This window comes from Callionymus lyra, chromosome 3 (assembly GCF_982586985.1).
Source record: "Callionymus lyra chromosome 3, fCalLyr1.hap1.1, whole genome shotgun sequence".
In the NCBI taxonomy this organism is placed as follows: Eukaryota; Metazoa; Chordata; class Actinopteri; order Syngnathiformes; family Callionymidae; genus Callionymus; species Callionymus lyra.
The window spans coordinates 29,009,767-29,079,974 of NC_141820.1; the positions used below are offsets into that span (position 1 = coordinate 29,009,767).

A 70,208-nucleotide genomic window follows, 5' to 3' on the forward strand; every position below is an offset into this window, starting at 1 on the left:
GAATTCGAGGACCACAGGGAATCCCAGGAGAATGTCTACCTGGGCCAAAGGTAATCTGATAATGGAGCTGCTTGCGAATGATTATCAAATCAAATAAATTTAAGTTGTTATCAAAGTTAATTTGTCCGTTTGCTAGACGAAGGATATTCAATGGAAACTTCAGGAAATTATAATAATGAGACAAAAAAAATATTGGTGTAGATGGACCTCGTTCATACACACTTCTTTATCAAACTATGGTTTTCTTTTAGGGTGACATTGGGCAGGAGGGTCCAAGAGGAAGAAGAGGTCCTCCAGGTTTAGGGTACATAGGCGATAAGGTAGTATTCAATGTTCATAGAAAATGTCGATAATAATTGATGACATTAACTGGTAATCATTCCTTCTCAGGGGAATGAAGGAGCCCCTGGATTGCCGGGGATGAAGGGCCCTCGAATGGCTGGTGTCAAGGGAGAGAAGGCAAGGTCAAAGCAAATTCAGTCAATTTGAATTTATGTTCAACATATTGCAAAATAACCATTTAATTTTAGGGTCACATTGGGCAAATTGGGCCGAGAGGTCCAAGAGGACATCCTGGGTTGGGAGTTGTTGGCCCAAAGGTAGGTTAAGTCAATGGAGGGTAAACCAAGGTATGCACTGGTTATGCTATGAAATTTAAATTTGACAAGGATTTTGAGGAATAAAATCAAATAATTAGATTATTTCACAAATTTGTTTTAGCTGTAAAATCCTCCCATTACAGTTTGTGGCTTAAGTAACTTTACATAACTTCTACGGTTTAAACCCTTTTTTAAAGATGGTATCTACATTGATGAAGGATTTTAGTGATATTCTCTCTCAAAAACGTTAGCAAAAGTTTTACAAAGTGGAAGCAGAACCTGTTGACCCAGAGGAGATGTTTTCCGCACTTTTCAATCTTTCCACGTATTAATAACCAAGTGTACAAAGTACTCCTAAATCTAATACTAGAGATTAACAATCACAACGGAAAGGGACCACGATACCCACTTCTTCACAGGGTCTTACCTTGAAATGTATGCTTTGTCCAGGGTGATCATGGTATGCCTGGAGGGCCTGGATTACAGGGTGAAACGGGTTTTGGGGAAACTGGTTTAAAAGTGAGTATTCCAAGATGAGTAAAAACAATCAATTTTTAACAAGAACAATCAATACATTCTGCTGTTTTGTTGTTTACAGGGTGAACTTGGGCTTAATGGGACTTCTGGCATACCTGGAATTCCTGGGGAGGATGGAGCAGTTGGTCCTAAAGTATGTAACGTATTACTTGACGGATGGGAATATTCAGTGCCAATTCCATACAAGCAGAAATTAAAAATCAACATATTTCAGTTTAGTAGTCCCCTGACCTGGTCTGCCCGTGTAGAATAGCCTCTCTCTTCACAATGTTTCTTCCATGAAGTACCACAACATCCAGAGCATTGCGTAATCTCATCCAACAAAACAAAAGTTCCTATTCATGTTCTTACAGAACCCTTCCCACATCCTTTTTTATTATTATTTGGCAAAGACCATTGCTTCACATGCCTGTAGGTACCCGTCACCTCCTGCAAGAATCTAACAAGCCATTAACCCCTGAGGCCTCTTTCTTCAGATTATTATCCACTATAACCTCTGATTTCCATCTGGTTCTATGGTTGCTATCATGACAGACAACTATCTTCAGACATCTTAGTCTAAAGACTGGAAAATAAGCCCCTTCAGAATCCATGTCCCCTGCTTCCATCAGTCCAGATTGCATAGACCACTCCGTCCAATCATCCCTTTTCAAGTCAAACTGCGATGCTCATTAAAAGCATTGAATTCTAACAGATCCATTGAGTTACAAAGAGAAGCATTTTCCAGGCATTTCCCCCCACAAGGAGTAGGTAATCAGAACTGCTCTTTGGCACATGGACATGAACAACAGTCCGGTTCTATCCTCCAACCTTGAGGATGAGGAAAAGCTAGCTTTTCATCGAATGACCTAAATTCCAGTGTGTCCAAGAGTCGGAAAGCTATATAAGTAAGCCCAAGTAGCTTGTCACCTCGGACCTGGGCACCCCTGAAAAGAAGAAGTCCGATCCATTTCTAGCAAATAAGTACCAGACCTGGAAGAGGAAAGAGTTTGCTTCACACTGGACTCTCACTTGACATAAAATGGTGCTTAATGATCTTTTAATGCAATGAACCCATCCAAATACTTTTAAGTCATTTTGAAGATATTCGATCGGAGAAGGTTCTTGGGAATAGACACAGATTTAAAAGTTGACCACATGTTTTGTCTGCAGATAAAGAAAATTGTTCAAGCCTAAAGAATGTAACTTTTGTTAATAACTGCTCATTTAAAAAATGTTCTTAGGGAGAGAAAGGTCTTCCTGGTCTGAATGGTGAATCTGGGAAACCCGGGATCTGCGTCAAAGGAGAAAAGGTAATTCCACTATAATTAGAAATCTGATATAAATATGGTCAATACACTTTAACTCATTTAATAACTTTAATGAACTTTAAATTTAACAATATTTATATTGTTTTTCCATCCTTTAGAGGACCGGCACCAGCTTTTTCTTAGATATGTCGTCATAAACCATTTAAATCCTGCTCCAATTTCACTGAAAACTAATGTTTTCCCAAAGGGTGAACAAGGAGAACGTGGTCCAAGAGGTTTCTTAAGTCCTTCTGGCCCACATGGACCTCCTGGGAACAAGGTAAATTACTGCTATTAAAGACAAAGAAAGTATAGTGATTTTGAGGGGACTCTGCAATGCATACATAAATAATGTTCCAGCTTTCTGGAATGAACTCTGAATGAAGGTCTATTGTAGAGAACCATAACATTTGACCAGAATCTTCCTTTAGGTGAAGAGGTTCCTATCATAGGTCAATGGTACAATGAGGACGCAAGGAAGTAGTCTGCATCTTAACACCTAGCATCCTCATAGCTGAACATTGTCATTATAGCATCATTGTTCGGGTACAAAATAACTTCCAACCTTTGTGTTTAGGGAGAGCCGGGCAGGCCTGGGAGTACAGGATTATCTGGGTCAGCAGGACGTTCATTATCGGGTCCAAAGGTGAAGTCTGTGAAAAGTTATAATTGCAGGTAACATTTCCAAAGTAAAATCTCTTGTTCAATAAATAGGGAGAACCAGGGCCAATAGGACCTGTGGGACCCGCCGGTGATCCTGGTATAGGGGATATGGGACCCAAGGTAAGGTGTGATCTAATGTGTAGATTAAAAACAAATCAAATTTTCATTCATTTTTGGTTTTTCAATTGCAGATGTTGTAGAATGAACTCTCAAATTTTACAAAGATCTTAGTTTTCTCATTGTCTGTCTTCAAGGGTGCTAATGGGAAAACAGGTCCAATGGGTCAAACAGGTGAAAAAGGACAAGGTCTTCCAGGACCACAGGTGACAAAGAAACCTAATCCTGTACTTTTTAAAATGTTAATGACGGAGGTGTTCATGACTAGGGGTTGCCTGGTATCCAAGGAGTCTCAGGAGAAATGGGGCCAGAGGGTAGAGGATTTCCTGGAACCAAAGTATGACATTTTGTTTTTGTTACATACATTTATGATTGAAATCACACACACATTGGTATATTCCATCATGTTAGTGCGTACCAATGTTAAGTCAATTGAAAAATATTGAATCCTATTTGTCTGGCAGGGGGACAGAGGCCTACCTGGTCGCATTGGCCCTTCAGGTCCTCCAGGATTAGGGTATTATGGGCCAAAGGTCAGTTTATGTTTGATTAAAATGTTTAATAATTTAATTCAGCACAAGTTATTATAATTATTAAAATAACTTTACAGGGTGAAGATGGGAGGCCAGGCCCCAAAGGCCTTGAAGGGGTTTCAGGTGCTAGCATCCTAGGCTTGAAGGTAGGGTGACACTATTTGCTGTGGGTGGAAGATGGTTATGCAATTATTTTCATAATATCCAAAGTAAAAGCACGAATATGTTTATTTCCATGACCAGGGTGAAGCTGGCTTTGAGGGGCCGGTAGGAACACGGGGCCCACCAGGAGATGGTGTTCCAGGCACAAAGGTAGTATTAGTTTGTGGTTTACGCCAAGACTAGACTTTAAAAACAAGAATGATGATGCTCATGACCTGATTTACCAAAACTTGTTAACTGATTGGAAACTTCAATGACGATGTCAGGATTTGGTGTCCACCACAAAGTAGCAAAAAGATGTGCAGTATCTTCCTGTCTGTAACTGTTTAAGCGTAGTACCACAAAGTGATGATGGACTCCATAATTGTATGTGTTGTGTTCAGCTGTGAACATTGTCATCATTGCTGTTAGATGTTGGATATCAAAAGCCATGACCTCAACACTACTACTGTCATTGCTATTTACACAAGTGTTGCTAATTATTTGGAGGTACTTGACTCTTCTGTACTCTCTCGGCATGCCGGTTTTCATGTTAAACTCCAATTCAGACCTTCTTGTTCCCATGTGTTTAACATATTTCCCACCATATTTCCACCCTGGCAGTGATGAGAAATTGCTTTAATATCAGGCAGTTGTAGAGCCAGCTCAAGAGCTACTGTTCACCGTTCATTCCTTGTTGTAGTTATTACCAAAATATATCATGAATATTACACTCTTGCCTGTGCTATTCAACAAGCATGCATAAAACAAATTGTTTTATAGATCAACTATCTATAATATATGCAGGGTGTACAAGGGCCCCCTGGAGAGAAAGGAAAACCAGGAGTTAAAGGAGACCTTGGGAAACCCGGATCAGCAGGACCAATGGTAACATTGACACTGTGTGTAAATAACACCACACTGCCTTTAGAGCGCATGACAAATGATTCATTTCTTCAGCTGATGGATTGTTATCTTGGGTGAAGTTCAGAGAAATGTTTTCAAAGGGAAAAGATGCGTTTGCATGAGCTTCGTGTAGTTTCCGATCCATCACATTTTCCTCTAAAAAAATTAGCCAACAGTTGAGCTCACTTCAAATGAAAGTTAATTAAAAAAAGGCCTGAGAATGCAACTCTGAGGGCTACTTTGTTTCATTGTTTAAGCTTTTCTTATTCTCAAAATGGATGTCAACATTATTATCATATTAATATAATAATAAAAATAATAACATATTGCGGTGTGTCTTTTAATGTAGACATTTAAGGATTCAAGAGCACATTTGTAATTTTTGTAAAAAATAATTATTATTTAATATAATTATTTATTCTTGTATCTTTTCATCTCAGGGAGATGCTGGAGAAAAGGGAGGACCTGGGCTGACCGTGAGTGAGACCATTTATTGTTTGCTGTTCAAGACATTAAAAAATGGATGTACATTTTTTTTTTCCTGCACAGAGAGAAGAAGCCGTTAGAATAATAAAAGAAATTTGTGGCAAATGATGATGTCAATAAAAGTGTTTTGATACTAAACTACTGTGTGATCTGAATGTTTGTAGAGAACAATTATTATAATATAACTGTATAGATTATATAGTAAGAGTGCATAGAAACAATTTCACCTTGTTTTGAAAAATAAATGAAAATAAAACTGCAGGACTACCAGCACCCTGTTCTAAGTATGGAACATTTTTCATAAAAAATAAAAAAAAACATTTTTTAAATATATTAATAAATATTGTTTTTACTTTTTTTCCTTGGATCTAAAGTGAAAACACAAACAGTAATAATATCACATTATTTGGCTTAACATTTTACAAAAGATAATAACAGACAGATATCATTATCGCAGACGATAAGCAGAAAATGAGAAAAAATAATAATAGAACAAGTTGCCTCATTAACAATTTACCATTAGTTGACAATTCATGAATCATCTTCTTTTTTTTTAAATTTGAAGATAAACATTATCTAGTATTATTAACCACTAAATCTATTTTTCTGTGTTTAAGTACAAAAATGGTGCTTTTAAAATATTAATAATAACATCATTTTAATTATTAAATAAAGCAAAAACAATGAAACCTAACGCGCATGCGCGATAATGGATCCAATTACATGAGCAAGCGTGTAGTAGGAAATGACGTCACACCTGCGACCCAGTGGCCGAGGTAGCAGATCCGGCGACGTGTGTGAGCAATGTTTACTTCTGCCTTGCATTAGGTCAACTTTTATTCGCTATAGGAACAAAAACAACCGGCGTCGTCACTTGAATGGCGGCTGCTAGTCATGTCTCCAGAGTCCGCTCGTTGTACAAGAGGGTTCTGGTCCTGCACCGGTTCCTGCCGATAGACCTGCGAGCTCTGGGGGACCAGTATGTCAAAGACGAGTTCAGGAGGCACAAGGACGCGTCGCAGGAGGAGACGCGCGGCTTCATGCAAGAGTGGGAGGTAGTTTTTTTTATATAGCGCCTGTTTTTCATTGGAGTTTTATTTTCATAAAGTAACGAATGTCAAAAGCCCCTGGAATTATTAAAACTACTTTAATGTCTTACACAAATATAGAATGTAATTGTTGTATAAATAGAGATTATTATTATGTAAGTGATATTAAAATAAGCCACTATTATTGTTACCTGACTTGTTCCAGCAGTGCTGTTCTCTGTGTTGTCCACACATGTATACTGTGGTGATGATGACATCACATTATCAACATGTCTCCTCTCACCTAAATAAAACCCCTCCAGCAGATCCTGTATCATGACAACACCTTGGGTGATCCAAAATATTTTCATGATTGAACAGGTTTGATCAAACTTATCACGACGTGTTGATCTGTAAATCATATTAAGAGGATAACATCAACAGTGTTTAGACTCATTTGTATTCAAGACCTGTTACTGTGGATTAAGCGATCCATTGTAGTTTCTGTCATTTTGTGTCAATTAAGTGAAAAAATTACATGAAATTACCGAATTATTTTGGTTAGGCCTTTCAAATGTAATGAATGTACGGTACAGGCCAAAAGTTTGGACACTCCTAACGGGCTCATTCAAAGTTTTTTTTTACTTTCCTGTCTGGCTGATCTTTGATTCTTAAAGAAGTGACGGTCACTGGTTTCTCTTAATGTAGCTTAATGAGGTTCATAATATGAATTCTAACAGTTGTCGGCTGTGTTTCTGTCTCATGCACAACAACTGATTCCAACTCTATTAAAAAGTTAATTACACAAAGTGACAGAAAAACCACATCTCAATGAATCAAGAAAAGGCTAATAGTCTGGAAGGAATAATTTTAAAAAAAGGCATTTGCTTTGAAGAAAATAGAATAGAAGACATGTTTTCAGTTATTTCACACTTGTTTGTTAAGTACATAATTCCACGCGTATCATTCATAGTTTTGATACCTTTAGCGATAATCTTCAATCTAAATATTTATTAAAAATAATGGTTAAGCATTGAATACGAAGGTGTGTCAACTTTTGGCCTGTACAAAGAGCCTGGTTTATTATTATTATTTTTTAATGGTCTCACTACTTTCTCTTGCTCGCGGTAACGTAACACATTTAATATATTGAATTTTTGTCATTTATAATTTGACTTGTGTTACTATCCTAATGTAATAATAAATAAAGTATGATTTCATTAAAATGAGTTTATGTTGAGATAATCTTATGGTTTAACATGTACTGTATGTACAAAACCTAAGACTAGTGGGCCAAATCAGGCACACTGACTGATTTAAGTATGGTTGGCTCGAAAGGTAGATTTATGTTTATGTTAATATTGTGACCTTTAAAGAGTGTTTTCTAGATAAAATGATTCCAACAATAACTCATGTTGATGGCAAGGAATAAAAATGCAATATTTAAATTCAGACTCAAACTTCCTGTTACTGACAGTGTGGTAAATAAATGAACATTTAGTTTGGCTTGTACCTTGTATTATCACAGATGTTACAGACGGTGCCTAAATTGAAATTCTTCTCATCGGCCATATAACATATACAGATTAATTAATCATTATGTCAACATTACATAGTGATTTTATATATATTTGGAACCTTTTATCTGAATGATAAATACACAGAAAATCCATAGCAATGTTGATTGAACATATATATATATATACCCCCCCAGGTATATATATATATATATATATATATATATATAAAGGAATTTTTAACACATGGTCTCGTTCTCATTCACACACTGCCCCCACGTCTTCCTCTCATTTACTTGATTTGTTATACATGGATGTGTTCTCTGGACACTCTTGCTACACATCTTAAACGCCTGTTCGGCATCTGATGTAATCTCAGGACAATGCAGAGATGCATGAAGGAGGGAATTCAGTGATCCTCTCCAGCCAGAGTTGATCCTTCTCATGCAGGAAAAGACTCGCTCACTGCAGGGTTCTCATCAGGAATACAAAAATCCTTAATACCCGTTTCCTTCCCTTTGTTCTGACTCAACGGCAGACGAGAAGAGGCTCAGTATAAAATCAATTCATTTGAATTAAAAACCTTGTTGCGAAGCCCTAATAATTATTATTTAAAACGATGAATTATTTTACATTGCCATTGTTATTTGTGTTGCTTTAGGATTATTCTCATTACGTTTTATTTTCTCATGTCTTCCTAGAAAGTTGAAAACACGGTCCTGCTGATAAAATGATTCAAACCTGTTCTTTGTATTTGTCGCAGAACTACAAGGTGACCCTGCAGTCTCAGGTTTTGGAGTCGATGGTGAGCCCTGGTGGTCCCGTCAAGTTCGGAGCTGAACTGCCCGAGAGGAGACTGAGAGACTTCCAAGACGAGCAGATTGGTCAACTGTATGAGCTGCTGCTGGAATCAACCAAGCCCAACAGACAGTTTAATATCCAGGAGGAAACAAAGTGAGACAGTGGTTTTGGCATCAGGATCAAGAGCTTCCATTAATCGTCGGATGTATTTAAGTGCTGTGTAATATCTCTGTGTTCTTTGTCTGTGCTACCACGTGTGACACTAATGGTGCTTTTAATGTCTGCATTAAAAAAAAAGACGCATCCTTGGATTTCTTTTCTCTGTATTTATTCCAGCCGGTAATTAACGAACCATTCGGCAAAACATAAAAACGACAGAACATAAAAGCTAGGAGATAAAATGACATGCTACATATAAAATCCTTCGCTGGAGTCAGTTTTCTTAATGGAGCTTCGTACACTGCCCTCCGTCGTGGACTGGTCAACAAGTCTGTGCGTCCACACTCCCCATCCCTCCACACCCAGCCTGAGGCTTGTGTAAAGTCTTTCTGGCAGGTCTGCTCTCTTTATGACCCCCTTTGTCACGAGGTAAAAATAAATCTCAACGTGGAATTCAATGAAAACAGTCCACTATTTTGAAAAAAAAATGCAGCAAGCCAGGAGGGGGAGCTAAAACAACCAGAATCTGATTATTCAAGACATTTAACTGGATCACTTTCCATTTGTCTTTCCATCCGTCTTGTCCGCAATCTTCTCAAGCACATCCACCCAGTAATTTTTTTTCAAAGGTTTGTCTTCTCGGGTACACCCTAAGGAATTTCTGTCCATTTTCTTTTAATGAAAGGTCTTAGAGAAGAGATGGCGTGACCGTCACGCTGTCCACTTTCTTTACCCAGCGCAACCCAGCAATCGGCATAATTGAGAAGTCGATTCCTATGTAGTGGTCTTAGTCATTGACAATATGTCAGTCCTGGACGATAGATCCACAATTCCACTTAATCCAGTTAAAGGCCTTTGCCATTACTTTAAATTCAGAAGCAGTGACTGATGCGTCGTCACACATAGAAACAAGAGTGCGACTGTGAAGCTTGATTGGGATATTCCTGTGCTGTGTCTCAAATCGCATACTAGCGTACTCAAAGTTAGTATTTTTAGTGCGTTAGTGCGTCTCAATTCTTAGTATGCAAAATTTAGTGCGCCATGCACACTAAATTGGCGTACTAACACGCCCACAAAACTGAGCATGGTTAAATGGACACTATCCACCCTAAACAGCCGCCATCTTAATGACGTTTTAAACGGAAGTTACGTCATATATAAATGCATATATATGAATATACTTACAGGTGCATTTTCAGCAGCAGTAGAAAGATGACACGTCTTCGGTGCTGATACCAGCTTAAATATCTCGTGAATATTTAGATTCTCATATTTTTTCTTTATTTCTTTTTCCAAAGATGCAAAACGTGCTGCCAGCAGGTGTCGGCGATAGCGTTCAAACAGCTGCTTGAAACATCGTTAAATAGAAGTAGAAGAAGAAGCTGTCATGTGATTACCGGTTAGTGTGTAGCAGCAGTGTTTGATTTTAAACATACTATCTGTGGAGAATTTGCGTTCTAGTTAGTACGTACACTAAACTGATGCATACTAACTTCTAGTATACTAAGAGAAGTATGCGGTTTGAGACACAGCACTGGTGTTTTCTGTGCCGTTGTGTACGTTCATTAGCTGTGAACTATTACATAGTGGTCGGTTAGTGCTACACGCCCAGATGTTCAACAACATGACCAGCATTTTGAAAGATGATTAGATTATCGTTGCAAGGTAAGTGTGAGGAACATTAACAAAATACTGTCAGGAAGACGAGACGCATTAGTTTGTTTACAACAAGAAAGCACTCACTCCATCACATTAACACACCACAGGTGCCATAAAGAATTTCTCCTCCGGCGATCATTAAAGTATCTATAATCTGAAAATCACAAAATCGCTCCCCAATCATTGTTGTTGCTGCGAGAGCTTAAATTCTGACTTCAAATTTCCTCAAAGAGACTGACCTTAAGCAAATGTTTGTGTGTTTGTTGTGAGTGTAAAGTGTTGCCTTTCAAGCAACACTAGCTTTTCCAGCTAAAGAACGGTAAACCCTTTGGTAAACAGGGCAGTTTTCAACTTGTCTTTAGACTCAAGACCTATTTCATATTCATCATCTCTTTCACCATGAGTACTGATCACCAGAGCCGTGACATTCATTACTTCTGCTCGATCTACAGGTCATGTTTAAGCAGACAGTGTCTCTCGCTATAGGTGCAGTGAAATGCGCTTCCCGTCTCGATAAACCGATCAGTATCCTGGTGGATGTCTCCCTGTGGCATCAGTCCAATCATTTCCTAGCGTGGCCCAGAAGCGTTCACATATTGGCAGATCCGCCTGTTTGTTCAATACCATCTTTTTCTCTGGACTCATGGCAGGCGGTTGTGTACTCTGAGCCACAGCTAAGTCCACTGTCTCGGATGAGATTTAAAACTAATATATATATATATACTCAACAGCGTTTATCTAAAGTGCTGAACAACTTTGTCTTCAACTCTCATTCAAATACACAGATAAGTTTAACATTTTTGGGAGTTAAAAAGGTTCGTTTATTTGACTAGTGGTAATAACTGATGATTAATACTCAACATGAGTCGTTGGATTGACATGGAAGGGAAGGCTGGTGCAAGTTATTTAAGTTAAGGTTGAATAAAGACTACCTGATCACTATTATATTTCATATATTAATGCTTCAACCATGACCCAAACTTAGAATGGGTAAGATCCAAGATAATGGAACTACAATGTTCCTTTGTGTATTAAACTAGATAAATGCTTTTGTTGCAGTTTCTGGTTTTTATCTGTTAAATAGTTAAATTTAAATAAAGTTAAATAAATTCTCTCTGTACTACACTGTCTCTCACCTACTGCTATTAAACAGTTTGGTGGTCATTGTGGTAAAATTGCATAATGAAGAACATTTTTAAAATAGTAAGTAGGTAATTTATATTTAAAGGGTCACAAAGCGCTTAAACAATCAAAACAATACTCAATAAAGTATATACTTTAAAGATCAAGATAATACTGAGAACAACACAGGAGTTCCAGAAAATCAAGGTAAAGCCTAGTAGCTTCAGTGTTCTACTAAATGAGTGATAACTAATTGAAATTAAACTATAATTACAGAAAGAATTAGGGAAAATAATAACGTTAAATTTTACAGCTATAAGGTGTGGACGGATAAACTATCGAGAGAAAGTCTCCCCTCAATTAAATGTGTTGGTCATGAAGATGAACAAACGATCACTCTGATAAAACTCAGGGACACATGACTTGAATTATTATATTACTGTGTGTCATTCTGTGACATTCATTACTGTGTGTTCATTACTGAGAAATACATGAGAATTTTCCAAAAATAGATTTTTTGTGTTCAGAGGAAACACTAAACAGAGAGCTGATAAATCCCACTAAAACTAGCATTGATTTTTAATGAGATGGACTCAGCAGGATCAATAAACACTTTCTCGGCTCTCAGTTGTGGATGTGTGTGTGTCTCCGGCGGGACACGCCGAAGAATGGGATCTCGGCTGGCGTCTCATTAGCCTCACAATTACGGCTTCACCTTAGAAGACATGAGACCAAATCAATAACCTGACAAAGGTGGCATCACACGCCCGGCGTGAGTACAAGTCACTCACGGAACATTCCCGAATGTGCTGACCTTCTGATCTCTGTGGAAAAAGATTTTTGTTGACCAATTTCTGCAATCACAGAACGGAAGGAATCATCGTGATGTGGAGTTAGTGGCTGTCAGAGCAGGCAGGGATTCAAATGAAGGGATCAGTTGAAGTCTTTGTTCTTTCCAGATACGTTTTAAAGAAGTCTATTAGGAACACTCAGTTCCTCAGATCCATTATATAACTGCTCTCTGAGTTAATTTCTTATGCTAAGAAAATCTGATTAGATGTCATGGGAAGTCATGACTCAGGCCAGATTAAAAGGAGTGCTCAAATGTGCCTTTATGTGAATTCCATTTAGGAAATAATGAAATAAGGGAATTGATCATTTTTGTTTTATTTAACACGGAAGCTTCAGAGAAATGTTAAGCTCTTTATTTAAAATGAGCGACAGGATTCAGTTTGCTAAAACTTAACAAAGACGAATAATAAACTTTTAGGATTCTTGGCTAAATGAATGTCAGGCCGTCTCCGGGGAACAGGGTGTAGGTGGAGCGTAATAAATTACTGCTGACTACTAATTTACAAGCCAAAAAACTCTGTTCCCCATACTTTGACGAGGCAGCCCACAATTTAAAATATGTTGATTTCTCATTTGCATTGTCTGATGGGCACACTCTGAGTCACAGTTCAAGTTGTGTCTACGGAGCGCCCTCTTCATGAAGTCGTCCTGCAGCAGATGATCGAACACGTCCTGTTTGACAGCAGCGCCTGACAAACGCCCTCCTGCATCTTTGGTTAATGTGGTTAAGTACTAATGGGGGTGCCAAAAATCCAGGTACCCGATGGTTACAAGATCTGGTCTAGTCTGGTTAGTGCGACTTCACTAGTCCATCCAGGATGTACCTGGAGACTCAACTACGGGTGACCATTAGGTTTGGGACTGAGACAGGTTTAGGATGTTTAGGTGTTTTTAAGAGATGTGCAATGGCAGAAACAACTACACTACAGGTCCTGAGCATTAGTGTTTTCATGACAGCTATAAGGGTCTCGGCGTCTTCTCCTCTACTTTTGCACAGACTCAGTGAAATGTCTGCTCAAACTGTGGTATGTTTGGTGCTTGAGATGATTTGTTTTGAGTCCCTGGTTAATGTTGGAGAATCTAAAATATTTACAGTTTTTTTTACGGTGTTTGTTTATTGTAAGTGTAAGGCAAAAGTCAACTCTTTAAGAGGGCGTGGCAAACCGAACAAAAATAGTTGCCAAATTTAACTTTGATTTTACAAATAAGTGTTTACCTCATGGGAACTTTCTTATGATTCAATATTTTTTAAAGGAGAAGTGTAATGAAGGGTTTTTGGAAGTGGTTTTATAGGGGGGTTTAAATAATATCTAAACTAAGAGCCTATCAAATCTGCGATCTGAAGCTGAGCCTTCTGGCTAAACCAGGGCTTCACACTGAGGGGCAACTCCTGGATTAACAAGTTCCTAGATTGTCCACTTGAGGCTGGCTACAGAAAGACTTGAATGGCACAACCATCGGGGAAAAAAAACACTTCAAAAATGATATTTAAAGCTTCCTTTGACTATTTATCAACACACACTGTTTAGGGGGTCGCTTTTTATTTCTGAATTTGAATATTAACAGGTGTGTTTTACCAAAAATTGAGTACAGATTAGCCAGCCTCAACTAAATAGGTGTAATTACATCACACAATTGATTGATAGACCTTTATTCACGTTGGGGAAATTTGAGTAGTCACTGTTTACAAGAAATGGCTTTAAACTTACATACTATTATATTGAGACATACACATATTCAAAAATAATAACCAAAAACAATGATAAAATAAAATAATAATGGGAAGAAAGAAAATATAAATCATAAAATAAGCCCAAATATTGATAAATAATAAATATAATTACACATGCACAAAGTACAGAGGTACAAAAGTGGGGGAGGCAGTAATTAACACCAATTTAAAAAGTATATATTTCATTGAATAGCATGACATGTACAGGAAGTCTGGACAGTTCACACAACTTTTCCTCTTAACACGAGTCTGGCTAAACATAAGACTACAATTTCCTGAAGGAGATCTCCAGAGGGATCAATAAGGTTTATCTATCTATCTATTTCCAAGGCAGCAGGGATCGCGGCTTGGCTTCAAAACTATGATCAGGTAACAGATTTATAAGATTAACAAGTTATAATGTGGTACTTTATTCTTGACATAGCAGGATTGAGCAATAGAAATACCTGGTGGTAAAATAAGTGAGGATGAATAATGTTGTTGTTAGATGATTGAAGATGCAGAAAGATGCTTAAACTTTATTCACTTAAACTGTACCTTTCCTCAAAAAACTCCACCACAAAAAGTCCTCCAACATTCCAGCCTTCTATTGTGAAGAGGTATGACTCGGCTCAGGCAGTGATCCAAAACTCACATAAGCAAAGACAATGTTAAAACGTGAATTGGCTGCACAAACATCACTGAAAGAATAATGATGGAGGACTGTAGCGGAAAAGACAATCTGACTAAAGGTTAATGAAGACAAGCTTAATATACCAAATTAAAATGGAACCGCATGAGTAGTTAAAGACGTTGGTTAGAAGGGAGAAAACTGCCATCACCTTAACCTTTGTGCTATCTCTGGGTCAAGATGACCCGGAGGCCGAAAACAAATTTGTTTCACCTTGACCCAGAGTCAACACAAAGGATACCACAAACACATTTGTTTTCTAAAATGCCTCAAAGATAACACATGCGTTAAATATTTATTTTTCGAGTGAACAATATTGATAATCAGGAAAATATAGCAAGAGCAAAAAAAAGGCTGAATTAAATACAGATAAAAGCAAAAATTGCTTTGGTCAAAATACTAAATGCAACCTTATATGTTCACATTTTATTAGTGCTGTCACTTTATATTTTGTTTAAACCCTGAAATGTTCTTTTCTTACTTGTTGACACATTATGTTAATATATTCTTTCTATTGAAAAGTTGCATTAAAAACGGGAAAATAGCCAGTCCACTGTATAAACATTTTGTAAACATTTCCATCTTCATGTTTTCTGCTGATGCCACTACAGCCTTTTCTTTAGATGTAGTCCAACAACAAGCCTCTTTATAACAGAAGCATCTTGAGGTGTTACCAAGGCTGCTCAACCTCCATCAGTAAAAAAAATTCCATTCAAATGATTCCAATGTCACTCGCACAAGCTTGTTAAATGAAGCCCTTCAATAATCAGGTCCGCGCAGCCTTGATCTCTCAGAAAATAAACAGGAAAATCTGTTGAATCCAAACAAATCATCGTTTCATGGCCAAGAACCGTCAGGATTGGATGCATGTTTTTTAAATGCATTTAGAGCTTCCAGTGGTGCTTACAAATTGTTTTTGCATCAGAGTGAAAGAGTGAAGCTGGAAAATACATTAATTTGCTAGATAATTTACAACTCCTCAAGGTCACACAGCAACCTGATCTATCAGCATTTCAGTTTTATCATCAAGGACCACCAGATTCTGGGAACAGACACACAAAAGGAGAACATTAATTTGATCTAGACGTGATAAAATAAACATATTCCTGCACCGTTCCACAAGCCAGTGTATGTTCCACAAAACAAATCAAAGTGTAATCATTAGACCAGTTGTCCGGCATTGAAGAATAATTATATTTATATAATTTTCTTTGTTTTGTTCACGCTAGTGAAAAATAGTATGAACCTTTTATATGAAGTAGTATTTGTAGTATCTGCTACCTGTAACAGGTAGTGATGGTCTGATGAACCTTCATGAAGCAGTGTCATTATTTAGAGTCCACTAGATGGCGGTCTCTACGCTATTTTCCTTTGTTTTGAACAACTGTTCTAATGAAAGGACACTTTTCAACTGATGGCGCCACCTACTGACCTCTAAACAACATGACACTGAAGCTTCATCAGCCCATCACTACCTGTATCCAATGCCTGAATAGATAAATACTATGTTCATCAAACAAATACAGGTTGATCCTTGAATTACCACTGTTCCAACCGTCCTTCCTCTGGTGTGGAAGTGATTGAGAAGTCTTGACTTGGTAGTGATGCACTAAATCAAGAGATTAAATAGCAGAATGTGCCATCTAGTGGGCTCTGGGAAAAATGACGATGCTTCATGAAGCTTCATCTCAACATATTTCCTACTGTAATAGGTCTTTTTCCGTGTCGCGATGTCTCTAAACCGTAACTGTTTTGTTCACCAACATCTTTCTAACATGACTGTATTACAAGGAAACTAATGCTGTATGTTTCTTTAAGATCCTCTGCAGATTCACTAGCATACCTCTGCCTTTGACTAATATGCAAGGACCGACGTTAAATATGAGTCATTGAGTTGTGGAGGCATCTGTACAAATCTATGAATCGGTTGAACCGCTCACAAAAACTAAATGTATTGAAGAAACTGACCCTAATCACCAGAACTTGCTTCACCGAGGTAAGTAACACATGTATGAGTTGAGGGTCATTTTCTTTAGCTATTGAAGAATATAACTGAAGGAAAAAAGCTACAAAAGGAAGACAAGTCTATGCTGTCTGGCTCTTTGTCGTGAGAAAAGGGTACCTGAGTAGGTCAGTTCAGGGAGTTGATCTTCAATGGCTTATGTGCTTCATTAGGCACAGAGGGATGTCGGTGTTGTTCTGCTCCTCAGGCAAGCGTGAACGTACTCTCTAATAAAGCGCCGCATGGATCCCAGAGCAGTGATCAACACCTCAGATCTGCCACTGACACCATAAACTGTCAAGAAGAGGGATCAACACTTTTCCCTTCAAAAGTGAGTTAGTCTTAGACTTAGAGGGTAAGAAAAAGTCCAAATATGTGGTCAAAAGATCCCAGTTAGGCTAAAAACACTAAAAAGTTATTGTCAATCGGAGATCCAAAAATGACCAAAAGAAGTTTTATCTTCTTTAACTCTGGGTTATCTCGCTGGCTTAACCCGGCTATGAGGGATTTTAATTTCTTTTACTATCACTATGGGGGCTTCTCTTTTTGCATTTAGGCTCATCTTGAACTCCAATTTCCTCGTGCAGAGTTCCAAATGATCCCTTCTGCCGGAGGGCAACGGCATTGTTCTTGTGGACAATAGCTTAAAAATAAATACTCCTGTTTGTGATCTTGGCACAATAATTGCCACGTTGCTCGGCACATCTCAGCAAGTCTTTTCCGCTAAGTACACGACGGAGAGCCTCACTGTGGTGGTCTTTGTTGTAACTATAAAAGCCAAAACTACAGTTTAAAGTGAAATGCTGAAATTGAAATTACACATTAAAAAGAAATTTTGAATTTGGATTTCAATTCATATAAGTCATTGTTGTATGACTGGGTTAAACAGCTTAAGCTAGACTAATGATTTGATTGAGTTTTGCCACAAACGTGGTGACATGAGGCACTAAATATGGCTGAATGTTGGACTAACATTTTTGATCTAGTCCATTTATGAATCTAACAAATTAAGTTTTTAAAGCCTCAATTGATTGGACATCCATGATCGCAGTGAATAGGGGTTAGCTTGTGTGGCTTTACTCCGGATTGAGTACTCAGCAGCTGAGAATATGGAAAAAGAATGAAATTATTGAATGGAATCATAGTTCAAGCTGAGGGTGAAACTTGAAATAAATCAATAAGGTACTCCCTCCCTCTCTCTCTCTCGTCTTCTCTCAAGAATGACCCTGTCAGTATGCGTGTACAAAATACATCTCCAGTCAATTTGGATTATTTCATAATTTAAAGACGTGTTCTCATTGTGTCTCGGCAAAGTGCTTTTTTGGCACCAAAGAAGAACAGCTACACTGCCAATACTCTATTTGAGTGCTGAGAATGAAACGCTTCGCCTCGGCTGCCGGATGTAGCTGAGAATGTTGGTTTCAATTCTAGAGTCGTCTCTGATGTCGCAGACGGGACGGTCGCTACATCCTGAACTTGTAAGTTCTGGTCATCGGAGGCTGTGAAATTAAGATGAATCTATAAATATTTCTCTGACCTTTTACGAATAAGAAGTTGTAGCTCCTCCCACTCCAGGCTCTTCAACTGCAGCACTGTGATAATGACGCGCTATAGCCAGACCTTAAAATAATTAAAGATGACCACAGGAAGTGATGATCTCTGCAGTCGGTGTGAAAGGACTGCCTCTGTGCATCAGGATGAGGATGTGAGAACTAATTCATTATGGGTGGTAATGAGACAGTTCTGAGCTTTTGGTCCCATCTGGACCGTTTCTCTTGAGTAAGCTTTCAGCACTAATTAAAAGCAAAGAACCTTTTATGCCACCAATAACTCATTACTCTGAACCGCAGAACGTTTGCTAGGTAAGCACGGCACCGCAATATTGTTTTGAGTGACTCATTTTTCGGCAGTCAATTCAATTATCCAACTTGTAATTTAATTATGTGCTCTTCTGACGGAGAACAAAAAAAAGTGTGCTCTTCAAAAGCACACCCAACTCATGCTTCATCGTTCCCACGCTATTGTTCAATAATTGCTGAGTGTACTTAACATTCCCTGACCGCCAGTGGTTATAAAGGTGTTGATGCAAAGCAGGAAGACAAAGGATGGGGCATTGTTTGTTTGGCTCGCTCGGCTGCTCTTACTGTTGTTTAATGTTTGGTCGCTTGGTCTTTCCATTTCTTTCCTAAATGCACTTGTTTCTGAGAAATATGAGTCACCTCTATTGTTGTAGTAGCCTTTGAAAGCTTTGTTTGGTTAATATTTACCTTGTTGAAAAAACAAGTAACTTGAAAATGTTAGGTATTATTATAATTTTTTCTATTTTTGTATTGCAAAATTATCGTCTTGTCAAATTTAATATCATATGTGTTGGAAAGAAGGGGACTTGATTCATTAAGTCATGTGTGCTTGACCGTTTGGAACAAAAGCTGCACCATCTCAGCTCTTTGTGGACCGAGTTTGACACCCCTAGTCTAGATGAAATCTCTCCACCTGGTCCCAGGTTCGCACTGTGGTCACCTTTCACCTGCTAAAGCCCTAAAAACCCTTGTAAAAGGCGACCGGGAGGTATCCTTGAAAGATCTGAATTGGCACCATTTGGAGGGAGTAGCGACTTAACTCTGAGTGACCAGGATATGTCTGAGCTACTTAACTTATATCTTGTATAACTTATAGAACTTATATCTCCTATAGATGCTTTCAAAGTTTCGGTAATAACTTAGAGTTCTTGACCTTAGATGACTATGGTAGATTCCTACTGGCTCAGTTGTTAGTCAGTCCAACGCAACAATGGCCTAAAGGACCCACCCTTCTAACTCTCCCTTTACTTAAGAACAAGATGTGCCATTTTTGGCAACTTCTCCATTTGTCACTGACATCTGGAGGTGGCAAGCCATCACACAGGATGCCAACAGAACCACATCATTCATGGCAGCGTTGATAAATGATTTGTGGCCACCGAAGTGTATACACACTCCACCCACTCAGTCTCCCCAACACTTCTGCCTTGAAATCTTAAAAGAAGACGCTAGCCAGGAGTGACCCTGAACTCTTCCTGAATCTGATGTGAACTCCTCCGCAGAGAAAAATGCTTTCAATATCCTGCGTTGCATTTTGCATAGAGCAGGGAAAGTCATACAAGGTCCAAAAGAGAGATTTTCTTTTTAAAGATGCCACGTTTTCGTCTTTCATCGCCATCCCGTTATTTCTTTTCACGAAAAAAAGGGAGTTATTTTTATGGCTGCAACAGTGTTACGCGTCTTACCGAGCAGGCTGGTAACACGGTTTACTTTAAGTCTGCCTGAGACGCCAGGTTCGATGTGTGGGCGAAACCGTTAACGCGAGCGGACAGCGCGGCCCACTGCACTGCTGCAGCCATGTGTCTTGCGTTGTCAACAGCAATGCCCTTTGTGCTGCTGATATCCCTCGCCGAAATGGCAGATGTTAGCACCTGTGCGGTGTTGTGCCGATGTGTGTCTCTATCAAAGCCCAAGTTCGAAGCACAAAACTTCTCATCTCCCACTCACCAGTCACAACATGTGCAGTAATAATTATGGAGCTTGTAATGTCTAACTATCCGTTGTGAGTGAGACGATATCGTTCTGCACTGCCCCCCCGCCCCCCTCCTCTTCAACAAGGATATATACTGTATATATAGGGATACCCTGATGAAACTTATAAGAGCTATTATATGTTAAACAGGGTTGCCAAGTTTCAGCGAAACCTGTCATCTTTGACAATATGAAGATTTAATTATTAATGTATCTATTGTATCTATATTTTGTGGGATAGCAGTCTACATCTTCTAGAGATGTACGGCAGTCATCGATGGTCAATTAGGATAGATATTGATTTATAGCGTCATAACATGTTTTCTTAAAAAACGACATATACTCGAAGAAGATCAATGGTGTTTATATTGCCAATTTCTCTAATACTCTACATCCAAATGCCTTGTTATTTTTTGAGATAGTAGTCTGCATCCTCTAGAAGAGATATATGCCAGTCAGTGATTGTAAATCGATCTAGGACCTCTATCGTACTCATCAGTATGTGTCTGTTTTTAAAAAACTCTCTTTTCATTCAAATATTCACATTGGAAAATGTGTTTAAGCCCGCCCACTGAACACACTGGCTATGAATTCTTGCTTACAGTAACACCCACTCTGCTGTGATTGATCAAGCATCAAGGTTTCTAAAGTCTGTGGTTGGGTTAATAACTTCAAAACATCATCATGATGAGAGACTAACTCCATCTTGGAGAAGAATTCAACATTTAAAGCATGTGAGTGAGTCAGGTAAATTTGGTTTTTACATAAGTTGCAGTTAAACCCATTTTAAATGATCTGAAATCTATTAAACCTGTTTTCTAAATCTGTTAAAATCTAAATTGATTTTAAACTATCGATAAATATGTCACAAAATAATGAATAATAACTAAAAAAAACATCTTAAAAAGTACCTAGTATGACCGTGATAATGAAGGAGTAAAACAAAGACGGAGCGTTGTGATGCCTTCTTCTGAATATCGTTCAGGGAATTTACCGTAAACTTTACCAGGCACACTCCAGATTTAAGTGCGGCTCACAACTGTAGAAACCTGATAAATTGATAGCTTGACTACATTATGAAGTCAGTGCTGTTGTGTTTAAAATGTTACAACGCCCGACAAGCTGTTGTCTCTGTGTCGTATGTGTCAAGGGTTCTGTATTGTTATGAAAGATGGACGCCAAGTCCCGCCTTCTGTTGCTTCTGATTGGTTAATATTGGGTGGTGCCTTGTTTGGTTGACTAGATTTAGGCAGCTCAGGTTGTATGAAATAGACGGAAAAGAGACATTTTGGTTCTTTGCTGATGCTCAGCTCATCATTTTATATCACAGTTCAGTCTCGTGATCACTCTGTGTGTTTACATTCCTCCGAGCGCTGCGGCTCCATCTGCCTGTGAGAAGATCCACACAATGACAGCTCGACTTCAGAATCAACATCCTGACACATTTATCATCATCTCTGGAGATTATAATCATGCCCACCTGGACTCTACACTGCCTACTTTCCATCAGTCGGTGGATTGTCCCACCAGGAATAACAGGACAATTGACCTAATTTATCCCAACTTGAAGGACGCGTACAGAGCCAAACCTCTTCTGCCACTTGGAAGGTTTGATTATAACCTGGTCCACCTTCAGTCACAGTACATTCCTGTGTGGAGGACGCCATCAGAGACTGCTTTAACACCACAGACTGGGATCTGGGTTCTGCTAAAGTCTCATGGTGAGGACATCGAGGGTCAGACAGACTGTCTAACAGATTATTTAAATTTCTGCTTAGATGTTGTCGCCCCTACTAAGACTGTCCGCTGCTACCCTAATAATAAACTGTGGGTAACAAAGGAGGTCAAGGATGTCCTTAAAAGGAAGAAGGTGGCTTTCAGGAGCAGGGACAGGGACGCCATGAGATCAGCTCAGCAGGAGGACACCTACAGGAGGAGGTTGGAGGAGAAGCTGAGCTCAGAAGAAATAAGAGAGGTCTGGGATGGTGTTAAAACCATCACTGGACACAAGACCAAGGCCTCTCTGACTGCAGTGGACACGGTGGAGGAGGCAAATGGTCTAAACAACTTTTTCAACGGGTTTGAGCAGATCACCTCACCCTCACTGCTGCCCGCCTCAGGACCTGCCCCACCTTCTTGTGCCCCCCCCAGCTCCACACAACCACTTCCCAGCTTCACCTCACTCCAGGTACAGGATGTACTTCGGAGGATTCGTCCAGGGAAGGCTGCTAGTCCTGAAAAGGTGTCTGCTCGACTGCTAAACACCTGCGCGCTGGACTAGCTGAGCCGCTCCAGCATGTCTTCAACCTCAGTCTACGGCTGGGGAAAGTACCAACTCCGTGGAAGACTTCCTGTATTGTTCAAGTCCCAAAAAAGATCCGACCGAGCGAGCTGCGCGATTACAGACCGGTGGAACTGACTTTGCAGCTGATGAAGACACTGGAGAGGCTGGTCCTCAAACATCTAAGGCCACAAGTCTAGCACGCGCAAGACCCCCTGCAGTTTGTCTACCAGCCCGCGGTTGGTGTTGAACAGTGATTCCCAACTTGTGGGCCGCTGCGGTATTGCAAGTGGGCTGCAAAATGGTATTACTTTTTTTGTGGGAGGATAGATGTAATTATATAAAAATAAAAATAATAATAATAATGTTTAAGTTTAAAAGGATATTAAACATTTTCAAATATTCTTTTCATTATATTGTTTTTCGTGTTGCAACATGTTGTTATATTGTTGTCTTGTTGCAACATGTTACAGATGCAGTGTTTGTGACTGTGGAGCTTCCAATATGTTCAATAAAAAAGTGCTCTGAGAGCGCATTATAATGCCTTTGTGTTTATGGGGTCGGAGGTGGGCCGCAAAGGTTTTTGAGACTTAAAAGTGGGCCATGAGTTGGAAATGTTTGGGGACCACTGGTGTAGAAGATGCCATCCTTCACCTCCTGCATGGGACCTACTCCCACCTGGATAAAGGAAGCGGTTCAGTGAGGATCCTGTTCCTGGACTTTTCTAGTGCCTTTAACACCACCCAGCCCACTCTTCTCCAGGACAAACTGACACGGATGCATGTGGACCCTGGTCTGGTTTCCTGGCTCTCGGACTATCTCACTGATAGCTGACCGCAGTATGTCAGGCTGAAGGACATCACGTCCGACACTGTGGTGTGCAGTACAGGAGCACCTCAGGGGACAGTACTGGCCTCTTTACCATATATACTTCAGACTTCTGCTACAACTCAGAGCTGAGTCTGGTCCAGAAGTTGCTGACGACACTGCCATTGTTGATGCATCAGGGACAACAGCGAAGACGAGTACAAGAGTCTGATACGTGACTTTGTGGGCTGGAGTGAGAGGAACCACTTGCTGCTGAACGCCTCAAAGACCAAGGAGCTGGTCTTGGACTTTGGGAGGTCCAGGACAAAGCCAGTGTCCATCAGAGGAGATGAGGTGGAGATAGTTGATAACTATAAGTACCTCGGTGTGTGGCTGGACAGTAAACTGGTCCTGCAACACAGACCATGTGTATAAGAAAGTTCAGAGTAGACTGGTCTTTCTGAGGAGGCTCTAATCATTTAACATCTGCACAAAGCTCCTCTGCATGTTCTACCAGTCTGTGGTGGCCAGTGTCATTTTATATGCTGTGGTGTGTTGTGGTGGGAAGTTGTCCAAGAAGAGTGTCAACAGGTTGGACAGGTTGATCAGAAAGGCTCTGTGGTTGGAATGAAGCTGGACTCACTGGTAACAGTTGCTGAGAGGAGATCACTGGACAAACTACTGTCCATCATGGATGATGACAGTCATCCTCTGAACACTGTCATCAGTGAGCAGAGAAGCAGATGGAGCACGAATGATCCTCCCATGATGCAACACTAACATCTATCTATCTATCTATCTATCTATCTATCTATCTATCTATCTATCTATCTATCTATCTATCTATCTATCTATCTATCTATCTATCTATCTATCTATCTATCTATCTATCTATCTATCTATCTATCTATCTATCTATCTATCTATCTATCTATCTATCTATCTATCTATCTATCTATCTATCTATCTATCTATCTATCTATCTATCTGCCTTTCAATAGACGCCAATTTTTACTCATCTTTGACACTATTAGAGGCTGTCAAAGAGAGCTTCAAAATACTCTACTGGTCTGTCTCACAACATGATGGACATCCTCACACATGACAATCCTTACGTCAATGTTTTCTAAGCCGGCACAACCTGACACAGTTAGGACCAGGTTTAGCCCCCAAGGGAGGATCTTGAGCCCTTGGAGAGGTAGGTGTTGAGACGACTTAAAAAGGCTGTTAATGTCGTATTGAATTTATTGTTTTATTAGCTCACTAGTTTAATGAGAGCTGTGTTGTGTGAGCATCTACTTTAATTGACCCTTTTTTAACTGAACAATATTGTAATTACAGTTTTTCTCAGTCGCTTTGGTGCTTTTCTCACATCAGTATTAACATTTGCACAGCAGTAAGTGCATTTCTCAAAACAATTAGTGCAAACTGCAAAACCTAGTGGATAACCTGCAAAAGTACGTCACTTGCTCAAAATGGATAGTCTATTCCTTAAAAGCAAGTATTCATGTAAATAAATGCCCGTTCATTGTGTTTTCATTATGACAGTTTATTCTCTCAGTGTTTTCCAATGCAAAAAAAAGGTCAGAACTCGATGACACTACCTGAAAACGCTCAAGACAGCACTATACACTACTTGTACAGCCATTTGAAAACTACAGTAAAGTTACACATTGCTGTAGTTAGGGGAGTAAGTGAGTACAATACACTGAATACGTATGTTTCACATTTTGACTGTATACGCTCTTTGCAATTCTACAGAATTGTGCAAAAGAAAAATACATTACAGTCACTTATTTAGAACAAAAAAACACCCTTTTGGTAGAGCTGTGCACAAATATAACAATATAACAGGACAGTAAATCATTCTCATCTACATACCAACGGATATTATCCCTTGCAATGAACCTCCTCGTGAGGGAAAGTCCACCTGAGAGCAATTGTTCAATTTAGGCTACATTTCCATGAAGGAATGATAAAGAAAGGTATAAAATTTGCTTGACAGAATTTGATAACTAGTTCAACAATTTTGTATGTAAATACTAAAGCAATGAAATGAAGATTATTAATTGAATTTGGAACGACTATTCAGCATCCATAAGTATAGTTCATTTTGACTGACATGAGCAAATGACAATTTTATAAAACAGCACAGAATTGTATTAAAACAACTGATACATGTCCAAAAGCAATTGCAATTTGTTGAGAGGAAGGAGAAATTGCTACTATGATGTGCTCAAATTACTAAATGTTGCCGAGGTTGAACTAATAGTTATGAGAATTTTCATTCTGACCTGAGAAAAGCACCAAAGCAACTGAGAAAAACTGTAATTAAAATGATTGTCTGCTCTGTCCTGTCATTGCTTACATTAATATGTGGGCGTTGTATGTAATTTTTCAGATGATGCTGTGAGTAACTTATTCAATCATGTTGGTCTGAATGAGTCATCTGTATGCATTATATTACGGTAACAGTTAATTCATCATGGCCTCATGCTGTGTCTTATTATCTTTCCAACTTCATCAACACAGAGTCAGCATCAAACAGCGATACACATCAATAGACAGCATGAGAGTCACACTTAATTCCAATCACTCCTGGTGGCTGGCTCACAGAGATGATATCCAAATATGAACATAAAAGTCGGCGAAACGGCCATTTCTGTCATGGTGAGATGTTAAGGACTATCTAACGAGAAAAAACACTTATCGTTATTTGTTTCTTGGTCCTTTCTGTAGTTAAATGTGAATGCATTTCTTCGTCTTAAGGTCTTATAAATACATATTTTGTTGATTCCTTGTGAGTTCAATAGTTAATTTTTCTTTATTTGGTTATTTATTTCTCATGAATCTTTAGAGCCTTCGATCCAGCTCATCCACCTGCTGTTTTGTTGGTCCTCATCTACCACTAGTACCGTGTTGCGTCACATCAAGACTCCTGCATAAACGTGTTGGCTACTATAACCACAGTTCCTCTTACACGTTTATCTTGGTTGACACTTGACATTTGCATGTTTCCGACCCATAAGTACCATCCACGATGGTCTGAGGACGGATCTATATCTTAACAAACAAATATTTTTTCATTGATTCAGTAAATTAAAAGATCCAGTTTGTGTTTGCTAAGTGTTCCTAAATTACTAAAATAACCCTTTTTATTATAATTGGCTCTTTGTATGATGTAAGATCCTTCCACCCATCCATCGGTCCATCTATCTATATATATGAAATATTGTGTGCTGCTACTGAGAAAATGTATTGTCTTTTTTTTAATTATTATTCATCATACTTGGGTTCACACATTCTTCAAAATGTACCGTTGTCCGGAGCATCTTGTGCTTCTAATCAAATGGGTGAATAATGAAAGGGGAAAACATTTGCATTTGTCTATACTCATGGACGTACATAGAATAATGTGCGAAAATCATAGTTAATGGAATAAAGCCTCTTGAGTAAATCGGGCTTTCAGTCATTTACGTGGACAGTGATCTCGTATTCATGAGGAACACACTACTCTTAAAGCAATTCTCTTTCTCATGGAAATTTCGAGGAAGCAAGACAAAATGTGCGCGCGTGTATGAAAGCGCGCACGCACGCCCACACACATGACACTCTGGTCTATGGCCGCTCGTACGTTTAATAACGTTGTAAAGGTGTCAAGGCAGACTTGCTGTAAACAACAATCTAATTTCTTGCAACTTAATAGAATTATTTTATTCAATAGTAACCTACACCTCCAGACTTTAAAGTGGTTACTTCTGAAGGCAGCAAGTGCGTCATCGTCAAAGTGCGTGACTGTGCTTTTTAATGTCATTGCTTTATTCGGTGCAGACGCTCATAATACATTATTTTAGTTTATTGAATCTAAAAAGTCAAGACATCTCTAACGTATATTCTGTAAATATGAAAGTAACACTACTTTTTTGAGTCATGTACGCAACTCGGACGTTAAAAATGTAAGTTATTAGGAAGAAAAACAAGTAAATGATAAAATACTTTATTTAATAAAATATATCCCTTGCGAGACTTTGGGACATTTCCCTACACCTGATGACTTGTTACAGACGCACACAAGTGGATGACGCACGTCATTTTGAACGGTATAGTTACGCGGGCGAGGAGTTATCCCAAAAAACTGTGGTCGGGTTACTATGGCAACACGATGCGCGGATCTTTAAAAGGCGCCCGCGCGCGCCCCGAGGATGAGAGACTTCGCGACCACGAGCAGCAGCTGAACATCCACACCATGGATTCTTGAGCTCCGGGAGAAGACAGACACCTGAACGCAACACTTTTGTTTCTGAAACTTTGATACAATTGTTATCGGCGTGAGACGCTTTGAATTCCATCAGAATGAGGTTGTTACTTGTGTCTGTTCTGGTGCTGTTCGTCACCATCTGCCAAGTTACCAGTGGAGATCCAGAAGACGAGGTCACGTACTGGACCAACAGGAACCAGCTTCAGGTAAGTCGTATTTCTATAGTCCGTTTTTGTTTTTAGATTATCTGTTGTGGTTTCAATTCCTATCAAATTCTATTCTATACTCTAAAGTCATGAAATGGATAGATATTAATGTAAAGTTGAAAAATATGTTATATAATTTGCTTTATATAATAATATTTATAAGTACATTTTAATAGTTTTTTGACTGATGAAAATAAATAACTTGTTTTAAGAAAAATGTAGATGTACATTACACATTATCACTTCAAGTTGTTTTTTTTCTGATGCCGGAAGTGATAGACGAAACCACTTTAAGGAATCAGAATTCGTTTTTTTCAATCAACATGAGAAGCACGTATCAGTTTGACATTGATGCTGGAAAAATGCCAAGTTGTTAAAACCAGATCCTGGACAGTCCCTGCAGATGAACAGGCCATTATAAATCATCACGGCTAAGTGTTTTCCCCTCTCTCTCTCTCCCATATATATATTTATATATATATATCTATAATCTCGTAATAGGACGGCTGGCTTTCCAATGACCCATTCAGAGAAATCCTCCTCAGGATGACAAGAAAGCCTCGGCCCCATCAGTTCATTGGTCTAATGGGGAAACGCTCCATGGGTAATAAATCTCTTCTCAGGAAACATGATGATGATGTCAAAGTTGTTAACTGATGTTAATTGTAATTCTCTCTATTTCTTCTTCTGAAGCAAATGCACAGATCCCACGCAAACGTAAGTATAAATGATTTTTTTTATACTGCACAAAAGGTGGCCAAGATGTTTAGAATTATATATACATATATATATATATATATATATATATATATATATATATATATATAAAAATATAAAAATATACATATATATAAGGCTTTAATAAGCATATTTCGATTCCTTAACTTGATATTTTGATATGATTATTGCGAAAAACATTTTAACTGATTGTATGAAAAAGCTGTCCTGCCTCGCGGTTTGAATCGATGTAAAAGCCCTTTTTGCTCAGTGCAGTCACGACCACGTCATGTGTAAAACTGTGTATTTTCTCTCTAAGCCTGTTGCCTTTGATAGCTCAATCTAATTTGCAGTACTTAATTAAATCAATCAATGTTATTATGTGATTATGATTTTGCTCTGCCATACTGTCCAGAAAAACCTTCTAAGGATTGACTAAATTGTCAGAAAGCTGGTGATGAACCAAAGATGTTAATGCCCAGGTGGCTTAAATACCATCTCTTTAGGGTGGTTCCAACATCTTCTAAGTCAGTATTTAGAGAATTGTAAGATGAAAGCGTGCGGCCAAAGGCGTAAAGAGGGGGGGATTTACCCCTCTTCTTCCAGGCTGTTTTATTTAAATGAGTCACCCACTCAGTGCAGGGGAAGTAAGTATACATCTAATTTATTCCGTACATGCAGCCGGGACTGCAAGTCACTCATCATTAGGGTGACTTCCAGAGTGCTGAGATCAATTCCCCAAGGACGTTTGATAGTTAAATTGAATTGTTTATGCTCATGATGGATCGAGGCATTTCATCCTGCATCCTAACAAAATGCCTGACTCAATTTCTGTCATGCAACAAAAAGATGAAGTGGCACAGTCTCTTCTACTTTTCTGCATCAACAACGGGCCCTGGGGACTCATTACGTTTCTTTGGGTTTTTGCCAGTGTTACTGAGAGGGTTTTCTAGAGCCAACTATAACTAACTCTACTTTTTTGTTTTCTTCACTTATTATTATTATAAGGTTTATTAAAAAGAATATCTACTCAATAACTGACTGTCCATTGTCTGTAATGGTCAGTATCATAGTGTTTAGTGGATGAAATACATACAGCTGCCAATTAAAAGGGAATTTCCATTTGACTCTTATTCTATCAAATACACAAAGTTCCCCAAATACTGCATTATGATTCCATCACAGAAAAGTAAATCATAAATTAAGTGTTAGCCGACCAGATGGCCAATTCCATAACGCCAAAGATTGGTTTAATAGAAGTACACTATAATACAAGAATGTTGGGGGTTCTTTTCAGAGTGACTACCAAGATAAGACAACACAAATTAATAAGTAGTTCTCCAAGCCTGTTGGAAGCCCCTGCAGTATTCAACGTTTACATTAAATGTGAAGTTCCCCCATTATTAGAACAGATTTAATGATGGTCAAATTTCAGTGGTTAATTACTGTTGTACAATTTTGGAAAATTAACAGGGGCATAATACCATATTTATTCTTAAGGGCAACACGCCTTAATGCACAGCAGCAAAAAGTGCTAAGATAGTGGTCGCAGCTGTGTCAAAGGAAAGAAAAGGTACTATTCTTTTTCCCTATTTTGGACATTAAACCAAACACTGGAATATTTTAGTTACATCGCAAACAATATTGCAACAATAGCCGATTCATAACACCATATGAGGAGCCACTTGTTTTGAAAAGGAAGAGCACCTCTCTAACCAGTGCCATCATTACCACAACTTATGGAGTCTTTTCTTTCCGAAACTACCTCACATGAAATTGCCAAAAACACAAGGAGATCATGCAAAATACATGGCCACCGTGAGTTTGATTGAAAACAATTCAATTAACTATTTTAGTGATACTATAAAAGGGGCAGCCTAAAGGTAAATTCATAGTAGGCTGTAAATGGCGTCGACGAGGAAGAACATTTTGTTTTTGAGCGTCACTAAGGAGACATGGTGTCAACTGTAACTCTGGCAACATTTTTTCTAATCTTAGCTAAAGCTGCTAAATTACATTTTTATTCTACTCATTTTTGGCCTTTCAAAATAATGAATTTAAAAAACTGAATGGAAATGAGAGGCAATTATCAACACAACCCCTATAAAGGAACGGTTTTTCGGGTGGAGGCCACAGATTCTCATCTCCTCGTCTCTTTGGTCACTCATGAATTTGACCGTTGTTTGTCTGCAACCCACTGAAGTCTATCAGCTGGTGCAGATCGTACGCTGTAGCAAGGTTTGACGTTTCTCCCAGCACATTGTGTATAGCACGGAGGAGATGGCAGTAGACCACTTGTTTGTGCATCCACTTGAAGGCTTATAACCTCAGACCCATTGTAAGTCCATATGCTGGCACAGTGTGTCCTGGATTCCTTCATGAAAATGTCAGATCTCATGTTGCTGGATGACGAAGACCTAGCCCGATCTCTGGAACATTATGTCTCGTTCGATCCACCAACGCAACGTTGCACCACAGACTGTCTAGGTGTTGATTGATGTCCTGATCCAGGTCTGGGTGCAGATCTCAGAGGAAGTTGACACACACCACTAAATATCATCTTTGTATTGGGTTTGAGGGATTTCCACGGGTTGGATTAGCCTGTAATCTGAGATTCTGGTTCATTTTGATTTCTCATTGTAAATTGTCATGTTTGGTTCTCAAAAATGAACCCGTAATATTTCTTCACTTTTCTGTTGCCCATTTTAGGACATAAAGTCAACTCCTTTGTCGGACTGATGGGGAAGAGGAGCCAAGAGACAGAAGGTAGTGTCTCATGTTCATGTCGATCTGTGATAATTCAGTGTTTAATCTGGGCCTCATCCTGCAGATTCCTACGAGTGGAGCACAACAGACGACTACAGCAAGCGCCGTTAGATGCTGCTCACATGCCTGCATTCTCTGACACCATCCACAGGGGGTGCTGACTGCCCTTGTTCTTACAAGCTAATGATTGTTTGGTGTATTACTTTATTACCTCATTGTAGTACAATAGCAGTGTTGTATACATGCTTTTTCATTTCAACAGAAACTCTGGCAGAGTAAGTGAAATGTCAGACCATTTGCTTCCACAACGAATGAATGCAGCGGACACTGAAGGAACAACTGTCTGTATTGCATAGCCTGTAGTGCCTCATATTTTCACATTCTTCTTCACCTGCATCTGCTGTACTCAGTCGCATAATATATTTTACATTTTGATGCAAACTGTGTTTAATTAACAGATGATTTTCCTTCATACATTCATCTGAACCAACAGCTCTCTAGCGGCTGAGTAATAGATCAGAAAGCAACAGACAAAGAAGTGCATTAATAAATTTGAATTTCTCAGTGGGGACACTTTATTAGCTTTATGGGGTGTGAAATTAGAACGGCAATACAAATGTAACAATAGTGAATATGTTTCCATCTACCCTTTGACTACTGTGTCGTTGTGTCCAATCAAATTTCACTGATGGGATGCAAATATGTGTTTCAGTTCGTTGGATTCGGATGTCTTCAGATGACCATCACAAAAAAAACAAAAGCTCCTTTAGCTATAATCATATTTATGTATCTGGTGATCTGCTTATACAGTGTTCATAGAGAGGAGGAGGGGTGTCAAACTAAATCATACATGAGGCTAAAATATTTTAGCAGTCCAAGTTGTGGGTCGAAAACAAAATGTATATTTTCATAAATCTACTCCAAACACCATAAATTAGTTTTCTTTACTATCATTTTTTTACACTCACTGGAAGTCTGTAAAATTGTTGACGTCCACTGTCTCGGTTCCTTATATTATCTTAAACACATCTTTATAGGTCACAATATCGACATGAACATAATCGACTTGGATTTCGACTTTCTGGTGGGCCACATTTAATGAGTTGGCTGGCTGGATTTCAAAGGCTTTTCTTTTTTTTTATTTGACTTCAAATTTCCAAAAAAACATCTGCTGCTTACACTTGCTTGAACTGCTAAGGTCTCTTTCTGCCTCGGATATATATTTGGACTCAAAAGTCTTACCGCTGATTTCAGAAGCCATCTACACAAATCCACAAATTACTTTGTACGTGTTCTTAAAGCAGTAATTTTTCTTTTTAACACCTTCTCTAATGATTGTTTTATTTAACAATCATGGACCTCTATAGCTATCATTATACTTGCCCGGAGAACCTATGAGAATCACATTATATCCTGAGGTGATGTGGTACTCTTAAGTGTAATAACTGTACAATATAATTCCTAAATTATGGCACGATAAATATGGCGACAGATATACCGTAACGACAGAAATAAATCTGATATAAAAAGGTTATTGGTTATTGGATATTGTTCACCGGAGGACGTCGAGAGAGGATTCTGTAGATGAATAATGACATAAAAGGAAACACAACCCATCAATTCAGTTCATTAAAAATACAACAACAAAAAGCAACATAATTCACTTTGAACGAGCCATGAATGCAACCGTATAGGGTCAAGCCGAAGGCTGTAAGTATTATATCATCTACATGTCACGTGTAGTTTGAGGGGTATTTCTGTTTTATGAACCTCCCATGTTTTTGAAGACCACAAAATATCTTACTTCAAGAAATTACTATCATTATTCAATAACAAATACTGTAACTGCATTTGACTTATTTACAATTTAATGTCTATCCTTAAAATGTTTGGTTCATTTCTGGTTCGTTATTTAAACACACACGAACAGGAATGGGCTGTCAGGTGTGAGAATCCCATATAAAACATAAGATAACAACCTCTCAGTTGCATCAAGGCACATATTGACAAAAGATAATTTGGTTGCCACGACGGCCCATGAGAGACTCAATGTTTTTGAATAAACCTGTGGATCTAAACAGAGAAAATACACAGAGTTAGCCAAGTTATTGAATGTGTACAGTGGACATCCGATGTATGGTTCAAAGGAGTGTGCCTCAAGGTACTTTATAAATCCTCTGATGAGTTTGGAATTGGTCAAATAATTCTTCATTATATTCTGGTTATACTTTTAGACAATTTTTTAAACAGCTTGACAATTTCGGTAGGACCAGTTTTAGACATGAGGTCAAAGACACCTCAGCTAAGTTAGAGCAATTTTTCGATCCACAAATAATCCTGCCCAGGTTAGTGTGTCCAGGATTAAAATAACCTCCGATTATAGCATCCATCATTTGTTTTACCCGTTAAAAACATCCACTTGGAATCATCCAATCAGTAAAACTTGTATTCACTTGTCTGCCCCTCTTCCTGTTTGCGTATATGTTGGTTTTGTAAATGTAATTCTGGTTCTCTATCATATTGCTACGCTCTCTAACTGAGCCTCAACATTTGTTCCGTTTCCGGCTCCAACCAGATGCTCTGTCTGATCATTTTCTCGCATGGATGAGCCTGAGATGGCAGTGGGAGGTGATCGGACGGAACTGTGCGCTCCAGGTCGCCACCCATGTATTTCAGATGTTTTGTAGAAACCGGCTACAGAGATGAGTGGCCTTTATCCACAGTACTTATTTCTGGAAGCCACTCTGATGGTCACTCCGTGGCAGCAAAGAGAACTTCAAGCGTCTCATTTTTTTCTACTTCAAGGCCTCAGGCAGGTCCCTTGATGGTCGTGGCAAGTTGGGCTGCTGTTTGTCTTTCAAACTGGCACGACTTCTACTCACCTTTAGGTACCCGGAGTACCCCCATGGTGCAGATGGCAGTCAGGAGCCTGTGGGGCCACATCCTGGGCTTCCACTTCAACGTTTGATAAACCTCGGCAACATAGTTGATGACCCATGTTGTCTTGGGTGCCGTCTGTTGCCCGAGGTCCACAGACTCAGTTGACTTGTGTCCTGGGCTTGCAGTTTCCATGTGACAGCAGCGGTCAGCTGGGAGACATAATACCTGTCATTCTTCGTCTTGGTACAAACCAATAGCCAGCTTGGTTGGAGGCGCACAATGATGTAAATCCCTGGGTTACCAATTGCAACTAACAAATCATGTGAAGCCCACTCACCACAACTCCCTTCTGGACTGAGCCCCAATAAGGAAAGTGCGTCAGGACCCCTGCCCTGAGCTGCACCCGACCCGTTCCTTGATCTTTCTGAGCTGCAAGGCAGAGCCTTATGGATTACCCAATTACAAAGCTCGGTTACAGGGCTCCGCATAAACTATAGAAGATAAGTTACGATAGGTAACCCGATGGGTTTCTTTTGTGTTTGTTTATTGCCTTTGAGGGGCCACCATAGTAGACGTAGCCATGGTACAACCGCAAGAATCTTTGATAGATTCATTTTTTCTTTTTTTTTTTAAAGTCAGTAGCAGCAAAATCAGTTATGTCTCATGAGAGAATCCCTAGAATGAGGTGAAAGCGGATACTTGCACTGTACGGGAAACAAATCAACGGCATATGTCTGATGCTGCCACCAGGTGGACACTCGACCAATGAGACACAAAGTTCAATTTAAAATTTAGTTTACTCAATAGCCCAGTTATTTTTCATTTTTTTAGACCCCTTCGATAGATTTATGGTTATGACTTAAGTGAAAGTAAAAGCTATTTAAAAAAATGTTATTTAAATGCACTAAATCACAGATCTGAATCCTTGAGAATCTAGTCCATCACTGGTCCTTGTCAGGGGTGTAGTTGGACAATGTGCGAGCAGACGGGTCAGTGGCATCGGTCCAGCGGGGCATCCAGTAGTGCGAGAGCCACCGGCCTCGGCCAGGAAAGCACTTCTCAAAGACTTGTCGGAAGTAGTATGCTTCTTTGGTGAGAGGACTGTTGTGTGGGAATGTGGTCTTAGCATTTGCAAGCTCCTCGTCATTCACCTGCAAACAGTTTTTTTTTTAAAACAGGGGTGTGCTCTTGTGACGAATAGGTAAAAAGGACAAATTCAACTAAGACTACAATAATAAAAATGTGAGACCCAAATTATCTGTTCTTTCTTGTTTTGTACTGGTTGAAAATGTCATTGTTCAAGAAATTACCTGGCAACAAGGCTTTTTTTTCTGATGACAATTTGCGTCGTGTTAAGAGTAATACTTGCTGAAGGACCTACCAAAGATTCCAGATGCTCCTGGAGGTAGTTGTACCAAGACTTCTTAATGGACATCATTCCATCGCTGAAGGCCTCCTTACGTCTCCACAATATTTCATCGGGAATCAGATCCAGCCCTTTGAAGGAGTCTCTCAGGAGATGCTTCTCTACTCCATTCTGCTCTTACACATTCACACTGAAGGTCAACAATTGCTGAGCCAAAACTGACAAAAACTATGTGTACCTTGGGGATTTTCATCTCATCTGGCAGGGACAGGTAGTACGCCGTCAGTCTGTGATCCAGGAAAGGCACCCTGAGTTCCAGCCTGAAAGAGATGCGGAACAAGAACACCTTCAGCGCAATTGTTCAGAATATATATATATATATATACAATTTATAACCAAAGTAAGTTATACGAGTAATGTTTTTGTTCTAAGTCTAAATCTTACTTAAACTGTAAAGTTGTTCAAGTTCTTGTTCAAGTTATGTTTTAGAGAATTCTGTATCTACCCAGACTCATGTGTTTAAATAATATCTATGAAATATATTAGACTGATTTGAAAACGGCTCTAGCCCTGAGACGAGGGTCTGTGGTCAGCTTATAAAGCTGTTGACCTCACTGTTCTAATTTTTTGTCTTTTTTCTGTGAAACTAGATGCATTCTAGCAGAACCTTTGGAATCACCATGAGTCAACCGTTGTCTACTCTAGGGGTGACTTCATGGTTCAATAAGGTCACGAAAATGCAAGACATGTCGTCAAAAATACACACGGCAGATCCTAGCAGCGTATTCTAGATTCTAAACTTAACTTTTAAGGTTTAGTTTACCCAAAATTCAAATTTCACTAATTTTCTACTAAAGTCAACTAAGAGTTGGAATTTTTCTGAGTAATAAGTTCCTTTTTAGAGCTACAGACAAAGATGTATGTACATTTTAATGAAGTCAACGATGCTCAGTGGTCTTCGTCCTCGTCTTCATCCAAAAAGTCACTTTAAAATCCAAATCCCTCCATGGTGCTCGTCTCTAATGTACATCTTGAAACCTCAACTAAAGGAATCATTAAACAAGTCTATACTTGTTTAACGCGTCTATATTTCAAGTTTGTATTGCAGTGAAATTTTAAAGAATAAAAGGCGTTAAAAATTATACGCTTCGAGTGTAGCCAATAGGCTGTGTGCACTCTGGAATTGCAATACAAGACAAGACAAGACTTAATTACTTACTTACCATGGAGTTATCTGGATGTTTTTATGTGTGTATTTTGGGAAGATGATGAGGACGAAGAACACCGAGTAGTATTTGCTTTATTCAATAAGATATTTACATTTTACCTATAACTCTAAAAAGGAACGGATTAATCTAAAAATAATCCCAACCCTTAGTCAACATGAGGAGAAAATGAGTGAATTTTGGGTGAACTATCACCTATAGTGCACGACAAAGGAGAACAACACCCTGGAGCAGTTTTACTGCAAGTCAAACAGAGGTATGGGCCAGATTACTACATATATGGACCATCCATTCATCTTTTTGTGATTCCTGCACATGGCCTTTCAGGAACATTTTCCCAAAGGTTTTTTCTTAATCAATCTCTGGCAGAGAGTCAATTTCTAAACTAGCACCTCAACATATTTGCCTTGCCCAGAAAATAATTTCAAGTTTCAACAATGACAGACGTGTTTGGATCTTGTGTTTTATAGTTTTTACAAAAATTCTCCCACACAACTGGCTGGTTAATTAGGGATCTGGGGATTACACTTAATACCTGGATATGTTTCAGCAACTTCCTTTTTGTTCAGGCAGACATCTACTGCCCGCTATAGTCACCCAAGCAGGAACTAATGCTAAATAAAGATTTTCTACATGTGGTTTACATACAGTAGATATGACCTTGAATTTCAGATAAACCAGAATACAGGAAAGAGAGTGAAGTTCACCCGTGTGCAGAAGTGGTCCGATCTGCCCTCAAAACATCAAAGAGATAAAGTTCCTTCATGAGACGAATGCTGTCTTCTGCTCCTGCTTTGGGACTTGGAGCCTGAAGAGAGGTGAACAGTAGAGTAAGATTGTTGTTAATGCTCTCCCCTTTCACATCGGCTTGTCCTAGCCCTACTCGACTCTAAAGGGTTTGTGTTGCGTTTCCATCAGCATGGTAGGTCAAGGCACATTTTTGTAGTACCTGCTCCATGATTCCAACCGAGCTGAGCCAGCACTGAGATTTTTTGGATTATGGTAAGTACAACATTGCCTCACGTTTGGAGGCGCAGTGTTATGACGGCTCAGCCAACCGCGAGTAGGTGGTAGTGTTGAGTCGAGTAGGGCTGGAAGTGTGAAGTAAAAGTGCCATAACATAAACGATCCTGGAGAAACGTACATTGTGAAAGTAAATGTATCCTTGTGTCAGCTCATCAGATCCTTCTCCTGAGAAGATCACCACACTGTCGGTCTTCTGACGGATGTACTTCGACACCAGGTACATCCCTGAGGAGCAGAATAACAACTCAACACAGCAACCCTGATAAAACTGCTGATTTGCAGGTACTATTCAGGAGCTCTGGCTTTCGTTGACATCCTGGCTGATGAGTTTGACCCTCTTTTTAAAAGCATAATAATGAGCAGAGAGTCTGGCTTTTGTTGCTGTGTTGGGATCAGCTAGTTTTCTCACACTGGTGGGATCTGTGCAGGGCAAAGGTGTCGGATGGCTCTGAACAGAGACGGCCATTTACTGGACACAGTACGTTGTGTAACTTGATGGCGCCTCTTCATTGTGTGTCGCTCCTTAAAGTAGACACTTTGCTGTGAATCAAGGGGCCCTGTGACAGACTGATGTGATCTACTTCTATAGCATTTGTTAACAGACATTTTTGTGTCACGGACAAGCAAGCCATCTTGACTTTTATGCCAGGATCGTGGTTATTTACTGGTAATTATTCTGGTCAGCCTTATTTCTACATAAATCACCCAAGAACTAGCAGCTCAGGTGTATATGATGGTGGATATTTAACATCGTGGCTACAGAGACAATCCCTGACCAGTAGCACTCACCAACAGAGGCGCGTATCGTGGTGATGTCGTAGGTCTCGAGGTGAAAGATAACCTCCTCCACAGCCTTCAGACCTTCTTCTATGGAGAAGTTGACTTCATGGTGTTCACTGCCAATGAAAGTTGCAACCTGGGGTACAGTGACAAATCAAAACTTTGTGTTCTCCATTTCTGATCTTTTAAAAATAGAGATACACCTCCAAAATAAGTTTCAATAATACTGAGACTGGATTCCTGCTATTTTTTATTCTTTTGGACCTTCTCTTGTTTTTTTATTTAATTTCCCAAAGGAGATCTTCAGAGGGATTAATAAAGTCTATCTATTGTCTGACTAAACTAGGTTTATTAACTATGTCCAATAATCCAGTGATTTAGTATATGCAATTAAAACTTCAGCATTAAATTCATTTAATAGAATTAAATATTTAAGTTGCAAACACACATCGGATATATATGTTGTTCACTTATCGGGATGTTACTGAAAAAGACAAATTCCAAAAATATGAATTTACATAATTGCAGTTACACCATTCTACCACTAAGGGGAATAACACACAGTATTTTTAGTACTACATATTAGCCCTTTAACATGTTTTCATTAACAAGAGTGATACTCTGGTATAACATTCCTCTTTTTGCACGAACAAACCCACAACTTTGTTTACCTTTCTAGCAGCAAGGACGTCCGGGCTGTCCTCTGACCCAATGGAGAAGGTCTGAATGGGATACGGCAGTTTCTCTTCTTTGGACAGCTTCACCAACGTGGCAGAAACCAGACTAGAGTCCAGACCACCTGGTAACGTTTGGAGAATGTACACAAGGTTCATCTTCATGAATCCGTCAATATGTGTTTTCATTGTTTTCATAGTTTTTTCAGCATGAATTTAAAATTAAATTTTAAATTCAATTGATTTTTTTATTTTAGCTGGTACTTTTTATCCATTTAATTTTGGCTAGTTAGATCGATGCACATGATCAACATTTATTCATTGACTTTTCTCAAAACCACTGAAGAGGATTAACAAAACATCAGCTTTGGAATGCTTTTATAACTTTTATTTCTTCCAGTTAAGGTTTAAAAAAATGTATCATTCAATTGTCTAATTTGGTGAAATTGTAAGTCATATTACACCAACAAAAACATCTTGGATATCTCGAAGACAAGAGTCGATGTTTTACCTGAAAGCAGACATCCAATCCTTCTATTGGCCATGAGACGTTTCCTTACAGCGTTCTCAAATAGCATTCTGATGTTCCCTTTCACCGTCTCCTCATCAAATCCTGCAAAGATATCTCCTTGTAGCTTCACAAAAAAAAAGCCTAAAGATCCAAACAAAACAAGTGGCTAAAGGAATACCGTTGGCCAGAGCTCCCACTGTGTCGTAAAGGGCATGAGCTGGTTCCTTTGTGCAGCAGTGAAACTGATCCATCTGAACGGATCGCACTTTGCCATTCTGCTGCAAGTCAAAGACCTCAAAGTGACCCGGGAGGAAAGGGGTGATGTCGACAGGTGTGCTCATGGAATGAGTCACCTCTGTAAGACCTGCATAAAAAAAATTGAATATGAAATCATTCATTCCTGCCTAGATCTAGACGGGTCACAAACTTGTACCTTTGGCTTCGGAGCAGACCGCAAGAAAACCATCGTCCGCCAGAAACTTGAACAAAGGTCGAACCCCGTAAGTATCGCGACCCAGAATGACTTTCCTGTTAGCGGTGTCCATCAGAATAAAAGCGAACACCCCATCCAGCAGCGAAGCCATCTTCTCAACGCCGAAGCGGTCGTAAAGATGCAGCAAAACCTCCCCGTCGACCATCGTCTGGTACTGGAATTGAAACTGTTTCTTCAGCTGAGAAACAGGACAGAGGAGTTAAGTCTCAACTTCAATGGTTGAAAATACTTGTCAAAGAGGCAGAGACTTTACCACTTCATGGTTGTAGATCTCGCCATTGTAGCATAACCACAGGTAGGGAAACTTTTTGATGCGCAGCGGCTGCATCCCATACAGTTGGTCCACGATGGCCAGGCGGTGGAAGCCGAAGCAGCAGTTGGTGTAACCGTTGACGTTCTCGAAACGGAAAGCGTCTGGACCTCTGTGGGCGATTTTCATAGCGTTGGTGCACTGAGCCGAGAGGCAGTCATCGCTGCCGAACAGAGCCCAGATCCCACACATGTTCGATGTCTGGAGGAGAACAAACACAGGGACATGTTGACTTTTCCTTTACTGTACTGCGGTAATATCTGAACATGTACAGAATAAATATAATGAATAAAATGGCCATATGTTGGGAGTTGTAGATGTCGAAAGAATAAAAATACATTAATGTTTAAAGAAGAAAGAAACAAATGAACACATCTGAAATTAAAACAAATTAGATATAAAATTAAATTAAACATTTTTTTCACGATAAGGTCATCATTAAAACTCATAGTGAACTCGTGTAAAGTTGCATCATATTGAGCTGTACTGCGCAAACTCTCTGTGTTTCCGGAGAAAATACATACACAATAATGCGTATTTATTTATCCATCCTGATGCGCACAAATGTAACAAAATACATGTCAAAAACTGAAAACTTACCGATGTTAAATCCGCGGCGGAGAAAAGGGAAGCATGGAGTACATGGAAAAAAAAACAGGTGCCATCCAGACACGGACCCGGTTGCTCTTCTGCTGCCTTCAAAATAAAAGCACCACATTTAAACCATTTACGACGCGCTCGGCCTATTTACAGCGACATGGCAGTTGTATCCCTTTTATGAATCGCAATATAAAGCAGCATCTGCACGTATTCTGGTCATTTTACGACATCTCGCCCAGTTTACAACCAAGTGTTGGAAGGAAACGTGCCCTCGTGCCAGGAGTGTTTTTCAGAATAAAGTCGCAGACTATATACAGTATTTACGAAGTGATTTATGAACTGCTGGTGGACAGAACATGCAGGAGAGAGTGTGTGAAACACAAATGCTGGACAAAGAAGTAGATCAGTTAACCACTAGGTTGCCAATAAGCTGTGGGTGATGTCTAGTCTATGGGATGTGTGGCTCTTCTTGCAGCTTCCCAGATAATATTTTGGCTGTAGAGGTGAAGAAAGGCCGTAAAGATTTGTCTTGATCAGTGGTCCCCGGTCCAAGAGACGTTTGGTACCAGGCCACACAGAAACATTGATTTAATTTCGCTTGTATTTCTTATTACTGTCTGAAAATCAGCCTGTGACTTACTTTAAGGTCCTTCACTCGGAAGTGGAAGGTGAAAACCTTTGAGTGTGAAGCTGGGTGTCGTCTCAAAGCTAAAATAAAGACACTAAGGTCCAACATGGAGCACACAAAGCTCACTGGCTCTTCTTGCTGAAGCCAGAGCCAGCAGGAGTGAAAAGCAAAAGCTTGAAGACCATGGAGACCTGGCCAAGAGTCTTGAAGGTGTGAGAGAGTGCAGCACCAGATGAAGGTCCCACTGAGAGCTGGAGGGCTTCGCAGGAAACACTGAGTCACTAATGTGTGATGCTGAGCCGAACAACCCTGTAACAGCCGCTTTGCCCGAAGCGAACACTCTTTGTGTCTTGACAGACAATCCACCTTCCAGGAAGTTGTGAAGAAAAGACAGGACAGAGGAGGCTGGATAGCAGCTGGGCTCCAAGGACCTATTGTGACTGGAACCCCAGCTAGATAAAAAGAGTTGAACTTCTCTTTGCCTGCCAAGAGATCCACTACCAGCTCGTGCAATCTGTTTAAAAAGAAGTCACTAAAAACAATTGCTTTGCCATCACAACTTCAGAATATCACTGGTCCTCTTGAGCTGGACTGGTACGTCAGAACAACGCCAGATGTGAATATCATGATATATGAATCTCATGAGATACTGATAAAGATAGACAGATAGATTAACTTTATTGATATCACAAGATAAAATAATTTACATTCATGTTCCCTGCTGGGCTCCATAATTAATAATACTAATCTAGTAAAAAAAATAATAATAATGATTAATAATTCAAGAAATTAAATACAAATGCACCAATTGGTTTCATGGGGGAACTTAGGTGTTTTTTATGAAAGAGGATAAATGGCATAATCATGAATTTATTTATAAATATTCATTATACATAACTAAATGTGTGAAAGATAAAATGTTGAAATAAATAAATAACTGGTAATTGTATTCCTGTCATAGAAAATGCATTTATTTTTCACAATTATTTACAGATTTATTTAAACATAGTTATGTATTTATACATCTATTGATATATTTGTAATTATGTATTTTAATTTTCCTTCATAGTCAGGGGGCTGTGTGTCAGTGACAATGGAAGTAAACAGTGCAATTTTAATATTTTAGAATTTTAGAATTTCAATTTTTTGTATCGGGTTTCATGGAATAATGCATTGAATAACTTTTCGATTCAATTATTCAATAAAAAAAGAAATTAAACTTTACATTTTCGAACTGAATTAATTAATTTAATAAACCCAAATTAAACCTTTTATTGTGGAAATATTAAATCAAATTATTTAAATTCTTATAAAATTCTATTAATAATATACGACGTTATTGTAATATTTAAACTGTAAGTCACTTTTCCTGTGAGATAAAACATATAATTTAAAATATAATAATTTAATTCATAAATTAAATAAACATTGAAGTTCAGTCTGAATAGCACTGACATTCGATCCTGTCATAAAAAATTGAAAACATCTACGATAGGATAATACGCATGCGCATGCATGACCGAGACACGCCTTACCATAATGCATTGCGCACCACCCGGAGCTACAGCCGCGTGATTGGTTTAAACATGTCGGTTCTTCCTCGTGATTGGCTGTCGGTCCTTGACGAGGCTGCGCAGTAAACAAAGCGCTAGAAATTCAAATTTCAACAGACGTGTTTTCAGTTGAAACTCGGGAGAAGCTGGATGTGCTTGAAAACATCCTCTCGTCAGAAGAGAGCCTTCCCGGTTTATTTTAGCTGAACATTTCACAACTACTAACAATGGACCCTTTTACAGCGGTAAGTTGTTTTTATTTGGTTTATTGTGTCAGTAGAAGTATTTAGTTGTAGTTCTGCACAACTTGTCAACGCCTCGTGTTTTCTGACAGTTTGTGTTTTATATTAGCAGCGTATTTATAACTTCATAATCTGGTTTAACATATTTTATAGACATTATTGACTGTTTTAAGCAGTAATGCCTCTAGTCTTATATGCTTCTCAAAGACTACAGAGGTTTAGCAGAAGTCCTTAAGTATCGATGGCTTCTGGCTCTATTCACCGTTCATACCTGCTTATATATACTCATTTCCTTCTCTTTTTATTACACTGGTACTGGAGACTGTCCCAGCTATCTAGGGCGAAAAGAGAAACGTTGACAGCCACCATGTCAAAATGAGTCAAAACGAATTATTGCGTCTAATATCAGGTTTTATTCAACGAATTTAGAAGGCGTTCGCTATTTATTTCACTGTGACTCACAATGATCACCAGTAAAAGTGTCACTTAAATATAAAGCACTTATTTACTGTATGTTCCTCCCCCAAAATATTTTCTAACAGCCTTTTTTTTTGTGGCTTCAAAAACAGTTCCTGGATTGTATTTGGACATGAGATTCTTGTGGGAGGTGTTTTTGCAAAAGGGCAGCTACTTGTGACCTCATATTTTCCCTTATTGGGAGAAAGGAACGATTGTTGGAAAATTGTAGTGGCAGGAATGTGCTTGCACAGTTGAACTGTCTGGTTTGAAGTCATGAAGGTGTAAATAAGCTTCATGCCACAAACTTGTGACATTTTATCCAGAATAATTAAATCAAGGGTAGTTTTACTATATTTAAAAACACATTATCTGGTGAACTTCAACACACCACCTGTATTTTACAATACATATATTTAGTTTATTTGTTTAAATCAAGATATTGTTCCACATTCACTCTTTAAAATGTCACAGATGTAAACTTGTAATCAGAATGTTTTTATTGCCATTGTAGTGAAGGTGTAGTAATTTTCCTACGTAGTACAGTTGTGCAAACTTGAAAAAAATCAATTGTTAAACATAAATAAAAATAATGTTTACCTATGGTTACTATGGGTATGTGGTACAGGAATTGTGTAAAATTTTAACTGGTCAATTGCAGATATTTTACAAATCTTTTTCAAAAAATAAATTATCACCCTAACGCTGAACCTTTTGAAAACTGGTATCATTTACAGATTTCCCTTTCTTAAATTTTTTTGAACAAGTAGCACTTTCTTTTACTCCATTAGAAACTTTTAGAGCGGACAAAGGCGCGCAGGGAGAATCTGCAGAAGAAGATGGCCGATGCTTCAAGCAGACAGATGGCCAAGCGACCAAGAGAGCCGCTGATGGACAGTAACGGTTTGCTGACGGAGCCAGTTATTGACAAGGGTATGTTTGTTTCTTAACTAAATTAATGTGACCTGTTTAATGACTCCTTTTTGTCCAGCTCCACAGATGACGGCCAAACCCTCTCCATCCAAGAGGAAGTGTTCTGGGGAAAATATTCAACCTACATGCGGCGAGGAGAACCTGGAGTCAGCTGCTGTGCAAAGCCATACTCCATCACTTCCAGACCCTCCCACTGTCCAGGTGGAGAACAGTCCACTCAAAAAGAGTGTTCAGCCTCAACCAGAGACGATGGCAGCATATCCTGCTCCGCCGCCCGTCGACAATATTGACATGAGAATGAACCGTTCAGCAGAAGTTCACCAGAAGACTATTGAGGTACCGATGGAAGATTACGCTCCACCCGTTCGAGGCATGAAATCTCGTCTACAGCGCTTGGCTGAGCAAAGGAAGGGTTGGGACGGCACTGGTGAGAACATTTAGTTTTTTAAAACTGTAGTAGACACTCGCATACACACACACACACAAATGTTCTTCATACATTTAAATGAATAAATAAAAAACATGTTTTTTCTCGTTGTGTGTCCATTTCCCTCCAGAGGACACAGAAGAGGATACAGACTACCCTCCTCTGTCCCTTATGAAGAGACCTGCTGAAATCCCGCTGGCTTCACCCGCCACTGTTGCTCCAGCGGGCAGAAAAGGCAGACTAGCAAACCTTGCTGCCACCATTGGATCCTGGGAGGATGATTTAAGCCATGCAAACATTCCTAAGGAGAACCCGAAAGAAAAGTCTGCCACCAGCTCTATTCATACCAGGAATGTGGGCCCTCGCTGTGAACCACAGGGTCACCTGGCATCTGGATATAAATCGGCTAATAAGGTGTGTGACTTAAAGTGATAAAATATTTACTGACCCTCATGTCACTAAGTGGTGGGAGAATTTTAAGATAAGTCTGTCTTTTTCGAGTTACAGGCAGAAATGGATATATATCCATATATCTATATGAAGGTTATGAACGACGCCTTCTTCTCTTAGTCCTTCTCAACCAAAAAGGCACTTAAGAACATCCAAATGCCTCCATACTGCTCGTCTGTAAATGTATCTTTTATTGAAGCCTCGAAAAGAGAAATTGTTCCCAAAATTTAAACAAGTCTTCAATTTAAGCTTGTTTGCAGCAGAAGCTTAAACATGTGTGTAGTGTGTAGACTGTAGACACACAGATGTTTTTAAGTGTCTTGTTCGATGGAAAAGATGAAGAAAAGTAATAATAATAATCACAACCCTAAGATGACATGAGCGCGAGTAGAAAATGAGTAAACATTGGGTAAATCGTCAATTAAATAAATTGTATTTTATTTTAAATATATTTTTGAGCAACTGACAGTCACTCCTATTAGGGTTGAGCATTGGTAAAATGAACATGATTTTAACATGCCCCTAATAGATCCCACTTCTATCTCTGCCATTTGTTGTACTATTTAAATGTATTTTATTGTTTGCTCAGGTGGAGGACTCTCCGATGAAGGCGAAGAGGGTGTTCCCTTCAACCTCTAATCAAACCCAAAGCACTACTTCAGGATCATCACTTGCACCTTTACCGAGTCCTCAGAAGCCCATGAATCCCAGGGCGGCTTGTCCTTCCGTTGCACCCATCACCGAGGTTCACACGTCCGTGCGTTCACCTGCTCACAAAACAAATGCGGTTTCTCCGAAAGTCCAAATAAACAGTTCCAAAACCTCCAAACCAGAAATCTCCAAAGGTATGCAAGAAAGTGCTTCTGGAACTCCTGGTGAGTAAAGGTTCTCTTGACTGTGTACAGTCCGATGCAAAGGTTGAAGTCTTCTGACATCCATGTCTGAATAAAGGTGTGAAGTCTTTCGTGGAGCGGTTCGGAGAGTGCTACCAGGAGCGTGTCAAACAGACTTCCTCAGCAACAGGAACAAACCTGACCAAATCTTCAGCTTCCACACCTTCAGCCACACCAAACTCCAAACTGGTTCAGAGTAGATTCAACGCTTTTCAGGGCACTCCAACCAGCACAGCCGATCTGACCCAACAGCAAAAGCTGGTAGGTTGAAGGTCATGGGAAATGTCCGAAATAAGTCAAAGACTGGTCACCATAGAGTTCAACTTTGGTTGTTACAGCAACGGGAGTCTGAACTGGCTCAGATCCGGAACCGCTTCCAGAAGGCAAACAACCAGAATAAATGGGTGGAAAAAGACGAGAAGGACAGACCCAACCAGGTCAAGGACAACAAGGTGGGACCGCTTATGAATGTCATGTTTCTCCTCTTACATGGCAATGGTGAAAACTAAAATATACTTTTTAGGAGGAGGTAACGCCACTGTTGCCTGAATCCAACTCTGTGCAAAGTGGGCCAAAGGATGAGAACAGAGCACCTAGAAACAAGGAGACAATCAGTCAAATAAACAAAACTAAAGGTACGTTTACAAAAAAATCAACAACCATTACTGAAATGTGAAGCGTTTTTTCCAAAAGTATTCCTTGCCTTCTAAAAATGTATTTTTGAGTCATTATGACATCGTAGCAACCTGATCAAAAGTTACCAAGCAGTCGGCTCATAAAATCTTAATTTTTTGTTGTCATGGTTCCTCAGCAGCACAGACGCATTCACAGCAGGCAGATTTTACAAACATCTTGACTCTGTTCTTATGACCAAACACCGATGGTTTATGTTCTAACAAGGGACAGCAAGTTAGTCCAATCAAAGTTGGTCCTGTATACCTCACTGAAGTGTTTCCATGACCATTTTGTGTTAAATAAGTTGTAAAAGTATGTTTTGACAGAATTTAATACAGATGAACAGTTTAGAAAACTATAAAATGCCCTTTTTCTTTTTGGATTAGCTGTAAATGAATATATATTAAAAGTACAGCAGCACAGTTGGTTATATTGGCATGAAAACCTGTGTGTGACAGTAACTACACAACTGCTTCTATCTTTCCACAGCAGTCAGAATCATTAGCTGTGGTCCTGAATTTCTTTCTTTTTTTACTGTAAATTAATGTTGTTAAGGAGATTGATGAATATTTTAACTTTCTTATTGTTTATTATACTTCTGTAAAAATAAAAAGGCATCTAGACAATTTCATCACAATATTATTATTATTTAAAAATGTGCAGTGTTATTAATTTGATCATACCAAGTGTTGTACTAGGATTGACTTGTGTTTCAATGAAAATTGTTCCTAAAACATTCGTTCACTGCAGATGATGCTCAGAAACCTCCACTACCAAAGTCCAGCGCTCTGACTGAGGCTGTTGTTGAAGCTGAACACAAACAAAATAAAGAGGATCAAAACGATAAAGTGGAAGAGGTCGTCAGAGAGATCGAAATGAACGTGGACCAGTCCATCAACTCTGCAGTCATCAATGACATTTTCAGCGATGTCCTGCAGCAGAGCGACGACGACGATGACGACGAGGAAGAGCCTTTAAATATCTCCTCCATGTCTCTCCTGGCACCACTTGCAGAGACCGTGGCGGCTGTCGTGAGAAGTCCAGAGGGCAGGATGATGGTGAGGTCCAACTCTGGCTCACATGTTCATGCTGTAAGATTACCTGATGTGTCTTCATGCTGCTGTGCAGACGTCAACTCCCGCCTGCTCCTTCATGGTGAAGAACAATACTCCAGACTACTCAATGAAAGAAACCACCTCCCGTTTTGCAGAAGAGCTGCTGTCAAATTCCTCGGACAGCTTTGACAACGTGGATGATGAACTTCCTTACAGGTTCCTGTCAACTTGAGTCTATGTCGAGAACTATCAACTGATGTTTTTCTAATATGCACATGATTTGTGTGTTTAGCATTTCCTCGTATAGGTCAATTCGACTGAAGGAGAAGGGGCGTCCTCAGGTGACCCAGGAGAAAGGAGAGTTCTCTCTGAGAGCAGAGGAGATCAAATCCACCAGTTTGTTGTGCATCAAGCAGAAGATAAAGGTGAAGATCCCTCTGATCAGCAGTCTATAGGTCGGTTCTAACATTGTGTCCTTTATCCTGTAGATCCTGACCAATGAAATGAACCTGCAGCAGACCATCATTCACCAAGCCAGCCAAGCTCTCAACTGCTGCACCGATGAAGAACACGGCAAAGGTTCTCAGGTGGAGGCTGAGGCTGAGCGAGTGCTGCTGGTAGCAAGTAAGTGCAGCAGCGGAAATGAAGCGCTTCTGTCAAGTTTTTCTTTTTCTTTTAGATTAAAATCTCACTTATACAGTGAGCAGCTTCCCTCTCGCAATTTCAAAATCTATCGCTCAAACCATTGTTTATTGTCCTCACAGTTTTCCACACGAAAAATATTTTCAGTTAAAGTAAAACTTTAAAAAAAAATTTTTTTTTTTTTTTTTTTTTTCAAGTTACGTTCAAACTACCTTAAAATGTTGTATGAAATAGATTCACGTATGCCATGGATACGATTGTATAAAATTAAGATGCTGTATGCAGTCGGTATGATGCTGCAGATCACATACAGAACAAATGGATGAACGTCCTCTTTAGTTGCTATGAGTGCTACTGACCACAAGATCTGGGTGGAAAAGAACACCATGAAACAAAACCTTTGCAGGAACATTGAAACAATGATTGAGTCGAAAGGAAAACTGAAAAATGCTTAAATAGTGCAGAAAGTAAGAGGAACAGTTGATCTCTCAGCGTCTCCAAAATTAAATATTTTGAAGTTCTAAAGGAGAACATTAATCTGGTTTTAAAGACCTTGAAAACACATTGTTTAAAGTTTATTTGATTTTAACAAGGAAAAGATGTTTTAATGATATTTGCTAAATACCTGTGACTTGTTGAGTCCATTCCTAATCCGTTTAGGGGTAACGGTCAGGCTAGGATACATTTCATTTTCAAAATGTGTTATTCAATTTAAAGTTTTCCCCTCTGTGGGCAGTTTAAATGTATTTTTCAACTTTGAAACCAAAACCCTTAAATGCTGATGATCAGATTATGAAATGAAACTGAATCATTTTACATATTTACTGTATACACGTTCACTATTTGCCTTTTTCTTATTCTGTATTTTTGCTTAATATCTGCATTGTGCTAAACTGGGTGGTTCTCACTTGTGTGTTCAAAGATCTGCAACAACACTCACTAGTCGTCTTTTGGAAAGTCATTTTAACTTTTATCTAACAGGAATAACTCTAACTCGTGCTGCAAAGTTGCTTTTCTGAATTCTTGCATATATTTGACTTCTTTTCTAAACTCATTTCAGCCGAGAGGAGGGAGGCGCTGAAGAAGGAAATAGAGCGTCTTAGAATGGAAGGTCCATCCAAACCGAAAAAGATGATTCCAGTCGGCGAAAACATTTCAGCGTCCATGGGCTCGATCACCCTGCATGAGCTGCGTCTTCCTCTCAAAGCAGACTTTGTGTGCTCGATTGCCAACAGGCCAGGTTTGTACAGCAGCGACGTGCTTTTACTTCTCCACGTGACAGATTCTTCCTTCAGAGATGGCTGTTTGAATAAAAAATGTCAATAGTGTCTGTAGTGTTTGACGAATCTAACCATGACCTTTGTTCCATGCAGAAGCCACCAAATATTCCTTCTTCATCATGATTCGTGCGGGAGCAGAGAACACCGTGGCCACTCCACTGGCCAGCACACATCGAGGTCTTAGTGGTGATACCTTGACCTTCCCAACCAAGTTCACCATGTAGGTCAAACTCTCTTGATATGACCTTGACCTTTTGTTGTTTATGAATTTGGTGCCAATTGGTTTAGATTGACAGATCTTTAGAGTTATTAATAAGATATTACATTTTAAAATGTATTGAAAATTGTCCAACAATGAATATTCATACTTTAGTAAGATTAAATGTATGTTCTTTAAAAAGGATGTAAATTTGGTGCCCTTCAGTAATGTGGTTAAGAGTTCTAAAAAGCATTGGCTAAATATTGAATTTAAATGTTGAAACGCAAATAAGAGAGTAGTAATATTAGTAAGATTGAGAGAATTTATATTTTAATGTGAAAAACCAAGCGACACTTGCATAAGTTAGACTTTGAAGGGTGATGTTTGTTTATTTCAAGTCCTTTTACACCTGCTGACGCACGAAAGTTCCTTTCTGTCAATCCTGTGCCAACCTCACACAAGTTTCATGTCTAAATACAAAACATTTCCAAACGAGTTTAGTAGCTTTTTTTGTCACCAGTTCAGCTCGTTCATCTTCATGTTTGCCACTGCTGTGACTTTCTGAAGGCTGGCTAGTCATGTGACCACAACCGTGTTAACAAACAACTTGTGTGTGTGATGAGCATCTGAGTCGAGAAAAATCCAACTTATTCATTTGATTGTGTACTTGCTGTGCATCATCAATAATAGTCTCTAAAAATCTTTGCGTGTACAAAAAACCAGTGCAATGATTGTGGGATCTCTTTTTGATTTCAGATCAGACATCTCCAGTGATTTTGCCGTGAATGTTGAAGTTTACTGCCTGGTGAGTTCCATCGTCAATATATTACATTTATGTCACAACATTGTGGGGGTTTTTTATGCATGCAAACATGCCGACAGGTTTAAATGAGACGAATGAATCATGGATAACCAGAGCATGCATGTGTGCTACTGTTGATACATGTCATAAGCCACCCTCAGGATAAATGTTTGTGTTGCAGGTACAGAAGCGTGAGATCTACACTGACAAGAAGAAGAAAACGAACAAGTCAAAGGTAAATTTGACCTCACCTCTGTTGTCGTGACGATGAGATGAATGCTGTATTTCATCTCTGCATTTGTGTACATCCAATAGTTACTATGATTCCTGGTGAATGCACTGGTGTGTGTTGTATGTTTGGCAATTTCACTGTCACTGGATTCTGTGTCCACTAAACTGATCCAAGTGTATGACGGCTGCAGCTGTGAGTAGAGAATGACTATCATGTGTTTACAGGCCATCACCCCAAAAAGATTCCTCGCCATCACGGTAAGAACATGTTTCTGTTTTAATTCTACATTTGTTGTTGTTTTAAATTAAGACGCGTGAAAAGTTTGGCTGTCAACGACATATTTTGAAATGTCCCCAATTCACCAATTAATGTGTAGATGAGTTCATGTATTGTTTTAACGGAGAAATAAGTCTTGAGTTAGATTATAGTTGAAGGTTAATCATTAAATAGGATAATTATTGTTGTCAAGTCATTGTGTAAAAACTCATAAAATACACACATTCTGTTCTGTTGCAAATAAAAAAACAACAAAGATTCTTTTTTCTTTTTTTTAAAAAATAAAGTCACAGAGAAAACCTCACAAAAGCTCTGGCCAGTCAAGACAAAGGGAAGGAAGACAATGCTAAATATTGATATAAAATTAGGTGTAACTTGTCGAGGAAAAAGACAAAAATGTCAGACCCTGCTTATTGTAAAAATAAAATATGATATGTCATGTAAGAATCATAAGTTGTTTTAATGGTTAATGAAATGTTCTGCTTGTTTGTGTTTCAGAAAAGTGGCCAAACACCAGGTAATTCACACACGGCATCCACAGCTTATCTTGCGGTTCCATGATCGAAAATCATTTGTGTTTTTAACTGTGATCATGTGTAAAATGTAATCTTATTTTGTTTATTCCAGTTGTCGCCAGTCCAGGAGGCCCTAATGCTGTCCGCACCAGCAACTTTGCCCTGGTCGGCTCTCACAAGATAACGCTGTCCTCCATCGGCGTCAGCAAGTTTGCTCTTGAGAAGGTATTTCTCTCTTGATGTGTTTCTCTTTACTCTCAAATCAGCAGTTTAACACTCGCCATGAGGAAGCATGTCAAACCCAAGGAGTAAAGCAAAGTTTATTCTTGCATTTTTTTTCTTTATCTATCATGTTGTTCTTTGTCCAGGTGCCCTTCACGTGTCCTCTGGACGGCAGCTACTACCTGAAGATGCAGTGTAAAGTGGGCTCCAAGATCGAGGAAAGAGGCTTTCTGGTACGTTTGCTTCCACACACACATCAGCTTCCTCGTTGAGTTCCTCGGACTCGTAACCTTTTCTTCTTGTAGACCATGTTTGAAGACGTCAGTGGGTTTGGTGCCTGGCACAGACGGTGGTGTGTATTGTCTGGATACTGCATTTCCTATTGGACCTACCCGGATGATGAGAAGAGAAAGGTGATACCGTCTATAAAATATATATTTTCAAATACTGTGTGTTACATAGAAAGTGTGGTAGATTGCTGCGATTTGAGCTCCTTTTGATAAATTTAAGGCGGCGACAACAGTGGGCAGAAAACCCAGATGAAAATTCCAATGACATTTGTACTATATTTAATACATATTATTTCCACAATTTCAGCAATTGTAAAGCCTGTAATCTACCTGAACTCTTAGCTAAGCTAATAACCAATATTATGAATTGGGTTCATAGTGATGAACTCTTATTTATCACTTTAAAATTGAAATTGATATTGTTGAATAAGGAAGTGTGTGTGAGCTGCTGCACTGACTGTGAATGTTTGGCTTGTTTCTCCCTCTTAGAATCCCATGGGTCGTATCAACCTGGCCAACTGCACCAGTAGGACGGTGGAACCAGCCAAGAGAGAATTCTGTGCCCGGCCGCACACTTTCGAGCTTATAACCGTGAGACCAAAGCAGGAGGACGACAAGGAAACTCTCGTCAGTCAGTGTGAAAACCGCATGTGTGTCACAAAGTAAGTATAAGAAACCATTGAGAAAAAAAAACTGTTCCACATTCTTTAGAAACTTTAAGTTTGAGTCAACGCCTAAAGCAGCCGTAATTAACATGAATTGTATATATCTGCTGGAGGGTCGCATGACCACCACACAGCAGTGGGTCTGAAGAAGTGTTTTTATTTGAAGTACTGAGACATTTTGAAGTCACAAAGACGATGCAAAAGAAGCTGACACAACAAAATCCCTGTTTTGTACACTAATGTACATGTAGGTGCAGTTACACTGTACTAACAGTAGGGGAGCCAGAAACGATGTTTTTAATCATGCATGCAGCTGCTGAGTTTAACCTCTTGATGCAGCAGTTACACGGTTCACTTTTAACAAATGATTTTAATTATTGAAAAGGTGTCTTGAACTTGCTGTCAAACTTTATAATTGTCCTTATGAACTCTTTGTATTTGAACTCTTCACTGCCGCTCCAGCTCTCCGTTGATTAGAATGTTCTTCTTCTTCTGCGCCTTCAATTATTTCTCTTCACTGTGAAGATAAACGCATGAAAGCAAATGTAACTGGCGTTTCATTGTGTGCTGACCGTGCAGCAATCTTCTGTCCTGCAGGAACTGGCTCAGTGCAGACACAAAGGACGAGAGGAACTCGTGGATGAAGAAGCTGAACCAGATACTGGTGGATCTGAGGATGTGGCAGCCGGACTCCTGCCAGCAGCCGCTGTAGCTCCTGCCAAACCTCGCCAATGGTGACCAAAGTGCAATACAGCAGTCCTTTCAGGATCCAGTCAGACAAGAATTTACTGAATACTAAGCATTTTATCACAACAGTTTTGTCTGGGCTTGGGACAAAAGTGTATTATTACATTATTATATATATATATATATTTTGGTGTAACGTGCATGGCTTTAAGGCAAATGTCAGTTTTGAAAGAAATGGCAACATGATGGGTTTTGAATATCTTTTATCTTAAATCTAAGTTTTCTAATTTATGTGTGCGGCATCAAGATGTTTATGAGTTTATCCATGGCCTCACACCTGCACATGTTTTTATACTTTATCGCTTTGAAACACTCGTTTACCGTTGCCGTGGTGTAGAAACTCATCGTGGGTGTTTGGTCAAATCCTTTCTTTTTTACATGTTTATAATTGATGCCAATGTTTTAGAAAATATTATCCCAGCAAGAGCGAGAACATGCAAGAAGATCTGAGATAGAGATTTAGAGAAAATCTCAAATGTAATGGTTGTTTTTCGGAGTTCTTTGAAAGTATTTTTGGCTTCTGTTAAGTTACCAAACACGTTTTAATATTCACTATAAATGTTTTAAAACGAGACGATCTGCTTGTGGTTTTTGAGCTGAAACACAATAAAAGCCTGATGCTTGACACAAAATGTTTAGATATACTGTATTTTCATAAACTGATCTACTCAAATAGTTATTAATCTACTGTAAGTAGATTACGTTTCAAAGGATGATCAACTGTAAATAATCACTAGCTCCACCATTAATTTGTTTTTTAGTATTTTAGTATAACTTTTTCAAAAGCTAGCTGCAACTTTTGTGTACCATGAGTTAATTTCACTTTAAATTATTTAGTTTAGTGATCGAAAGTAGTGGATTGGAAATATGACCTTGATGGGAAGGGGGACTGAAGTAAAAGGAAAAAACATCCACCGTAACTGAATATATGAAATGTTAAAATTGTGCCATTTTAAATACAGTAAATACTCAACCTGGAAAAATACATTTCTTAAACTAGGAGCTAAAGTTGTATTTACATTTTAAATTCAACTACTTGTTAGATATATAAATATATTAATTTTACATGTGTGCTTCGTAGTGTCAAGAGATTGCAGGTACTAGATTCTCACACTAGGGGGGGCCAGAAACAACTTTATTCAACCTCATCTACTGCACAACATCACAGAGAGACATGTTGGTGAGTCATTTGTCCGTCAGCCGTGGAAGGAGGACGGTCCCTGGTCAGAGGTGGACGGACATGACAGCACTTCTGCAGGACAACCTCCCGCTGCCGACACCACCATCTCCTCCGCCCGCAGGACCAGCTCCTGCAGGAAGTTGGCCGTCTCCATCACCAGGTCGCTCTCGTCACCTGAGACTGTGAGAGCAAGAATATAAAAAAAGAAAGATGTAAATATATTTGAATGTTCTCTTGCTTTAAAAAAAGGAAGAACAATTATATTCATTGATTCTTATCTGAATGACAAAATGGTCAAGTATTCCATTTAAAACCATTCCCTGCATCACCTTTGAGCTCCTTCAGACGGGGAGCGACGCTCTCCTGTGGAGCGTCCTGCTCCTGCATGGCCTCGCACATCTTCTTGTGGGTAAACCAGTGAAGTTTTTGGCACATCAAATTGCAATATGTCACCTTTGAAGAATGGAAACACAGAAGTTTATCTCTGCTGCTCCTTGTATGACGGCACAGTGTGGACCAAAAACACTCACAGCTTTACACAGCGAGCACCTCTTGTCGGCTCCTTTCTCTCCGCACGTTGCACAGTAGTCTGCGTCCACGAAAGCCATCTGACCCGTCAGTGCCTGGTTCAGCACTGAGAATGCTGTCGGGGTGTTGCCCTGCGAACATTATTATTATTATAAATCAGTGGCGGGCCGTCAGGGCCAGCAAGGCCTTCTCTGCTGGCCTACACATAATCAGAAGATACAATTTTTTTTTAAATAAAAAAAAAAGGATTATTTTTTTATTGCTTATCTTTCATACATATGTATTAAATGATTCCTCATAGTCTTTTCTCTTCATTTCATTTATTTCCTCTTGCTTGCGCAAGTTGCGCACTGCTTCCAGGATTGTACCTTCATGTGAGAGCTTTCATCCAATCATATTTGAGCTGTCACGTGTTGCAAGAAGAAATCTACCCGAGGCCAGCAGTCGTTTCAGAGCTGGCCCTTGTCCATTCAAATCAACGGCAGCCGAAGGATTGTGTTAACCAATCAGATTCGAGTTAACGACACAATGTCAGCGCGACGTTGTTAAGAAAGTTATACTAACTCCGAGACGAGTCTTTCACAAGTTTAAAAGGATTGATTTATTTCCTCCATGAACTATGTGAGTAAATGCATTTTTTCTTAATAATGTTGCGCTTTATGATATCAATAGTAGTGCTTGTGTGTATGTGTGTGTGTGTTTGTCGCTGAAGCGCGTAGAGTGTGTTTATGTTTTGGGGGTTAGGGGGGTACTGGCGATGCAGAGCCTGTGTGTCGTGGCCATGGAAACCACACAGACTAGTGTTCATTGTGTTCAATGTTCATTTGATGATAAACGTCTTATTGACCTATAACAGTACACGCTCAGATCCCTGTCGTGTATAAAGAACCTTAAAGTAGTTATTGAGGTGGATTCATTCAAACGTGCGTCATTGAAGGCCTATGTGTGAAATGCATGGCCCGCCACTGTTATTAATAGAGGTAAAGAAAAAGTGGAACATGTGGAAGATGACTAGTGTTCCCAGGACTGTGCTTGACTTACGATCTCCACTGGCGCGAGGCTGCTGACCAGCTGCTGAAGAAGAGCAGCTTCACAGTGAGGAAACTGCCCGATGCAGTCTTGAATAAACTTCTCCTGGTACTGTGGGAAGCCGTCGCTGTCTCTGCCCCTCAGTAGACTTGAGAAAACAAAGACACGAAAAACATCCTCAGAACAAATGGACGTACGCCAGGATGAAGGTCGTCTCTTTTGGATCTACCTCCGGATCAGTGAGTCCAGCTCGTCGTTGTGTTTCTGCAGGAAGGACTGGCACTTCTGCAGCACACAGCTGATGTAGTGCATCTTCAAGGCCAGAACTTCATTCATGTCCTGCTGCTTCACACATTGCTCGCTGATCAGATCCAGCACCTGCCGGCACTTCTCCAGCGCAGCCACGTTCAGCAGGACCGGCTCCCGCTTCACCAGCAGGACTATCTGAGAGATGGAAACACACACCGTTACACCTACTCTACACCGAGAGCACACATCACAGTTGGTTTTTCAAGTTGATCCGGTCAATTTACTAGTTCATCACATCTTCTTAAACTGTTTCTTTGGATAGACATATTTTATAAAATTACAAAAGAAAATCAATGTATATAAAAATCCATTAAATGTGAGCAGAATTAATGCTGTTTGATACATGTACTGTATGTGTTATTATGTTCTGGTTTTGTCATTAAAATATTTAATAATATTTATTAAATTATACAATAATCCCTGAAAAAATATATATATAATCTTGCTTTTTACAATATATGCATATAAAATTCTTGCAATCAAATCACTAATTCAAGCTACGTATCATTAAACAATAATAAGTAGCTTGTTGGCTTTAAATTTGATCTTTGTAGTCCATCTGTGGCCTCACTGAGGGTAGAAGAACAAAATATGAATCTGATCAAATGCTTCAACTAATCCGACATCTTCACCTTCACAGGGTTGAGGTTGGTGGTCATAATGATCTTGTGTAGCGGTCCAGCCAGTTTGGGGGGCAGCTTGGCCTCCATCTCCTGCCCTTGAGGTCTGGTGAAGATCTCCAGTCGAGCTGGCGAGAAGAAGTTGTTGATGACTGTGACACAGTCGTGCTGGCCTGGAAGAAGAGAGCAGATGTTTGGAGGGAGGAGCTACAAGTACTTGTTTTATGTTGTTGTCATTGGCTTATGTTCTCGAGAATGAGGACGCGAGCATTCAAAGCACGATTTTGCTACAAAGTTTACTAGAAATAATTGAAACAAAAGCAAACAAAGAGTAACATGGATGCAGCCATCTTGGTCAGTGGCTTTAAGGTGGATTAGAACCTAAAAGTGTGAATCAGTGATGATGATGAAGATGATGACGAGGATGACAAGGATGATGATGATTATGATAATCATGTTGTTGTTGATGATGATGATGATGATGATGATGATGGCGATGATAAGGATGAGAATAAGGATGATGATGGTGATGATGACGATAGCGATGATGAACACGTTTGATGATGATAATAGTGCTGAGGATAAGGGTGATGATGATGATTAAAAATGATGAAGATGATGATAGAGAGTAGGATGAGGGTGATGATGATGAAGATGATTGAAATTGATGATGATGATAGAGATGAAGATAAGGGTGATGATGATGAAGATGATTATTTATGCGATTATTTTTCAATAAATGTCTTTTTTTATGCTTTTTTTTTAATGTAATACAATAAATGATTAACTTTACATTAAAATGTATTTCTCTTTGATTCTCAAAATAAAGGTATTAAGTATTTTTATGACAAAGTCAAATTAAGCATACCTTAAAATAAAGGCAGGAGGTTTATTTAGTTACTCTAAATACACTTTACTAAACAAACAACATATTCACTGCAAATACTAGAAACTACTGTAAAAACGTGCTAAAAGTGTGATGTTTACATTTATATTTATTCAATAAGTCAAAAATAAATTTCAGTGCAAAGAAAAGGGAAAACACTAGTCAGTCATTCTTCTTTTTCACAGCACAGTTTCTCATGTGTTTAAGTGCATTTCCTGTCATAGTATATGTTGTCATTTACACAATTTGAATTGTGTGATTGCATAAGGTAACTGTGATGAACACAAACACGCCGGTGGTGCGCACACACACAGACATGTTGGCAGACACGCGTCTCGATTCAAATGTACGAACCGATGTCAGGATGTAAAGTTGTTGAAAACACTGTAGTTTCTTATGCTGTTCTTTAGCTTCTCTAGACGCCACTGATCAACGGGTTAAAGAGTCTCAGCACCGCTTGCTCACAAGTCATTTTGACGGCTCGAAAATTCAATAAACATGAAATAAAATTGCAACCTCTGCGATATAATAATCGCATTTTTGAATATTGCGATTATAACTGAAATGCGTTTAATCGTTCAGCTCTAATGATGACGATGATGATGATGATGATGATGACAATGACGATGATGATGATGATGATGAAGAGGATGATATAGGTGAGGATAAGGGTGACGATGATTATGACGATGATGAATAAGATGAAGATGACGATGATGATGATGATGTTGATGACGATGATGATGATGATGATGATGATGATGAATAAGATGAAGATGACGATGATGATGATGATGGTGATGATGATGATGATGATGATCACAATGACGATGAATATGAAGATGAAGATGATGATGATGACGATCACAATGACGATGAAGATGAAGATGAAGATGATGATGAAGATGAAGATGAAGATGATGATGGTGATGGTGATGGTGATGGTGATGGTGATGATGATGACGATGACGATGACAATGAAGGTGAAGATGAAGATAAAGATAAAGATAAAGATAACGATGATGATGATGACGATGATGATGTTGGAGATCATGATGATGATGGTGATGATGATGATGATGATGATGATGATGATGATGATGATGATGATGATGATGGTGATGGTGATGATGATGATGGTGATGATGATGATAATGACGATGATCAAGATGACGATGATGATGTTGGAGATGACAATGATGTGGAAGGATTATGATGACGATGATGACGATGATGATGATGATGATGATGATGATGACGATCACAATGACGATGAAGATGAAGATGAAGATGATGATGATGACGATCACAATGACGATGAAGATGAAGATGAAGATGGTGATGGTGATGACGATGATGAAGATGAAGATGAAGATGAAGATAACGATGATGATGATGACGATGATGATGTTGGAGATCATGATGATGATGATGATGGTGATAATGATGATGATGATGATGTGATGATGATGATGGTGATGATGATGTTGGAGATCATGATGATGATGATGATGGTGATGATGATGATGATGGTGATGATGATGATGATGATGATGATGATGATGATGATGATGATGATGATGATGACGATGATCAAGATGACGATGATGTGGAAGGATTATGATGATGATGATGATGATGATGATGATGATGATGATGTTGGAGATGACAGTGATGTGGAAGGATTATGATGATGATGATAATAATGATGTTGATGTTGATGTTGATGTTGATGTTGATGTTGATGATGATGAAGATGATGACGATGAGTCGTCTCACCTACGAACGCTGCCATCTGAGCAGCAGTGCGTCCAACAGAGTTGACCATGTCCTTCTCTGCTCCTGCGTCCAGCATCATGGACGCGATGTCTTTCTTCCCTTGAGTGTGGAAGCAACATGTTGTTGAATCCATTGAGCGGCTCAACACTCACAGGTCAGTACCTGACAGGCCGGCGAACATCAGAGCCGTGTATCCATATTCATGTTGGTTACAGTTGACATCAGCGCCGTGCTGCAGCAGCAGGCGACACATGTCCGCCTTCCCCTTGTAGGCTGCATGCATCAGAGGAGTCATACCGTCCTGGTGGAGACAAGTCAACCATCATCACAACATTTTATAAACTATCTTTCAGGAGATCCGAGTGGAGGAGACAAAGTGGTGCTTGATTTCTCCACCACGGCGGCAGGGAGGGAGGGGTGAGACGGAGTTTGGTAACCCCTGAAGTTAACAGTTCAAAAGAGTCGCACACAGCTGACTCTGACAGTCTGTCTGCAGGTGCCTGCTCCCTGCATCAAGCACCTATTGTCCGTCCATCCCAGGACACTTCACTTGATCCCATCACAATAGAGAGCACATGCTGTTCCGACACAAGTGTGTGTTCTGTGTGGGAGAGCTCCAGTGACACACACACACACACACACACTCCTGATTTCCTGTCAGCTACTCCTGCTGATTGTCGCGGATCACAAACGTGTTCTTTGTATGTCAGAAATGAGTAGACATCTTGAAGAACCAGGTGAAAACTCCAACGTGACACACTTCAGCACAAAACATTATAATGATAACTGTCTACGTTATATATTTACTAAATTAATATTTCCAATCATTTGATGGATTTATTCTCTGATCCAAGAGTATCAATTTGTCCTGATTGTATTGAGCTAACACATTTAAAACCTTAAATCCAATGATAATACAAAAGTAGCATAACAAGTTATTTCAGTGTTTCCACTTTGGCGTTTCAGCTTTGGTTCACTTACTTTTCTTTTCTAAAAAGGTTAAACTATGTAGTTTGTTGCAATCCAAGTAGATTGATATTTTGGTCCAATTAAATCTTGGTGTGGATCAAATCTGTATTGTTGTTATTGAAATATCATTTTTATACAATCAATTTGTCAATATTGTTTTATGTTTTCTATAACACATGCATGTTTTCTTTGTAAAATCCCTTAAATGTTCAATAGTTTGGCAACAAAATTCTGAGATTTAATTATGATTCAACATTTCCTGCGTATTTATATGCGATACCTTAGGAAACATTATTTTGCATCCATAGAATTTGCCTATTAATACATTATTTAAAAAAACTATCTGGAGAGTGTTTTGTCAACCCTTACATTTCTTTGTTGTTTCGTAAAAAAATGAAAATAATAATAATAAAAATGTTTATCCTACTGACGCCTTCATACCTCATCCAGACAGTTTACTCTCACTTCGTTGGAGGTCAGGAGCTGTTTCGCTTCATGAATGTTACCTGCAGACAAAGAACACGTTCAATCAAAATATTTCATATTAAATGCACATTTTATATTTTTAACATATCAACAAAAAAATAACAACATAGGAAATATGTAGGATAACAACAGTGGATTAACAGAAAAACACATTTTAACAAACATAACAAAATAAATAAATCATTTAAAAAAAGTTGTGATATTTTTCAACCATATTTCTGGAAATGTTTCTTTTTTTGTGAAAGTGTATCTGTACAGCTGCTCCCCACTTTACAAGATAACACACATGTAAATAAAATAGACAATACTTAGAGAAAAAATGTATCATCAATTAAAGAGAGAGAAATAAAAAATATCATCATCCCTGCAATGAGCTAAACTTACCAGCAGCAATGGCCTGAAGAATCTTTCTCTCCGAATCGGAAAGATCTCCTTTCTGAGGTGCAGCCATCCTTTTACTATCTTTCTTCCTAAAGTAAGTGAGAGAAAATACAACTTTACAAACTTACTGGACTGAAGAAGCTAACGTCGGAAGAGACCAACTGAGACGGTATGGGGGGAGCAGGAGGTGTGTGCTATTATACCACAACTGCTTGACTGTCATGTACATTTTCATGATATCTCTATCCAAGCTTGGGGATACTACATTGGCTATATATATATATTTTTTCTGGCATATTTCAGTGCCCTTTTCTTAAATTTAAACAAGAACGTTTAATAAAATACCCCTCTGTATTTATTATATGAGCAGCTCCTTGTCTGTCACTTAAATTGGACTACCGTAGAGTTACATACAGACATGTATGACATAACTACATAGGTAGGTAATAAAGGATACTCTTGTAAAAATTAAATTAGGGTAGGTATTAAAGTATGAAAACATTTGTTTTTATTTAAATTTTAAGTGCAAACTGCCAGTCAGTCCCGTCAGGCAACTGTAAATTAATTCCATTATTAATAATTGACTTTAAAATATACGTATATACAGTATATATATATTTTTTTTATGAAGGCGACTTTCAGAGCAAACAGGGAAACCATACAGACAGATTTAAAACAACAGTGAAAAGTGAAGAATTTTAAAAGTTAAGAGAAATACAAAGTTTTTTATAGGAAAGCATAGTTTTGTTTTATAGTTATAGTTTTGTAAAGGGAATTACGAACACATCAAAACTATAAAAGAAGAGTTACTATGAATAAGTCAATTACAAAAGGTTTGTTTTTATCTAAGTTTTTTTTTAATTGTTGTTGATGTTTTGAGAATGTTGTTTTTCACTATAATAAAAATAATAATAATGGTGAGGTAAAATGACGATATTGTGACCGTCATATTGCCAACAGTTAAGTAACTAAGTTATTGACATTTGTGCAACAATACCTATCAACTCTAGGGGGCGCTACCAATCACATTTTCTGCGGGATCAGTCCTGCAGCTGAAAGACTGGATATAAAATATGGTGTTTTCCTGACCTACAAGTGTCTGAAAGTGTTTCTACACCGCATGGTTACTATACGTCATTGCCCGCTGGATTATTATTTAATTTAAAATATCACAAAAATCTTAAATTAAAAAGCAAAAAATGAACACAACCACGGATCTCAAATAGCCAAACAAATCAATAACATTGTAAAAATAAAAATAAAAGTGTTTAATTGTGTTTTTTTTGTGTGCAAACAGTTCGAAAGTATACAACAATAAAAGCCTGGCTGTATCGCTGCGCTTTTATTCTTCAAAGCCTTCACTCTTACTTCCGGTACCTAGTAAGTTTGTCTTGACATTCGTCATCTCCGTGTTCGTCCTCGGTTCGACCTGCTGCTGCTGCGCCGGTACCTGACACGGAAGCTCCACAACAAGCCGGCGAGCTTTCTTTTTGCTCCTACATCTGTATTTAACTTATTTAATTTTGACTGAATCGTCAGTGTTGGAGACAAACATGTGCTGCGCCGGATACACCTGCTCCAAGCACCTCCTGTGCGTCATCAACATCTTGTACATGGTGAGTAACACTGAACATATGGTGCCATGTTTCTCTTCTTAAATGACTTTATTTCGACGTGTGCTGCTGGAGCTGTGCTGCAGACATGAAGGGCAGTCATCATTAATTCACGACAGGATCAGATGCTCCGTCCAGGGTTTTGTTTTTGGAACCGCTGGTTCTGGTTCTGGTTCTGGTTCCAGTGTCATTTCCCTTCATCAGCACAGGAAGTCCGTTCTTTGTCTCGTATCTAAGAGAAGTTTCCGCACATTTTTGTTGACCTTTGAACCCGTCTGAAGAATCATCAGCACGGGGATCTTTATGGTGAAAAGAGAACTTTAACCCCTGCGAGACTCAATGATGATGTGTTCAACAACAATAACAATTTCATATAAAAGAAAGATTAAAAGTGATCAACTAACATGTTTATGTGGCCGTTTGTGAACCAAACATTATTTATTCAGATCTAAAATAAGAGCCATCATCTCAAACATTCCTCCAATCATCATCCAAAAGTCGTGTCTTCTCGCTGATCATGGTTCCGTGTCGTGTTACAGATGGTGGGTCTGCTGATGATCGGCATCGCCGCCTGGGGCAAGTGGTTCGGTCTGGTCTCCAGCTTCCAGGTGGTCGGAGGGGTCATCGGAGTGGGGGTCTTCCTCTTCTTTGTGGCAATGGTCGGACTCTTGGGGGCCATGAAGCACCACCAGGTCCTGCTCTTCTTCGTATCCTTCACCGGTCTCCATGGCAACACGGTTATACAAAATATGTCTTTTACAATAGCACTGGGGCTGAAAATGTCATATTTTCTGTAACGCTAAGTCCCATGTTTGTACGGTTCATCGGGACATGTAAGCAGTCACACACACGCCATTGTTCCCTGACGACTAATCCCAGTACATGATCGTCCTGTTCATGGTGTTTATTGTGCAGCTCGCCGTTTCAAGCGCTTGTTTGGCCATTAACCGCCAGCAGCAGGTGAGTCATGTGTCCTGAACTCTGATCATTAAAACAGTAGCTTCTTCTACTCTTCTTAAAACATCTTTGAATCCATCCATGTTGCCGTGCTCCAGGATGAGCTGCTGGAGGTGGGCTGGAACAACGCTCCCGACAGCCAAAAAGATGTGGAGAAGAACCTGAACTGCTGTGGGTTCAGGAAGGTGGATTACAATGGCACCTGTACTGCCGTGAGTCCCTCCCCCTCTCACTCTGGAGAAGTTCCCCCTGCAATGTCTCATTCTCTGCTTCGGCCACAGGCTTGCTTCCCGAACCACTCGTGTGAACCGTGTGCAGCGAAGTTACAAGCTCATGCTGGTGAAGCTCTGGAGTTTGTCGGAGGGATCGGGCTCTTCTTTAGCTTCACTGAGGTGAGGAACACCGTGTTTACCAGCATTAATAAAATATTACACATCAAAACAAGTGAAAAAATGAAAAGAATAGGTAAAATAAAATGTCAGGAAGGGTGAAGAAAATAAAGAAAGAAAACAGTTGAGTATAAGGTTAGGATTTTAAACTGAATATACATATGTTTATTTGTTAAAATGTGCACCTGAAATGATTAAACTTGTTATTAAAAAATGAAAAAGCACTAAAATACCCAAGTATACATGCTCAAGTATGTTTATTTTTTGTTTTTGTTACATTTATATGATTTTATTTCATTTTAGTTATATATAAACCATTATAGTTTTTCTAAAGACACTAAAAATCCACCTAAAAACATGCCAACTTATCTATTAATGACAATAATAATAAAAAAATAATTAAAAAAGTTAATGTCAGCACATTAATTAAGAGAGAAAGAAGAAAAGAGAATACAAAATAAACTAGTATTAGAACTGCAAGGGTATTTTAAGCTCCCATATAAGAGATTGTTGTACGTCATATATATATATATATATATATATATATATATATATATATATATATATATTAATATTCTCTTCCTTTACCCGTCAGATCCTGGGAGTGTGGCTCACATATCGCTTCAGGAACCAGAAGGACCCACGAGCGAGCCCGAGTGCTTTTCTCTGAGCTGGAGCGAGGGATCGACACGACACCTGTATAGCTTTTTTTTGTCCTGTTGAAAGACACGGATGTCTGTTTTGGTTTTTGTTCGTCCATGTTGCCGTGTGAGGGAGGACACCTCCACTTGGAAGCTTGAAGTGCTTGTATTGACCAAGAACTGTTTCCTGTTTCTCTCTGTGTGAATCCACTTTGGACCGAATAATATCAAACCAATCACTAGAAAACAACATGTGAACAATAGTGTGTGTAACTCTTACTAACTCGTCTTTCCTATATGTGTTGTTGTGTGTGTTTAAATAATCTGTCTACAATATATTTTTCACCTTGTGTCCTGACATTTTAACCATACACTGCATAAAGTAATAACGATATTTCAGGGCTCCAGACTGCGACAACAATCAAAAGTAAGTTATACGTGTGACGGTAATGTTGCTAATGTTGTTAGCCAGTGACACAGTCTGTTCATTAGCATCATGCTAGCTCCAACAAAACACTAGCAACTTTATTGAACAAGTAACATGTAAAAGCTATATTATTAGTGTATAGTTTTTTGTGTTTCTGTGTTCAGTTCAGTTATAATGATTGCTTCAGTTTTTTATCTGAAGTTTTGGACTTCTGTCTTGACACACCTTCACTCGCTAATCTTGTACAATCAGATCCTACCAACAGTCCTGTATCCGTCTCTGTACACACACACACCCAAATAAAATATACTCACAGAAATACTACATGTTTTATCATTCAAAGGTATTACAATCAAGTTTTTAATTATTATTATTATTACACAGACTACAAAATGGTATGTGTCTCGTTGTACTATCACTTTCATGATAAACATAGATACATGTAGAGAATACTACATGATAGTCGATGTGTTTAGAAGAGCAGGATCAAGAAGTGTAGGAGTGGATAGCACCATGTAAGATTATCCACTGGAGGTCACCAGTACAGTACGTTCATGGAGTTCATGGACTACTTTCTTTTTGACCTTCAGGTTGTTTTCCACACAGTTAAGGTAAAATGTTGGATTTGTGTTGTTTAGGTCACCAGATCCACTAGCTGTCTCGAGGTCACTGGACCAGAACCACCATCAATTCCAGGAGCGATGTTGTTGCTGAAGCCCAGTCTAGCTCCGTAGATCAGGGGTTCTTTGAGTGACCTGCACTGATCTTTGCGCACCTACTTGATAAAGGATCCTCTTGCTTCAGGTTAAACCCGAACTAGAAAATATTACAAGGTCTTAATCTAAATGTTCCTTACCTGGGAAGTAAAGGTTATATTCCTCACTACGGTTGTTCACAGTCATATACAGTCTGTGGTGAGATACCACCTGTTTCAGGGTTACTGTAGGTTCTTATTCATCAAGGTCATAGTTATCTTTACGACACAGAACTTGGAACTCAACATTGTAATTCCATGCATTGCTGTCGTAATGGAGAAACTAAAGAGGATCTTCGGCGAACACCAGATTCTGGTCCATTCTAAGGACAAAACACCTACAAACAGAGCCTGTGTGTCCAGTGCAGTAAGGAATGTCAAGACCTGTACATTAGTGACCAAAAGCAAGAGTAAAGCTCAACACAGGAGAGTCACTTGGGTCAGGTCTTGTCAATTTATCTCCACTCAAAGGACACAAGATACTCTTTTGAGGACAACAACGTACAGGTGGTGGGTAGAGAGGAAAGAGGGTTTGAAAGAAGCGGTTTTCCCTCTCTCAACGCAGGTGGGGGTCTCAGGCATTAGTAAGTAGTTGAGTAAAGGTTATTTGTAAAGCTCCTTTCTAGACCAGGGTCTAGACAATATACAAATAAAATACATGCTTCAAAAGGCCAAGACACATAAGACAAACACAGGAGTCTCAGAAAATCAAGGAAAAGCCTGAACAAATGAAGATGTTTCTTGAAGGAGTCAGTAGATCATCAAACACAGAGGGAGAGGAAGATCGTTCCAGAGCTGAGGAGCAACAGCCTGGAAGGATTTCTCTCCTCTGGTCCTGAACCATGTTCAGGAAACCATCAGCAGATTCTGATCCACAGACCTCAGAGCCCGAGCTGGGGTGTAAGGCTGGATCAGATCACTGATGGAAGGTCTGACCATGAATAGATCTGAAAGTAAGAACCAGAATTTTAAAGTTGATCCTGAAAGAAACTGGCAGCCAATGAAGAGTTGTAAGGATCAGGGACATGTGAGTTCTTCTACTAGAGCTGGTCAGAATTCTCACTGCAGAGTTTTGCATCAACTGCAGGCGAGACAGCTCCTTCTTGTTAAGACATAAGCTCTGCTCAGACCACTTGCCTCACTTTTGAAATACTTGATACTTGTTTTAGTAGAAGAGATCTACTCCCAGACAGGATCTTATAGAATATCTTATTCCATTAATGGTGGCCCCACATAAACAACCAAGTTCATCTTGTATACTTCATCAAGGAAGGGAACTATGCCCTGGATTGATGGACCAGAAGTCTTGAAGTAGGAATAACCATTTTTATTTATTTAAAAGACACTTGACAGGAACAGAAATAACAAGAGTGGTGAAGACCAGATGGTTGTGGATCACGAGTCAGTTCACAGCTCAGACTTGAGCAGTTTCTTCGCCTTCTGCATGTTGCTGATCACTGGGAGACAGAGAGACCAACTTGTTAGAAAGTGCCGTAAACCCAAAAACTTCACTTGGACCTTGTGTCACTTACAGTGTTTGACGTCATTTGGTTCGTAGGCGTACATCCGGTTGGCATAGCGACCCACAATGTCAGCCCTGACAGTCATAGCTGGGTCTGAAGAGAGACAAACTGGGTCAGAGAAACATTCCCGACTGAACCAGTCCAGGCTGAAGCAAGTTTGCATCCATGAAGCTATGGTTTGTTAGTTTGCATGAAAGTGTAACTAAAACTAAACCTAGGACAGAAAACAACAGAAATATAGATATTTTGTGGTCATTAATTCATCTTCTTTTGTTAAAGTTTTCTTTCAAAATACACAGTATTTATCAACTAACTGTTACAAGCTGATATTTTAGGATAATAGAGAAAACACAGATTATTGCAGCACTGTTAAGATAAAGGTGTGTTTTTTTGTTAAATTGAAAATCACCTCAATTATTTATAAATGATGTTGTTTAGAAATATTCATTTATTATATCATTAAATCTAAATCTAAAGTAAATTATAAAAGTATAAAGTAAAATGTCTTACCAACGAAAATGATCCTGGGAACGTACTGACCGTCAGGAGACAAATGTTTGTCGGTAGTTTCATACTGTCGGTCAAAGATAAGTCATGAAATCATTAAACCATTAATATTTAGACATTCATGTCATACACGAGAAAACATAAAGCTTTTCTATATATTGCTGATCAATGATAATCATTGAAAGACTGTTCACTTCACAACACAATATTAATTTCACTCTAATATCAATTATTTTTATTTGTTTTTCGGTGTTGAAATGAGCAAAAGAAAGAACGTACCACCAGGTTGATGGCAATAAAGTCTTCATCCACAATCTTCTGCAGCTCGTTGTCCTCAGAAAACACTTTCTTCAGAGCTGCAGCAAAAAAACATGTTTAACATTCAAGTCAACAACAAACACAGCTGAACAGACTTTCTAGTCATGTTTTTTTTCTTCCAGTTTTCAAAGTTGTTGTGTTTGACAATCGTCTTCTTTCTTCTTCTTGTTTTTATTATGTAGAAATACATTTGTTTTTAAACTAAACAATGTTATTACTAAAACTAAATTAAAAACTGCTTCTGTCTGGTCTTCTTCATAGAATTATTTTGTTTCCAATTTGGTTTCTGTCTCACTTTTTCATCTGCAACACTTTTATGCAATATTTGTATTAATATATATATATATCTTTTTTTTTTTAATAAGAATATTCTAATACTTCTGGCTACAACTACATGGTTTAACCTTATTTCTAGTCATAGACATGATGCAACTCAGCAGATATTTAACTTATTTACGCTTTCTC

General features: G+C 39.0%; 7 protein-coding genes across 7 annotated transcripts in view; 4 read left to right on the forward strand and 3 right to left on the reverse strand.

Moving 5' to 3' along the window:
- The first annotated feature begins 6,055 nt into the window (after positions 1–6,055).
- sdhaf3 (succinate dehydrogenase complex assembly factor 3) lies at positions 6,056–8,909 on the forward strand. Its single transcript, XM_087785898.1, has 2 exons — positions 6,056–6,326; positions 8,580–8,909. Exons 1-2 carry the CDS (start codon positions 6,150–6,152, stop codon positions 8,772–8,774), a joined length of 372 nt encoding a protein of 123 aa, XP_087642024.1. The 5' UTR covers positions 6,056–6,149; the 3' UTR covers positions 8,775–8,909.
- Positions 8,910–27,688: 18,779 nt separating this feature from the next.
- Positions 27,689–31,970, forward strand: tac1 (tachykinin precursor 1). Its single transcript, XM_087785899.1, has 5 exons — positions 27,689–27,916; positions 28,418–28,520; positions 28,610–28,633; positions 31,343–31,399; positions 31,464–31,970. The coding sequence occupies exons 1-5, from the start codon at positions 27,806–27,808 to the stop codon at positions 31,508–31,510; spliced, it is 342 nt and encodes a 113-aa protein (XP_087642025.1). The 5' UTR covers positions 27,689–27,805; the 3' UTR covers positions 31,511–31,970.
- Positions 31,971–35,057: 3,087 nt separating this feature from the next.
- asns (asparagine synthetase) lies at positions 35,058–42,084 on the reverse strand. The gene is made up of 13 exons (XM_087785900.1): positions 41,906–42,084; positions 41,266–41,361; positions 40,609–40,866; positions 40,296–40,533; positions 40,041–40,226; positions 39,863–39,964; positions 39,349–39,476; positions 38,687–38,813; positions 38,016–38,122; positions 37,579–37,679; positions 35,884–35,965; positions 35,661–35,816; positions 35,058–35,430 (listed from the first exon to the last, which is right to left on the reverse strand). Exons 1-13 carry the CDS (start codon positions 41,999–42,001, stop codon positions 35,221–35,223), a joined length of 1,887 nt encoding a protein of 628 aa, XP_087642026.1. The 5' UTR covers positions 42,002–42,084; the 3' UTR covers positions 35,058–35,220.
- Positions 42,085–43,574: 1,490 nt separating this feature from the next.
- On the forward strand, positions 43,575–55,021 carry anln (anillin, actin binding protein). The gene is made up of 23 exons (XM_087787420.1): positions 43,575–43,691; positions 44,936–45,077; positions 45,136–45,504; positions 45,635–45,918; positions 46,544–46,829; positions 46,906–47,108; positions 47,186–47,299; positions 47,371–47,482; positions 48,273–48,580; positions 48,651–48,793; positions 48,870–49,002; positions 49,066–49,201; positions 50,280–50,459; positions 50,593–50,719; positions 51,455–51,503; positions 51,682–51,735; positions 51,957–51,989; positions 52,507–52,525; positions 52,636–52,748; positions 52,892–52,978; positions 53,051–53,158; positions 53,525–53,697; positions 54,298–55,021. The coding sequence occupies exons 1-23, from the start codon at positions 43,674–43,676 to the stop codon at positions 54,410–54,412; spliced, it is 3,306 nt and encodes a 1,101-aa protein (XP_087643546.1). The 5' UTR covers positions 43,575–43,673; the 3' UTR covers positions 54,413–55,021.
- A 565-nt stretch (positions 55,022–55,586) lies between these two features.
- On the reverse strand, positions 55,587–62,684 carry LOC148084336 (ankyrin repeat and MYND domain-containing protein 2-like). Its single transcript, XM_087785901.1, has 10 exons — positions 62,618–62,684; positions 62,189–62,253; positions 60,941–61,079; positions 60,779–60,877; positions 58,126–58,286; positions 57,414–57,628; positions 57,197–57,332; positions 56,158–56,286; positions 55,957–56,080; positions 55,587–55,807 (listed from the first exon to the last, which is right to left on the reverse strand). Exons 1-10 carry the CDS (start codon positions 62,682–62,684, stop codon positions 55,644–55,646), a joined length of 1,299 nt encoding a protein of 432 aa, XP_087642027.1. The 3' UTR covers positions 55,587–55,643.
- Positions 62,685–64,020: 1,336 nt separating this feature from the next.
- On the forward strand, positions 64,021–66,962 carry tspan13b (tetraspanin 13b). The gene is made up of 6 exons (XM_087785902.1): positions 64,021–64,230; positions 64,767–64,934; positions 65,107–65,187; positions 65,283–65,396; positions 65,466–65,576; positions 66,169–66,962. The coding sequence occupies exons 1-6, from the start codon at positions 64,168–64,170 to the stop codon at positions 66,241–66,243; spliced, it is 612 nt and encodes a 203-aa protein (XP_087642028.1). The 5' UTR covers positions 64,021–64,167; the 3' UTR covers positions 66,244–66,962.
- A 1,745-nt stretch (positions 66,963–68,707) lies between these two features.
- The window catches only part of LOC148084338 (anterior gradient protein 2 homolog), a 2,262-nt gene continuing 761 nt past the window's right edge, over positions 68,708–70,208 (reverse strand). Inside the window, exons 5-8 of the mRNA XM_087785903.1 lie at positions 69,705–69,781; positions 69,429–69,492; positions 68,928–69,011; positions 68,708–68,852 (exon numbers count right to left, since the gene is read on the reverse strand). Coding sequence (XP_087642029.1) covers positions 68,803–68,852; positions 68,928–69,011; positions 69,429–69,492; positions 69,705–69,781 — 275 coding nt within the window. The 3' untranslated portion in view covers positions 68,708–68,802. The remainder of the gene's footprint in view (positions 68,853–68,927; positions 69,012–69,428; positions 69,493–69,704; positions 69,782–70,208) is intronic.

What these genes read in the sequence shown, in the direction of transcription:
- LOC148084336 (XM_087785901.1), bottom strand. Translation starts at nt 62,684, where the DNA reads ATGGCTGCACCTCAGAAAGGAGATCTTTCCGATTCGGAGAGAAAGATT. An exon ending in TCTTCAGGCCATTGCTGCTG is followed by an intron (nt 62,254 to 62,617) that starts GTAAGTTTAGCT and finishes CTTTGTCTGCAG; the next exon opens with GTAACATTCATGAAGCGAAA. An exon ending in CCGTCTGAAGGAGCTCAAAG is followed by an intron (nt 55,808 to 55,956) that starts GTGATGCAGGGA and finishes TTGCTCTCACAG; the next exon opens with TCTCAGGTGACGAGAGCGAC.
- asns (XM_087785900.1), bottom strand. Translation starts at nt 42,001, where the DNA reads ATGTTGGACCTTAGTGTCTTTATTTTAGCTTTGAGACGACACCCAGCT. An exon ending in AGTGGGAGCTCTGGCCAACG is followed by an intron (nt 39,965 to 40,040) that starts GTATTCCTTTAG and finishes ATATCTTTGCAG; the next exon opens with GATTTGATGAGGAGACGGTG. An exon ending in ATGAGATGAAAATCCCCAAG is followed by an intron (nt 35,817 to 35,883) that starts GTACACATAGTT and finishes GTGTAAGAGCAG; the next exon opens with AATGGAGTAGAGAAGCATCT.
- tac1 (XM_087785899.1), top strand. Translation starts at nt 27,806, where the DNA reads ATGAGGTTGTTACTTGTGTCTGTTCTGGTGCTGTTCGTCACCATCTGC. An exon ending in CCAACAGGAACCAGCTTCAG is followed by an intron (nt 27,917 to 28,417) that starts GTAAGTCGTATT and finishes ATCTCGTAATAG; the next exon opens with GACGGCTGGCTTTCCAATGA. An exon ending in GAGGAGCCAAGAGACAGAAG is followed by an intron (nt 31,400 to 31,463) that starts GTAGTGTCTCAT and finishes CTCATCCTGCAG; the next exon opens with ATTCCTACGAGTGGAGCACA.
- tspan13b (XM_087785902.1), top strand. Translation starts at nt 64,168, where the DNA reads ATGTGCTGCGCCGGATACACCTGCTCCAAGCACCTCCTGTGCGTCATC. An exon ending in ACCAGGTCCTGCTCTTCTTC is followed by an intron (nt 64,935 to 65,106) that starts GTATCCTTCACC and finishes GACTAATCCCAG; the next exon opens with TACATGATCGTCCTGTTCAT. An exon ending in ACAATGGCACCTGTACTGCC is followed by an intron (nt 65,397 to 65,465) that starts GTGAGTCCCTCC and finishes CTTCGGCCACAG; the next exon opens with GCTTGCTTCCCGAACCACTC.
- sdhaf3 (XM_087785898.1), top strand. Translation starts at nt 6,150, where the DNA reads ATGGCGGCTGCTAGTCATGTCTCCAGAGTCCGCTCGTTGTACAAGAGG. An exon ending in GCTTCATGCAAGAGTGGGAG is followed by an intron (nt 6,327 to 8,579) that starts GTAGTTTTTTTT and finishes TATTTGTCGCAG; the next exon opens with AACTACAAGGTGACCCTGCA.
- anln (XM_087787420.1), top strand. An exon ending in ACCAGGTCAAGGACAACAAG is followed by an intron (nt 47,300 to 47,370) that starts GTGGGACCGCTT and finishes TATACTTTTTAG; the next exon opens with GAGGAGGTAACGCCACTGTT. An exon ending in GCAAGTTTGCTCTTGAGAAG is followed by an intron (nt 52,749 to 52,891) that starts GTATTTCTCTCT and finishes TTCTTTGTCCAG; the next exon opens with GTGCCCTTCACGTGTCCTCT.